The sequence below is a fragment of the Durio zibethinus genome, chromosome 12, assembly GCF_047325235.1.
Source record: "Durio zibethinus cultivar Kanyao isolate XHJ-2024 chromosome 12, ASM4732523v1, whole genome shotgun sequence".
Lineage (NCBI taxonomy): Eukaryota > Viridiplantae > Streptophyta > Magnoliopsida > Malvales > Malvaceae > Durio > Durio zibethinus.
The window spans coordinates 22,319,797-22,391,885 of record NC_143173.1 but is presented as its reverse complement, the minus strand read 5'-3'; the positions used below and the strand labels follow the sequence as shown (position 1 = coordinate 22,391,885).

Genomic DNA, 72,089 nt, shown 5'->3' with positions numbered 1-72,089 from the left:
TCAGATAATTATCATTTATTTTTAAATATTTAGTAAAATTTTGTTTTACTTTAATTTATTTTGATTTATTTTATCTAATCAAATTAATAATTATACCAAATCCTAAAAATTCTTACCCTAAGTAAAAATGATAAAAATAACATAAAATAAACCAATTAAAACACAAGGAAAAAACAAAAACAAAAACAAAAAATGTAGAACATATGATACAAGTTAAATTACGTTGATGTTCAGGAAATTGATAATTATTATCAAAATCTAGAGGTATTGTAGGAATCCCTGTCAAAGCTTGGGAATCTCGTCGAAAGATTGTTAGGAATTCAAAAAAACTTAACATTTGAACTTGAACTACTTAAAACTTTTTTACTTTCAAATTTTTCTCTGTGATTGTTGTGTCCCCTGTTGTGTTGCTTGAAATATTATTTATAAGAAAAATTAAGAGTGTTTCTTATCACTCTAGACTCAAATTTTGAAATTTTAAATTATCACAAAAAAAGAAAAAACTACAATTTATTCTTAAGGGTCTCAACCCAACTTCATCTCTAATACAGCCTGAATTATCATCCAGATTCTTTCTATTCTCATCAGCCTTATCACCAACTTCTTCTTTTAATTTCAAATTTTCTTTATTTTAGATAATTAGATAATTAGAAGTAAGAATAAGATTGAAAAAAATAAATAATAAACAAATAAAGATAAATAATAAAGATATATAACAAGACAATGAAGGATAAATACAAAAGATGGAATAGAAAATTAAAAATAAAAAAATAAAAAGTACAAATAAAATCCTAAATTTAACAATCGGACTTGAAGCAAGTCCAAACCTAACTAGTTTAGGCCTCATACTAAATAGTTTAGATACCATATTTTGTCTCGAGTTCTTTGTCAATCGAGACTAATCTAAGCTTGGGTGTAGGGATTTTTATTAATTTTTATTTTAGATTTTTTTATTTTTGTATTTATCATTTTTATTTTTTTTATGGTCTATCTATTGTTTAATTTCTTTTTCTTTCTCCATTATCTGATTAATTTTTTTTTTTAAAAAAAAAAGAAAAGCTGAAAGAATGAGATTAGGATTGGTGCTAATCTTTTGATTTGGATGCTAATTAGAATTGCATTGAAACTCTATCAGCATGGATCTATATATCAACAATGAATACACAGGATCAGGGGGGAGAAAAAAAAGAAAAACAAGAAAATTTTCTTCCCTACTTCCCACTTCGTCGAGCCTCTCTGCCCCAAGGCGCCGACAACCGCTTCTCCTTTTGCCTAGCGACCACATCTGGCATTGGTGCTACCGCACTTCTCTTTTCCTTTTTCTCTGCGTGTCTCTATTCCTTCTGGTGTCGCTTTCTTTCACTATGAGTTGCAGCCATGTACAAAGAGGATGAAGTATCGGCTATAGTGATAGATCAAGGGTCTCACACTTGCAAAGCTGGTTATGCCAGTGAAAATGCTCTCAGAGTCGTGTTTCCTTCTGTTGTGGGGTCCATTGATCAGATGGATGCCGCCGATGTTGACAACGAAAACAAGGATTTTGATACTAACAACAGTAATGTTGATTCCAACAAACCCAAGGGAAAACGCAGATTGTGTGTAGGCTCTGAAGCCTTGGGTTTTCGACACGATCATATGAAAATACTGTCTCCCCTAAAGGATGGGGTTATTATTGATTGGGATATTTTTGACAGCATATGGGATCATGCTTTCAAGGAGTGTTTACTCATTGATCCTAAGGAACATCCAATACTACTTGCGGAGCCATCTTCCAACACTCAACAGCAGAGGGAGTGGACAGCGTAACTCATGTTCGAAAAGTATGAAGTTCCTGCTTTATTTTTGGCCAAGAATATGGTTCTTACATCTTTTGCATCAGGACGTGCTACCTCTGTCGTTTTTGATAGTGGTGGAAGATCGACTACAGTTACCTCAGTACAGGACGGTTATGTTCTTCAAAAAGCAGTGTCTTCTTGTCCTATTGGAGGAGAATGTTTTATCGATTGCTTGATGAAAAGCTTGGAAAGCAAAGAATCCTACGAGCTCTATTCCCATATAGTTATAGCAAGTGATATCAAGGAATGTGTGTGTCGACTTCCTGATACTCCATATGATAAAAGTGCATGTTCAAATGTCCCAATGACCCCGTACGAGATTCTTGGTGGGTAGACAATTGAAATTAGTGCTGATAGATTCAAAATCCTTGATGTTCCGTTTAAGTTGCCTTTGGCTCAAATAATTCCTAGAATGGATAATTTTGCTGATATTTCTCCAACTGCTCGTGGTTTGCCACAAGTGGTTATAGAAAGCATTAATAGACGCAACATGGACATTCGAAAATAATTGTTTAGCAGTATACCACTTGCTAGTAGCACATCATCAGTGCAACAGTTGAAAGAGAAAGGCTTGCCGGAGATTCCAACAATTTTTTTTTAGTTTTTGTCTCAAGTTGAGCTGCGCCAAGCTTAGCCGAGCCATTCCCGAATTATTTATTTATTTATTATTATTATTTATTTATTTATTTATTTATTTATTATTACTATTATTTGTTAATTAGATTAGAATTGTTTAATATTTTTTATTTTATTATTTTTATTTTATTATTTTATTTTCTTTAAAAAATATTTTTGAAAAAAAGTTAAAAGTATCAATTTTCCTTGAAAATAAGCTTTCTAAAAAAAAATTTTTGAGGAAAAGTTAAAATTATCAATTTTCCTTGAAAATAAGCTTTCCAAAAAAATATTTTTAGGGAAAAGTTAAAAATATCAATTTTTTCTGTACAAAAGTAATCATTTTTTCTTTTTTCTTTTTATTTTCTTGGATTTTCTTTAATGTTAAATAATCTGACGATGGAGCCTTTGTAAGTGAAATAATAGTTTTCTTGCATACTCTTGAGGTGAGGGAATTTTTGAAATTTTTTGCTAAAAGTTTTACATTCAATTGAGAATAATTTTCAATAATTAATTACTTGGTAAATTTTTAAGGCTTATTGGATAACGTAAAACTAAGCTGGTACCATCTTTTGATAGGCGTTGTGAGGGTGCTATAACCTTCCTCACACATAACCAAACTCCCGAACCCTGTTTTGATTAGTAGACCCGAACCTATTCTTTTAGAGACCCTTAAACTTAGGTATTCCCTGAAAAGATAGATTCCTTAGGTGGCCAATCGCTCCTAAATAAAAAAGATTAGTGGTGACTCCTTCAAGTCAATGTCTAGCCATAGATCCCTAGATCTAGACGTTATAACAGCCTGAAGACTCTACTGGGGACTCTAAAAGTCAGGCCAGCAAATAAATTTATGTTATCCAAAAGCCTAATAAAATTGAACATTTTTTTATATATGTGTTATTATTCATTCATGTTTATTTACTTTATTAATTATGTCATTCATATGTATGTGCATAACATGAGCTCTATACCCGAGCTCCGTCCCTCTAGGAGGGAGTAAAGTATCTATTGCTTTCGTGAGGTTTAATACCTCCATAGTGGCTAGCGAAATACTTCCACTCAAATTGAACATTTTTTGCTTGTAACCTGTAATAGGTGAGGATTATGGTACCTTACTAGTCTGTGATGGACAATGATGTAAGGAGCAATTTGGGAACCTTTAGACTTTAATCTCAAATCACATATAGTGAACCTTAGAAATGCCTAACCCTAAGATAGAGCCTTTTTTACCTAATGATAGATATACCCTAAAACTAGGACACAAAAAGAGTGTTTATCTAATCATTTTGATTGTCTGACTTTGTGCATCATTTTCATTATCATATGTAACATTATACATCGACATCACTTTCATTTCATCTATGAAACTAACTATGTTGTTAGTCTGATTTTATGCATCTGCATTATTTTCATGATTATGTTTTAACACAATCATTTGCATCCATTTCATATTAGATTTTATCCATAAAAATGTACATTTCATTCGTGCATCAACATATCATACATAAAGCATAGCATAGCATTTCTAATCATAATTGTGGTGCTAAAGGTTCAACGATAGCTCCACCAAGTAACCCCACTCATTAATACAATACAAAAGCTCAAGCCAAACAAATGGAACAAGAAAATTTCAATCGTCTTAAGAGAATAGAGAAAGCTCAAGAGAAGTTAGAAGGGGAGTTGAATAAGATTTTAGAGGCTTTGAATAAGTTAAACAATAGAAAGGTAATAGAGGAGAATGCTAGCCAATAAGATCATCCCCTACAAGAGGAGGATGAGCCACTGTACCCTCCTGGTTTCGAGCCACATCAAGTCCAACCTACATAAGGTCTACCACCATAGCAGTTCACATATCCTATAGGGTACACATATCCCAGAATACCATGAGATTCAAATCAAGGACAGTACCAAAGTTATATAAATTTTATCTTTACTGAAAAAGTAGTAGAACCAATATCAATTCCTAATTTGGATGATCTAAAAAAATAAAAAAGAAAAATTGAGGCCCAAAGAGAAAGAGCTTGTAGAAGCCTTAAAAGCTGAACAAAAGATAAACTTGTTAGAGAAAAGGCTACGAGTAGTGGAAGGAGTGGGTTTTTATGGTTCTGTCGATGCTGATGGACTCTATTTAGTCCTGGATGTGGTTATCCCTCCAAAGTTCAAAGTGCCAGAGTTTGAGAAATACGATGATACAAGGTGTCCAAAAACTCACATTACTATGTACTGTTGAAAAATGGTTGCCCATACCAATAATGAAAAGTTCTTGATGCATATCTTTCAAGACAACCTCATTGGTTCTGCTATTAAGTGGTATATCCAATTAAACAGAACTCGCATCCATTTCTAAAGTGACATTGCCCATGATTTTATCAGTCAATATCGATATATCATGGATTTGGCCCCTAATCGTTTGTCTTTACAAAACCTGGAGAAAAAGGCCAATGAAACTTTTAAGGAGTATGCCTAGAGGTGGAAAGATATTACTTCTTAAGTATAAGCCTCCTCTGACTGAGAAAAAAACTACAGTGCTGTTTGTCAGCACTTTGAAATCTCTCTATTATGAAAAGATGATAGGAAATGCAATAAAAAATTTCACTGACATGGTGATCTCTGAAGAAATTATTGAGAGTGCCATAAAAATGGTAAGTTGAAAAGAGAAGAAACCAAGAAGGCATAAAAAAAAAAATTGAAGCTCAAGCTGTGAGCTTTGATAGGCAACAATTCAGGGGTTATCAACCCTATCCACCTCAAGATAACTCTCCACACTATCCTGCTGTGAACAATACTTCATCTTATCCATACCAACCAGCCCCACAACCATTTAATTCATCCATATACCAACCCATTTTTATCCCCCAAGCTCCTATATACAGCCTTAATAGTCAAACTCTTAAAAGACCCTAAACTCGTCCAGCTAACCCAATTGGTGGTTCATGAGAGCAACGGATTACTCAAAAAAAACTTGTATTTAATCTAATCCTCATGACCTATACGAAGTTATATTGAGAACTCTATAATAGTCACTTGATTGCCCCCAGTCGTGTGGAGCCGCTCAAGCAACCATATCCTAAGTGATATGATCCTACAGCCCACTACGACTACCACTATGAAATTGCTGGCCATTCTATTAAAAATTGCACTGCTCTAAAGCATAAGATGCAACGGTTAATCAAGGATGAAATGGTAAGTTTTGATCAAGAAAGAGTAACAACACCTAATATTAGTAGTAATCCATTGCCTAATTACAATGTCAATGCTCTGAATGAGAATCAAGAATATGTTAATTCAAGAAGGCCTGAAGAGTTACAATGAATCAAAGGGGCGAGATAAAAATCCTTCACCTGATTGCACAGATGCATGATTTCAAAGAAAGATGTTAAAACTAGTTGAATGCTATTTGTCATTCTAAGAGTTCTTTTAAAGTAATGTTAGGATTTCTTTTTTGCAATATGATTTCACTTGTTATTATTTTAATAAAGGTAAGTTAATGTATTTCATTACATTTTCTCTTTCACTCGACCATTATTCCATGCTTTGTTACCTTTCATAACTTTACATTTCTATTCTCAAATTTCAGATGATGAATATTTAGACAATGATAACAATAATTCTAGGATTTAATTTTGAGAACTCATCCACATTAATATGAAGAGATGATTTGAGCAAAAAAGTAAGCTGTTACCAGATGTGAAATAGATATGTCTTGAAAATGTGCAATCTTTTATATAGGTTCATGAGCTTTGTTCAATAGATGATGTTCAAGAAAAGTATTCACAATTGAGATGAAAAATGACCATCTTTCTTTACCATTCAAAAAACCATTTATTGCTACCCCTTTGAGCCTATTATAATTTTTTTTCTGAAAAACCCCAACTAAGGATCATCTTATACACTGGGGGGTAATTTTTGAAAAAAATATCACAAAAGGTCTCAAAGATGGAAAGAGAAAGAAAAGGAAAAGGAAAAATAAATGCCACACATGATTTGGGATAAAATAATGAGAATCCTTTGTGTGAGGAAAGAAAAAATAGTGAAATGATGTGGAGGCAAAATGCCAAGTTACATCAAATGATCCTTTGGTCTTGAACTTTTTTAATACATGTTTTGAGCCTATTATATCCATTTCTTTTATAACCTCTCACCTTGACCTATATTACAACCTTGAAAAGTCTATTTGAATCAAGTGTGAATGCTCAACTTGAATGATCATATGTTGGGCGAAAATATGCTCATGATGAAACAATGGAATCATGCTACATTATTCTAAAGTTTGATGTGTGGAAAGATATCAACAATGGATGAAAAATGAGAAAAAAGAAAAGAAGATGATGAAAAATGAAAAAATGAAAAAAGAAAGAAAGAAAGAAAGAAAAATGAAAAAAATGAAAAAAAGATTCAAATTGAAAACCTGAAAAGGTGATTTGGGTAGAAAAATATCTAGGTCAAATGGTTCACATGGATGGAAGATCAAAGACATCCGAAGATCCCTCAAAGACTGGGGCAAAGTTCGCCAAGCTCAAAATGACTTCAACATTAAATGGAATGAGTTTTTGAAAAAGAATCCTAGATTAATGTTGAGAATTGTCTGAATATTCATCGTTTGGACATACCATTCATCCCAATGACATGTATCTAATTTATTTCCTTTCCCATTTATTTTATACCAAAATATATCTCCATTGATTATATTTACCATAATTCACCTTATGTTCTCTTATTGTTACATCCTTAGAATAAATCAAGAAAATGTATAAGTGCATTATAATTGTCAAGAATTGAAATGATGATGAATGAATGACAATGTGCATAAAAAAGTCTTGCATTCCTTTAAAGAGAAATCTAAGATGATGGTGGTAACAAAATGAAAAAATGGTAGAAACCTAAAAGAGATGATTTGAAAGGACATATGATGTGACCAAATGGAGAATATGATGATGGATTGGACAATAAAATGAAGATGGGATAAATCTTGAAAAGTGGTATAATCAAGTGATGAATATGGGGATGTATTGGTCGATATAACCTATGGGTTATGGTTAAGTGATGAAAATGATAAGGAACAATAGACGAAACTGGTGCTAAAAAGCTTATGAACGATGATCAAGTGACAGAAGATGAAATTTGCTTTGAAATGGCTAGTATTGAAAAGCTTATGAACGATGACCAAGTGACAAAACATGAAATTTATTTTGAAATGGTTAGTGCTGATAAGCCTGGCATGTAGGGTAATAGGTAAAATTTATTGGCGTTGAGAAACCTCTAGATGGTGATCAAGTAATGGAAACAATGATGATTAGTTGATAAAGCTTGTTCCAAAATGTTGAGAAGCTAAATAAGGGGAGAATGTGAGATGGTAGGGTCTTGAGGACCATATTTCATAATTATTTAGGATTTCATGACATTATTGACATTCACATTACATGCAACATGTTGGCATCGTTGTTTAAATAGTACATTCACATAATTTGATGAATTAAACTTTGTTTGGACATGCATGGCACTATGAGAATCTAGGTTGTTGCATTTGCATCATTAAAAGGCATTTGCATTTTTGGTCATAACATTCATTCATGCAAATTTTTGAGTCACTTGAAAAATAAATTGTGAATATTTTGATGAGAATTTTTTAGAACTCAAATGAGAATCCTTGAGTTTCAAAATGAGAATCTTTGAGGAGTGAAACCTTAAAGTTCGTCGAATGTGAATCTTCGAACAAATGAAAAGTTTTGAACGTTTGGATGTGAATCTCCAAAATACAAAGCTTCAACTTTTTGGATATGAATTTCTAATGTTTTAAATGAGAACCTTTGAACTTAGATGTGAAACTCTAAGTTTTATTGCATGTGAGCCTTTGAACTCAAATGAGAAGCTTTGAATTTTTGGATGTGAATCTCCAAAATTCAAATAAGGATATTTAAATGTTGGAGGCGAGTCTTGCAAGTTACAAATGCAAATCTCGAGATCTTGCAAATTTGAATGAAAATAAAATTTTGAGAATCAAATTTTAGTAAATTCTTACGAAGTTGAAAGATTCTTGCGAATCTGAACCTCTGAATATTGATCTCAAACTGTGAATCCTTGAGTTCCCATTACAAAATTCCTTCAGTTACGATCTATAACTCTTTAGGACATGATGGTTAAGGAGCTTTATTTATTTTCCAAAGTCATTGAGCATCTGATTAGAGAAGCCATTTATTTTCCAAAGTCGTTGAGCCTTTGATTAGAGGAGCCATTTATTTTTCAAAGTCATGGTTGCCTCTATTTAGAGGAGCAATTTACTTTTCAAAGTTGTGGTACCTCTGTTTAGAGGAGCATTTATTTTTGAAGTCATGGTACTTCTGCTTAGAGAATTTATTTATTTTTTCAAAGTCTGAAGCCTCTGTTTAGAGGAGCCTTTGTTTATTTTTTCAAAGTTGTTGAGTCTCTATCGTTAAGCCTCTACTTAGAGGAGCTTTGATCAAAATTCTAACAAAAAAAAATGCAAAAAAAAATAAAATCAAGTTGAGTCTTAAATGGGTGTCTACGTTTTTGCACAATTCTTGTTTCACAGAAAATGTACAAAGAAGGGCAGCTGTAGACACCTTATTTTGTCTGGGGTTCTTTGTCAATCGAGACTAATCTAAGCTCAGGTGTAAGGATTTTTATTCTTTTTTATTTTAGATTTTTCTACTTTTGTATTTATCATTTCTATTTTTTTATGGTCTATCTATTGTTTAATTTCTTTTTCTTTCTCCATTATCTAATTAATTTAAAAAAAAAAAAAAGAAAAGCTGAAAGAATGAGATTAGGATTGGTGCTAATCTTTTGATTTGGATGCTAATTAGAATTGAATTGAAACTCTATCAGCATGGGTCTATATATCAACAATGAATACACAGGAATAGGAGGGAGAAAAAAAAAAAAAACAAGAAAATTTTCTTCCCCACTTCCCACTTCCCACTTCGTCGTGCCTCTCTGCCCCAAGGCGCCGACAACCGCTTCTCCTTTTGCCTAGCGACCACATCTGGCATTGGTGCTGCCGCACTTCTCTTTTCCTTTTTCTCTACGCGTCTCTATTCCTTCTGGTGTCGCTTTCTTTCACTATGAGTTGCAGCCATGTACAGAGAGGATGAAGTATCGGCTATAGTGATAGATCAAGGGTCTCACACTTGCAAAGCTGGTTATGCCAGCGAAGATGCTCCCAAAGCCGTGTTTCCTTCTGTTGTGGGGTCCATTGATCAGATGGATACCGCCGATGTTGACAACGAAAACAACGATTGTGAGACTAACAACAGTAATGTTGATTCCAACAAACCCAAGGGAAGACGTAGATTATGTATAGGCTCTGAAGCCTTGGGTTTTCGACACGATCATATGAAAATACTGTCTCCCCTAAAGGATGGGGTTATTATTGATTGGGATATTTTTGACAGCATATGGGATCATGCTTTCAAGGAGTGTTTACTCATTGATCCTAAGGAACATCCAATGCTACTTGCGGAGCCATCTTCCAACACTCAACAGCAGAAGGAGTGGACAGCGTAACTCATGTTCGAAAAGTAAGAAGTTCCTGCTTTATTTTTGGCCAAGAATATGGTTCTTACATCTTTTGCATCAGGACGTGCTACCTCTGTCATTGTTGATAGTGGTGGAAGATCAACTACAGTTGCCCCAGTACAGGACGGTTAAGTTCTTCAAAAAGCAGTGTCTTCTTGTCCTATTGGAGGAGAATGTTTTATCGATTGCTTGATGAAAAGCTTGGAAAGCAAACAATCCTACAAGCTCTACTCCCAGAGAGTTATAGCAAGTGACATCAAGGAATGTGTGTGTCGACTTCCTGATACTCCATATGATGAAAGTGCATATTCAAATGTCCCAATGACCCCGTACGAGATTCTTGGTGGGCAAACAATTGAAATTAGTGCTGATAGATTCAAAATCCTTGATGTTCCGTTTAAGTCGCCTTTGGCTCAAACAATTCCTAGAATGGACAATTTTGCTGATATTTCTTCAGCTGCTCGTGGTTTGCCACAAGTGGTTATAAAAAGCATTAATAGACGCAACGTGGACATTCGAAAATAATTGTTTAGCAGTCTACCACTTGCTAGTAGCATATCATCAGAGCAACAGTTGAAAGAGAAAGACTTGTTGGCGATTCCAACAATTTTTTTTTAGTTTTTGTCTCAAGTTGAGCCGCGTAGGCTGAGCTACTAAACCGAGTCATTTACAAGTTTTTTTTTATTATTATTATTTTTTTATTAATTTATTTTTTATTATTATTATTATTATTTATTAATTAGATTAGAATTGTTTAATATTTTTTATTTTTATTTTTATTTATTTATTTTTATTTTTATTTTCTTTTCTTTTTTTTAAATAAAATTCAAAAAAAATATTTTTAAAAAAAAATTAAAAGTATCAATTTTTTTTAAAAATAAAATCAAATACTTCATAAAAGACAATCAAATTCCTGATAGAGGGCAATGAAATTTTCTGGGTTTTTTTTTTCAGTTGTGGGCATCATTTTTCAAGAGCGTAATTGACTATCTGGTGGACAGTAAAATGTGCTATGGTTAAAATGGGAGAAAAATGAGTCAAGCGTTCCCTTGGACCCTTCCCCCTCCAGTGACAAAACGGCCCACGACATAGTGAGAATGATTCTGCCACACTGCACCACACCATTGTGATCCAAACGAATCGTTGCGGCATAATTTAGGCAAGAAATTACTTAATCGTCGTGTGCCAGGGTCATTTGAATCCAACGAGTTAATTACATTTTTTGTACTTTACTTTTAAGAAAATATATAAATTGATATTTTAAAAAATAAAATATATAATTTATTCTTTAAATTTTTAAATATTGTATTATTTTAATCTAAATTCTAATATTATTAACTTAATTCACCTATACGTATCTAACCAATATAATTTCATTATATTTATATTATTTGTTAAATAAAAATGTTAAATATTTTTGTACAAACTTTCGAGTAGATATCATATGACAAAAAATATTAGTTGATCTTAGAAATTTTTTATGATTCAAATAAAAATTATGTATATTTTTAATTTATATTGAAAAAAGTTGATAGTATGTGTAATAAATGCATGACTAGATAATATTTGTCAAAATTACATGTATAAATTGATATGATTAACGAAATTATAATTTTGATTAATATGGTACATAATCTAAAAGTTTAGATACATATTGTACATTTTATTTATTAATTTGTATATTTTTTCAGAGTTTAGATACCAAAATTATAATTAACTCAATCCAAAAGAACAATTCATTAGGAAGAAGATGATTTGGTTAACATTCAAACTTCAAACCTGGGAAGTCTAGGTATTAGCTAGCTACTAATTACGCACTCAAATCATGCAATTGACATGATCTAGCGAGGCCCGCGCGAAACAAGTGCATAGTTCAGCTCAAGACTTTATAAATCACACGCAGCGATCTAAAAAATGTACATACACGCCTGCATTTAAGATATTAACGTTTTAGCATAAGAAAACAACACTTGCATGCCCTTAATTAAACAACCAATCTGAAAATAGTCAAACAGATTGAGGAAAATGAAGTTATTTTTAGCACATCATAAAAATTATAAAGTTAATTTTGGAACTTCATCTATTTCAATGTATTGAATCAGAATTAATTACACTTTTGATATTTGCATTATGAGAAAAATAAAAATTTTGATATCTTGGGAAAACACTTTAAAATTATTTTATAAACTTTCAAATAATATATCATTTTAATCAGATTTTAATATCATTCTCTTAACTTGTCTATATAATATCTAATTAGTATAATTGTATCATATGCATGCCATTTGTTTAATAAAAATGTTAAATATTTTTATAAAAAATATCGTGCTAATGCTATGTGAATGTCACATAATAACCAATAATTGATTGTAGGTAAAAAAGGTGTATATATGTATTTTTTATTTTATATTAAAAAGATGTCAATAATTTCATATGGTAAACACATAATTTGATAAAATTGGTTAAATGTTTTTTTTTATTACATCAAGAAGATAAAATCTTAGTACAAATAAAAGGAATGTGAGATGCCTAACTTGAAATCAAGCCCTTGATTTTTCTTTAAACGCCTTTAGCTACTAAGCCAAAAGCTTGGGGACAAATTGATCAAATGTTACATATATTGTAAAAAACCAAAGGCACTTGAAAATTTTTTTGCAGCAAATGCAAGCAAGATGTTGATTGTAAATCTTTTCCCCAATTATAGAAGCTACGAAAAAAGGAGGGGGACATAGATGGTAGACCTCTTCATAAAAAGACCATTACAAAAGCTCCTCAGCTCATTTAAAACTCCACCATGCCTTGCTTTTGGCATGGCTCCACCATCCAATTGACCCAGAACAGAAACAGCATGGTCAAGAAGAAAGTAGGACAATATATTGCAAGTAATGCCCCAAAGAACCATGAAACATCATCCTATGTTTTAACTTAGTTAATTTGAGAATCAAGCTGCTCAAATTTGCAGTGCCTGATTAGATAAATTTCTTTCTGGCGGTTTCATTTATCAGCAACTTTATCACTGAAATAATGGAGACTCAAAGATCTTTTTTGTACGAGTCTTACTTTTAGGTTTTAATACTTATTCCCAACAGCCGAATAACCCGTTGTTAGAATTGTAGTTGAATTTTTAGTTTTTGTGATTAGGATTCAAATCTTGGCGGTCTCACTCTATGCCTATTGGGGTGGAAGATTCAAATTTTGTTGAATTCACTGCTACCAAAGAGGGTCGGGCTTCTTCTTTTTCCTCAACCACTTGGTTCTCTTCAAGTTGCCTTATCGTTGAAAGTGACTCAACAATGCTATTCTCTGGGCTAACAACCCCTCCACTGTTCCATGGAAGCATATCTCCAATCACATTGTGTCTCAAAAGCAGCACTAAAGACATCCTCTTCGAGTACATCTTTCGTGAGGCAAACGATATAGCTGATGGTCTAGCCAAATCTAGGGTATCTTGCTCGAATGCGTTGGTGTTGTGGTTCTAAATCCGTTGTGATTTATTTTCTTCAATGACTTTCTAAACTTTGTATTGCTCCGGATTCCCATCCTTGAATAATATATTCTCTTGCCTTTCAAGAAAAAAAACCCTATAAAAAAAAATGTTTTACTACTTATTGTTCCATAAGGGAATGGAAAAAAGAGTTAGCCAAAGACTACCCTAAATTTCTTTACTTCAATTGTCCAACTTTGTCAGTGTAATTTTTACAATTTTTATGAATAATTTTAAACGTTAGAACTTAGAAGCAGAAAATCACTCCATACAAAGGCTGTCGGTTATAATAGCTCTGCTCTCCGGCCAAAAAGGTAAAAAAATACCGACTGTTAGCAGAACAAATCTGTATCACTAACCAGAAATATTAATAAACACAGAAAATGGATTTTCATTTCGATTTCTCTAAGCCTTTGTTTCTCTTGTAGAGAATCACCATCTCCCTCAAAATTAATTCTCAAGCGTTTTTATTCAGAGTTCATTCAATATTATTGTATTACCAAAGACTACCATGCCACAACTTTTTGTTTTCTGCTTAAACTGATTCTTATACCAGACAGTTCTCTTCTTATCTCCATTTCAATCTGCTACTACTAATTTTCGCTGCTCTACAGACCTTAGTAACCTTTGGCATGTTCAGGCTTCTAAGCATAGGCCTATGAAATTTAACAAGGCTGAAAAGATTAATAATCTGCCGGAGCTGGAGAGCCGAAGGACTTGTGCAGCATAATACAAATCCATGTAATCAACAGTTGGAAGGTTTCGTTCATGCAATGTTGGACTGTTAATTTCAATGATGAAGGTTCAATCTTGATAACCTCAAATTAAAAAAAAAAAAAAAAAAAAAAAAAGAAGTGCAACATAATACAAATCCATGTAATAACTAAAGGCTCCCGGCTACCCCAGCTATAGTACAGATGCAGAAGAGACACTTATCATAAATTTAAGAGATTGGTCTTTGCAAGTTGGGCAAGATGGTGGATTCATTCATCTGAAAAAAGTCTGAAAGCGATGCTTCGACTACAATTACCAACAGTTCATCACCAAGTGATTAACTCCGACTCACCTGGAATGTACTAATTATGTTCTACATGATGGTAAATACAGATACAGTAGTACAGTCACGACGGTGAAACCCCTTTTCTCACCAACGGTTAATTAAATCTGGCATAAGAAGATAAGTCAGTACTTGAATTGAACACAAAGAAGCAAGTAAAAATCAATGTAACTATCATCAATGAATTAGCAGGGAGGATCAGAACTCAAGTACATGACCTGCTGAGTGGAAAAAAAATTTGGCCAGCAAGAACTAACCTGAGCTACTTTGGATTAACATATATAGAAGCGTGCACCGTGCTGTTCGAGTACCTTTAAGAAGGCCATTTCAGAATCTGAGTCACGACGTAAACCCTTTCACATCACCAGGAAGGAATATTGCAAAGTTTGGTATCATCATTCATCATTTTCAAGATTCATCAAAATTGTTTGCAACAAACTAGTAAGGCAAATGTATACCATGGTTTTCTCCAGCAGGCTTGTGGAATAAAGAGATATCTTGATTTCTCGTTACTGTTAATAAGGGTTAGGTTACTTTTGAGTAGCTTTCCCAGCGCAGCCAGCTATCGACCCCAACTCAAATCTGATCCAGAGGTGGATCCAAATGGGACACTGAGATGTTTATGGACAATTTAAAAATTGAAAAACAAAAAATAATTGAAGGAAAATTTTCTCTATACATTTTAAAATTTTTATTAAACATTCTTTTGATTGATAAAATTAATAAATTTTTTAACAAATATATATAAGTGGATATTAAAATCCTAAATTTATCAATGATTTAATTTAAGTCTAGAATACTTAAATGCAATTTCAAGTTTAGCATTTAATAGTAAAAATTAAAATCAAAAGAAAAAAATTAATTTTTAAATCAGTTATTATGATATTAAAGTTGACGTTTAAAATTTATCTATTGAAGAAAAATTTTCCTCAACTTGTAAGTTTTCCTCAACTTTCTGCATGATTTTCATGGACTTTATTCGCTTAAAATTAGTCTTTTTTTCTTTTCATGTCATTGACTTTTGATTGGGCATTACATTTTATTTCTATATGTAATGATTACCTGGCAGGTAATGAGCTATGATTCGCATACAAATAACGTAATGGCTGTAGGATTTCAATGTGATGGAAACTGGATGTATTCTGGCTCTGAGGATGGCACTGTAAAATTTTGGGATTTAAGGTAGGTTAAACTTGCCTAAGACAAGACACCTCTATTCATTCAAGTATCTTTCCCTTTTTTTTTTTTTTTTGTGGATATTACATAGACTTATTTCTCATTTTTAAGTCTAATGCAGAGCTCCAGGTTGCCAAAGGGAATATGAAAGTCGTGGTGCTGTTAATACTGTTGTCTTACACCCAAATCAGGTAATGGTATATCACATAATTCTCAGATTGTTAATTGCTTGAATCCTTTGCTGAATTTGCTATTATATTACACCTAATTGTAGTTTTAAAAGAAAACATGTCTGTGTAATGCAGATTATGTTCTTAAGTAGGGATTATGTTGGCTTTTCTTATATGTCAATCTCCTCCATTTATCTTTTGGTTCTCTGCTGTTTCTATATTAATGTGTTTGCTTTATCGATGGATTCATTATGTACCTGTTGATAATTAACAAGCCTACCTGTTATCATAGTGTTCATGCTATTATCGAAATTGGAAAAACCATTTTTGTAATAACAAACTTATTGGTTGTTTACCGATCAAAGAAGAATAAATTTTATTGGACAAGTATGTGAGATTGTGAAGGATTTAGAGCAGAGGAAGAACAAACAAAGACAGCAGAAACTAATATGTCACTTGAAGTAAATTGGCTCATTTGATCATGAGCTTCATTTCATTAATTTATAGGCTTGAAAAATACAAAAGTTGTTGGCCTAACAGCATGGGTCACCATGCACAGACCCATCATTTTACCTAAACTAATCTGCTGCCAGAAAGTTTCAGCAGAAATGCCATACTAACTTGCTTCAACCACTAACACACTAACATGCTTCAGTACTAGCATGCTTCAACCACTAACACTCCTCCTTGGTATTTCTGCTGGAAACACCAAGACCTTTCCTTAATGTTTCAAACCTTGCCTTTGGTAAGGCTTTGGTCAGAATATCTGCAATCTGATCTTCTGACTTGCAATGCACCAGTTTCATTTCATTCTCAGCTTCAACTTCTCTAATAAAGTGATACTTGATCTTAATATGCTTAGTTCTTCCATGAAACACAGGGTTCTTGACCATTGCAACTGCTGACTGATTATCACAAAAAATTTCTGTTGGATCATCTTGCTTTTGACTCAAATCCAACAAAATTTTCCTTAGCCAAATTGCTTGATTAACAGCAACTGCAGCAGCTATATACTCTGCTTCTGCTGTTGATTGAGCCACTGTTCCTTGTTTCTTTGCTGAACACATTTAATCCAATGAAAAACACATAGCCTGAAGTGTTTTTCATGTCTTCATGAGAGCCAGCCCAGTCACTGTCTGTGAATCCTACCAATCTTGAACTATCATTCTTCTTGAACCAAATTCCAAGTTCATTGGTTCCTTTGACATATCTCAACACTCTTTTTGCAGCCTTAAAATGTAACTCACTAGGATTTTGCATGAACCTAGAGAGTAAATTTGTAGCATACATGATGTCTGGCCTGGTTGCTGTCAAATACAATAAGCAACCAACCAAGCTTCTATAAATAGAGCCATCAACTTTGTTAGCTCCATCTTCCTTAACAAGTTTCTCATTTTGAGCCAAAGAAGTGTTGACTGGTTTGCAATTTTCCATCCCAAACTTATTTAGGATTTCATTTGCATATATTTTTTTTACAAATGAAGATTCCTTGCTGGTCTTGATGAATCTCTATTCCAAGAAAATAAGACATTTCTCCCATGTCTGTCATCTCAAAAATTTCCTGCATTTGGAGCTTAAAATCTTCCACAAGAGCTGATTTGCTACCTGTCACTAGAAGATCATCAACATACAAAGAAACAATCAACAGATCATTACTGTTAAAAACTTTAATGTACAATGTTGCTTCACTGAGGCTTTTCTTGAATCCTAACTTCAGTAAATGATCATCAATTCTGGAATTCCACACTCTGGGAGCTTGTTTTAATCCATACAAAGCCTTCTTGAGTAGATAGACTTTGCCTTCATGTCTCTTGGCAACAAAACCATCAGGTTGTTCAATGTAGATCTCCTCCTCAAGATAACCATTCAAGAAGGCAGATTTGACATCAAGTTGGTATATTTTCCAACTTTGTTGAGTTGCTAAGGCTAATAACAGCCTTATAGTGTCCAACCTTGCAACTGGAGCAAATGTCTCTGAAAAATTAACACCAAGCTATTGGGAGTAGCCTTTAGCTACCAATCTAGCTTTAAGTTTGTTGATGGAACCATCAGCATTCAACTTTGTTCTGAAAATCCATTTGACACCAATGATGTTTTTGTTACTTGGTCTGTCAACCAGCATCCATGTTTGATTTTTCTCAATCATTTGAATCTCCTCCTTCATGGCATTTCTCCACTCTGAAAATTTGACAGCTTCTTCAAAGCTTGCAGGTTCAAGAATGGCAACATTTGATCTTTGATAAATATCTGTGAGTGGTCTGATTCCTCTCACTGGTTCATGATCAATAATTTCATTTTCAAACATATAATCTTCTTAATCTTGGAAGTTTATCATGTCTGCAGCAATTTGCTTGATTGATTCTCCCTTTGATTTTTCTCAATTCCAGGTAGCTTGCTCATTAAATCTCACATTCCTACTTACAATCATCTTGCCTGTAAGTGGATTGTAAGTCCTATAGCCTTTGGTGATGTTGCTATAGCCCAGAAAAATACATATTTCTACTTTTTGATCAAGCTTGTCCCTTTTGATATCAGGAACGAACACATAACAGATGCTGCCAAAAATTCTAAGGTGGTGCACTGATGGTTTGCTTCCATTCCAGGCTTCAAAAGGAGTGTTTCCCTTCAAAGCTTTTGTGGGCAGCCTGTTGAGCAAGTAGACAGAGGTATTGACTGCCTCTGCCCAGAATTTCTTTGGAAGATTCTTCTCAAACAGCATGCATCTTGCCATCTCCATGATTGTTCTATTCTTCCTTTCACTGACTCCATTTTGTTGTGGAGTGTAAGTTGCTGTCAGTTGGTGTTCAATTCCTGCAACTTCACAAAACTCATTAAATCTGTCAGATGTGTATTCAGTACCATTGTCTGACCTTATGATCTTGATTTTGCAGCCACTTTGATTCTCAATCCAAGCCTTGAACTTCCAAAATACATTTACAACTTCAGACTTTTGTTTCATGAAGTAAATCCAACACATTCTAATAAAGTCATCTATAAAAGCAATGAAATATCTACTGTCATTCAAGGACAAGGTTCTCATAGGACCACAAACATCAGTATGAACAAGTTGTAATCTTTCAGTTGCCCTTCATGCTTTGTTAATTACAAATGGCAACTTACTTTGTTTTCCTAGTTGACAGACTTCACACACTCCAACACTGACTTCAACAGTAGGCATGTTTAATACAAGATCATTTTTATGCATGAAATTCAATGCATTGTAGTTGAAATGTCCCATCTTTTTATGCCATAAAGAAGATTCATCATGTGAAGTAGCATATGCAGAGGAGTTTGCTTCATGCCAATTCAAGGAAAAACATTTTCCTTTCATATTAACAGTAAAGAGTTCATGGCCAGTGGGATCATGAATTATGCATGCCTTGTCTTTGAAGACTAAAGAGTAGTTATTTTCTAGCAACTATCCTACACTTAACAAGTTTTGATCTATTTTGGGCACAAATAACACATCTGAAATGAGTTTGGTACCTGTTAGTGTCTCAACTGCCACTACTCTTTTTCCTTTGACTTCTATGAAATCACCATTACCTATTCTGACTTTAGAGGTGCAGGTCTTGTCTAGTTCTTTGAATATGTTGATATCAGATGCCATATGGTGTGTGCAACCACTGTCAATGAGCCATGCACTGGAGGAGGTTCTGGTTCCATAGCAAGTTGCAACAAAAACTTGCTCTTCTAGCTGTTGTTGATTGTCAGCAACTCTGGCTTGTTGATCTGGCTGCTGCTGTTTTTTGCTTTTACATACCTTCTTCATGTGACCAAGCTGCTTACAGTACCTACATTGTATGTTAGGTCTGTACCAGCAATATTTTTCCAAGTGAGTAGTCTTTTTGTAGTGAGAGCATGGTGGAAATTTTCTTTTTTTTTCACTGTTTCTAGAACCTTGGTTTCTTTGGTCTCCTTGTTTTCTACCTTTGCTTTCTGTTTGCATCTTGTCTTTCTCTTTGGCTGTAAAAGCACCTTCTGTTGAATTCTCTTATCTGATAGCCCTTCTTTGCTCTTGAGCTTGTAGAGCATTGAACAATTCTGCTGGAGTTATCTTGGTCAGGTCCTTAGAGTCTTCAAGGGATGAGATTTTTGACTCAAACCTCTCTGGTAAGCTGACAAGAACTTTCTCTACAATTCTTTTGTCTGACGCTCCTCACCAAGTAATCTAATCTTGTTTACTATCTTCATGAGTCTGTCATTGTACTCCTTTAAATTTTCAGACTCCTTCATCTTTAAGACTTCAAACTCTCTTCTAAGATTCAATACTTGCATTTGTCTTGTCTTGTCACTGCCTTGAAACTCTTCCTTGAGCACATCCCAAGCTTGTTTTGCAGTTTCATAAGTCATGATTCTAATGAATATGTCATCAGAAACTGAAGACTCAATACAGCTTTTAGCCTTATACCTCTTTGCCTTTTCTTCACTATAATTTTTCATTTGAGTTACTGTTGGATTTGCAGGAAGTTGTGGTGGTTCCTTCTCATTTTCCACCACTTCCCACAAATCAAAAGCACTCAAATAAGTCTTTATTTTGACAGCCCATATCTGGTAGTTCTCACCAGAAAAAATAGGAGGTGGAGGTAAGGAGCAATTGCTTGAGGCCATTTAAGGTTGACAAAGGCTGGCTGAAAAGTGTTTGATGGCTTTTCACTCAATTTTTGGAACTCACAGATCCTCTAAGAACTTAAAGAATGCTCTGATACCAATTGAAGGATTTAGAGCAGAGGAAGAACAAACAAAGACAGCAGAAACTAATCTGTCACTTGAAGTAAATTGGCTCATTTGATCATGAGCTTCATTTCATTAATTTATAGGCTTGAAAAATACAAAAGTTGTTGGCCTAACAGCATGGGTCACCATGCACAGACCCATCATTTTACCTAAACTAATCTGCTGCCAGAAAGTTTCAGCAGAAATACCATACTAACTTGCTTCAACCACTAACACACTAACATGCTTCAGTACTAGCATGCTCCAACCACTAACAGATTGCACTTAGCACATTTAAACATTTCAAAGTTCATCTTTGCTATTTCTTGAACAGCATTTACCAAGTGAAGCATATCTACCTTGTAGATTTTTTTGCCACTCTTATTCATTTTCTCTCGCTTGCACAACATTGATTGTTAGACATGTTTTTGATTGCATATCCTTGTTTTTGTAGACTGAGTTGATATCTGTTGACCAAAATGGTAACATTCGTGTGTGGGATTGGACAGCTAACTCTTGCAGCTGTGAATTGGTATCTTTTCTTTCTTCTATCTCCATTATATTTTTTATTTCTTCTTGGATTTTCTGTTTTCTGTTAACATATGCATGAGATGTCTCTTGCATCAGCATGAACTTAGTGCCTTTATGGTCGTCTACATTGGTAGTTCTATACCATATTAAAACTTGAGTTTTGCTGATTATAGGATTTTTTTATTTTCTCATTGCAAAATTGTGAAAAAGTTAGGAAATATATCCAAGACCATGAGTTTCTGAAAAGCTGTGTGGATGTGCTCAGATACACTCAAAGGATAGCTGTTCTGGTCATCACATTAAGGAAGATAATTGATTGGATTTTGGAATGCTGTTCCAATAACTCGTAGCGAGGAAACTGTTTATAGTATTTTTGAGCTGTTTATATGATATACATACACTTAAATAGTTCTCATGTACTACAAGTTAGCTGGAAAAGCTACAATAGGCATCCTTGCCTCCTATGGCCTTCAGAAAAGCCTGTGAATATTTATTTAAGTTTTAGGTCTCTGGCAATACCATTTGCATTATCTGCTTATTTCCCCTTCCCCTTATCTGCTTCTCTACCCCACTTCCTTCCTTAACCCCTTCCCTACCAACCTATCCACATAGACTCAATCATGCACCTGAGAACTGTGTACATTAAGTTGTCATTATCATCAATTTTGTAAACCTAGGTGCCTGAGGTTGATACAGCTGTGAGGTCTCTAACAGTCATGTGGGATGGAAGCCTGGTAGTTGCTGCTAATAATCATGGAACATGTTATGTTTGGCGCCTATTAAGAGGAAACCAGGTTCAAATTTTATCTCATAGTTTAGTCGTGTTATCAATTGTGAATTGTCTTTCATCAACTTATCATGTTTTGCCTTATGAGGCATTATTTTTTCTTGCAGACTATGACAAACTATGAGCCACTTCGCAAGCTACAAGCGCATAATGGATACATACTCAAATGTCTCCTTTCTCCTGAGTTTTGTGAGCCCCACAGGTTCTACTGCCTAAGATTAAATCTGTTTTTTTTTTTTACTTTTTTATGGGAACCAATTAATTATGTTTGTCTGCATTGAGATGCTAATGTAATTATTGTTGACATATCTTCAGATATTTGGCCACTGCATCTTCTGACCACACTGTCAAGATGTGGAATGTTGATGGCTTCACATTGGAGAAAACTTTAATAGGTATCAACTGAAGTCTCAGCTTTTAAGGCATGCTATCATTTTGACCACACATATATGTAGCCGACTGTAAATTGATTTTGGATTTTTTTTTTTTTTTGTGTTATTACATATCAGGACATCAGCATTGGGTATGGGACTGCGTTTTCTCAGTGGATGGTGCCTATCTGATAACAGGTATTTGGCTTTCAAATTGCATGTCCAAATCGTGCACACCGGCCATCTTAACCAATTATTTATAGCCTGCCTTGGTTTGATGGGGTTGGCTTTTTTGTTTTTGAATAAGTGCTGTGCTGGTGAATAAGCACCAGTATTTCTATTATATGTTCATTTGGGTGCTCTCACTATGTTTCTGTCATCCACACATTGAGATGCCAGAATCTCAATGATTCTATTATGACTCAGATGCTACAGACCCAAATCATGAAGTTATCTGTCTCCCCATATAATATTTGAATTTTATCTCTCTTGGGGCATACCTGGCAATTTATTATGTGAAGATTCATTTTCTTCCTTCAATTCCTCTAGCTAAAAGATTTGTGAGATATATAACTAGAGGGTTTATTACCATTTGCGCAAGCTTGTTTTGCGGTGGCCTACACCTTGATCTGCTAGGCCTCTAATCAATAACCTAAAACTTTGAATTTTCATTTGGATCTTTCTTACCCCTCTGATTTTCCCTTCTCCTCTCAACGTCTCCCTTATGGAGGGATTGCTTGTACAGCTTAGATGTTCCATATTACTTGAAGAAAACAATCCTAATAATCGGAGGTTTTTTTTTTTTTTCTCTCCAGAAAAGGTGTTATTCCATATTAGATTTCATCACGAGATGTTTATGTTCTTTACTTTGCAGCCTTTTCTGATACAACAGCAAAGCTTTGTACCATGTCAACCGGTGAAGGGATTAAGACTTATCAAGGACATCATAAAGCAACTGTTTGCTGTGCATTACATGATGGAGCTGAACCCTCCCCATGTTAGAGCTACAATCACATGTCTGTCTTGGTTCACTTCAAGACAAATGTGCATTTCCATCATTATCCATTTGTACAAGTTGTACAGTGATCTTAGCGTTTTGAATTCAGAACAAGTTGTTTGATGTTGTATTGTTCCTACCTACACCGCTTCGAGCTTACATTTTTATAAGCTGAAATATCTGATTTTTAAATTAAAAAAAATAAAGTAATAACCAAAAAAAAAAGTTTTGTGAGAGACTGAGGGTGTAAGCTGTTAATGATCAATTACCCAGCATAAACCAGGTCCAGCTGTGTACATCTGATTATGTAGCTTGATAATTTACATGTTTTTGGCTGCTCCAATTGTCAGAATTGTAATCAATGATTAATCTGCAATTTATTTCATTCATGTGTATCAATGATCAAATGAAGTCATATTAAAAAAACAACAAAACTAGATGACGTCGTTTATTCACAAATTTAAACCTTGGTAATGCGTTTCACCTGAAAAAGAATTGTTCATAATACATCCAGAATAGGTAAGATGAGTGATTCCTTGTGCGCCTAATAAACAACAAACTCAACTCGTACCTGAAATTCTCTCTTCTTGCTCAATGCGGGGGGAAACTGAGGCTTCAAGATATTTTTGGTAGTCATAGACATGGATGGACTCCACCCTACAAGCTTGCCAAAGCTACTGAATGGCTAATATATATGTATGTATCTAATCGCTACCTTCTGCATCAAATCAAAAGATCCAGTGCCCATTTTCACTGGCAATCCAAGGCAGATTCTAAAGGATGGTGTTTCCAACTTGTCCACCAGCCCATGTTTTGCTGCCTCAACGATGAATTTAGAGGCTGTCTCAAAAGACATCTTGCCTAAAGGTGATGTCGACTCTGCTATACAACGAAGTCGGCTCATAGGTCGACATGACAGCTATCCCGTAAGATGTGAAAACGTTACTGATCTCACTAATGATTGTTGCGCTGGCAGCTTCCGCTCCGTACGTATTTAAGCATTGCATGAATGTTGTTGGAATATAAATACCTAACATCAAGGTGATCTTCCATCTTCCAAAAAGCAACAAAATCCACTCCAGCTGTGTGCAGTGCTGGTATATTTTCCTTGTGAGATGGACTCTTCCTTTTTTTGGGATCTTCCCCGTAGTAAAACACTTGATTCTCACTATAGTCAGCCACTCGACATTGGTTAATTTTTCCAAAGCTCTGGATGTAAACCTTCTTTGCAGTCTTCTTAGCAATCTGCAGAAGATTATACCAGGAAAGACCAAAAGTGTGCATTAGTTAACTAAAAATTCAACTTCCCATAAGCAAGCAAGTTCCATTGGTTCTTTTTTAAAACTACTTCCTTCAAGTTTAAATGTAAACTTAACATCCATCCAGAAGCAATTTTGTCAAGACAGAGAATAAAAAGCAGGAAATGAGAACATTTAACCAGAAAATCGGTATATTTCAACCTTGCCACATCCCTCTTCCGCAGGTAAAGGCTGGAAAGCAAAAGCTTCAATGCAAGTATTGCATCAGAATAAGAAAATGCTCTTCCTTATTATTAGTTCCATTTTCAATTTGTTTCATAAAAAGGGGTGTACCAGTGATCTAAAAAAGGAAATTAGATACAAATGAAACAATGCTATAATGAATGACCAAAAAAAGAAAGTACCTGAGCCGGTAATATGAGGTTCATTTATCAACTTAATATGGACCCCAAAGCACAATCCTCTCATAGCATTAAATATTGCTCTCAGTCCCGTCCTATCAAACTTTCCTCTAATCTTTTTTCTTTTGGTTTCTGAACTGGTTTTTTTTCTCCCTTGAATTAGGCTTAGATCTGTTTTCTAGGTTTGGTGAACTATGAGAAATATCATCGTTGTCATTATCTGATCCAATCACATTATTTTCAATAGTTCCATTCTCATCCTTGGACAATCAATTTCAATTTCCAACCCAGCCAATGATCAAACTCAAGAAAGTGTAGGCTGCCTGACAAAAAGTTTGAATCAAACTCAAGAAACAACAATGAAACTAATGATATATTTAATTAAAAATGTGATTTACACCATATAAAAAAACCTATAAGAAAGGTGCAAGCTTTCATTACTTTCCATTTTTAGCAAACATTGATAATCTTTTTCATGACTTCCATAAGCGAATTGTACCAGAACATAAAGCGTCAAAAGAGGTAAATAAGATAGTTAACAAGATAGAATACACTCATATGCTATGGGATAACTATATACCATGATTCATTGGCTCAACAAGATTTGCATTACCTTCTAAACCATAAAAAGGTCTTATTCCATGTCTTTACAGAGAATAATACCAACAAATAATAGCATCACTATCCCAACAAATAGTGTATGCAATGGCTTGATGCTAGAAGGTAAAAGGAAAAGAAATTGATAAAAAAATGGTCATGGACACATACTCATTAGCACGCACATACACTGCCGGTAAATTTGGAGAAATAGACAGTAACCACGAACAAGTTTGTCAAGGATTACTGTTCCAACAAGAAATAATGTGGAATAGAATTAAGAATCTTCCAAGCAAAAGAAAATTTTAACAGCTAATATCTAGAACTCTTGCCAGAAAGTCTTTTATACTTTAATCACTTGTACATTAAGAACAAGATGAAAAAAGACAAATGTAGAAGTGCTTTGACAGATTTAGATGGACTCTATGAGTGGCTTGGACAGCAACACAGTCAATTCTCCTGTAGCAAACAAGGATCAAGCTGCATTTGAGTCTATTACACGTTAACTTTCCCCCAACAGGTGATAGTCATTATTTATAAATGGGAATTACTCTTTTCTTTCCCTCCATTTTTTGTCATGTACTTAGAGATCAATAAAAACAAATAACTGAAATATAACCAAAAGACTATTATGCATAGACTTTCCTGTATTGTTTCCCTCACAAAGAACATTTCATATTTTTAAGACAGCTGACCACTCGCATGGATCAGCACTGCAAGTAATTGTTAAGGTGTAAGTACCTGTCAGTTGACTAGCACAACATCTCCATCTTGTAAGTGCCGGTGAACAATTTTTCCTTCAAATGCATAGTCAAAACTCTTTGCAGGTTGGGTAATAGCACCTCTCGATGAAGGTAATTTTCTTGATACAGAAATACGTTTTTTTTTGTTTGGTGGCAGTCTTTGAGTGGACAACTTATCAACATAGTGTGTAGCCCCCTGGATGAATTTCAGAGCCATTTATAATAGCTTCCCTCAGCTTTACAATATTCCAAGGAGTCACTCTCCGTAAAGAGATCAACAGAGAAAAAAAGCATAAGAAAAAGTCAGATGTCAATGGTTTTCAAGTGCACTTCTAAGTGGATTTATTTCCTAAAAGACAGAAAATTAGTAGAGAGATACATTTGCAAATGCACAGCATTACCAAAATAATTTTATGTTTTATATTTAAAACTTAAAATCACTTTAACCTTCAGAGATTCAAGGTGTAAGGTTGGAATCTGCTCTGCCCCCTTAGACTTCCTTGTTTGTTTTCAAAAGGGTTTGTTATAAATGGCCCTTGAACTCTAGTAAAATGTTCAATGTGATACCTGAACTTTAAAAATCTCTAATTTGGTACTTAAAACTATGAATTTATTAACTAATGTTGTAATCACCCCTAACATGGCTAGCTCCAAATGATAACACATGGCACACAAACAACTCTCCAAGTACCACATTTGTTAACAAATTCATAGTTCAAGTATCACATTAGAGATTTTTAAAATTTAGGTGCCACATTAAACATTTCGTTATAATTCAATGGCCATTCATAACATTAACCCTATTTAAAAAAGAATATCAGGCAAATTTTTGTCATGATATATTTTCATATATCGGTAATAATGATTGTTATTGATCATGTGATGTTGTACAACAAGTCTAGGGGGAAAAACATATCGCTTGTCTATTGACATCGCATCAACAAAAGAGGTTTGACTAGTTATCTGCACCTCGAAACTTAACAAGTCTCATGCTGTTTAGAAGTAATTTTTTTTTTCTATTTACAGCAACTTCCGTACATCATAAGACTTAACTACTGTTAATCCTATTTTCGGTCTAAATATATATATATATATATATATGCATAGTTATACTTAAAAGCATGCATAATTAGCAAGCCATGAAAGGTTTCCTCATAAAACTGTAATGCAAACCTATCAACTTGGTGTCTTGTCCTAATTAAGCCCTTCCTAGTTGTTATGGCCTCAAAGATCTACTACCAATAATCCTTTTACAAATGCTAGCTGTAGATTAATGGAGGCAAACAAAAATTCTAGTGTCTAGAACTGATTTTGCAACATGACCCATGCTAGTTGGGAAACCAAATCCCCCCCCCCCCCCCCTTCCTAGTTGTTATGGCCTCAAAGATCTACTACCAATAATCCTTTTACAAATGCTAGCTGTAGATTAATGGAGGCAAACAAAAATTCTAGTGTCTAGAACTGATTTTGCAACATGACCCATGCTAGTTGGGAAACCAAATCCCCCCCCCCCCCCCCCCCCAGCCAAAAGAAACTTACATTGCAAGATGTCTCCAATCAAATAAGGAACTGCAGGCTCGTACTAAACAGAAGGCAAATGGTTACAAGTAAAAGCAACCAGAAGCAATCATTATTAGGAACAACTGCATGACTAAGAGACCAAAAATATAAATCTTTAAAAGGCCAGCAACAATTTCTCAAGCTACAAAGCAATCTCAAGAGTCAAGACCAAGCAAAATAAAATAAATAAGAGAAGGTAATAATCTATACTGCACTCGTTAAACTCCATTGAAATAATTTTGAAAGAAATGCTAGAAGATCATAAAGAGGTTCAAATAACTTCCTAAAAATACAGTAATCAACAAGATGAACTAAAATGGTATGATTCTTTATAGCTACAATAAACATCATTACAAGCTGCTTACCTCAGGATATGTTAACGTCAATGCAAAATAAGGTGGAATTCTGATCTCATTAAAAGCTAAATAAGGATCAGGAGATATAACAGATCGGCTAATAAATTAACTCTTTTCCCCCATCAGTTTTTGGCAGAACATGCCTTTTCTTCTTTTCCAGCAACTGACATATTCCTGCGCTCACATCTCGCCTTTGGCCTGCCATTAAAAAAAAAAAAAAAAGAGTCCACCATTTAACAGGGACATCAAATGCTTAATTTGACAACATTATAATTATATTTGAAAGATCTCAATCCAACAGCATTATAATTAGTCTAAAGTAAAGAGCCATGCATGCAAGCCACATATTTAAACATTGCACGCACAATTGAGATGCAGCCAGATTGTCACTCTTCCCATCCATCCTTACCCACTGATACGCACACATGAAGGAAGAGTAAGAGAAACAAAAGGGGGGGGGGGGGGGGTGTGCTCTCATTGCAGATTACAGCTAGGGAGATATACAAATTCACCATCTAAATTAGCTTTCAACAAATTGAAGTTTTTCCATTTTTGAACTTTACCAGATTAGCACAACAAACTAAGGATTTTCTGCTGAGCAGGAGGTTGACTATATGGATCAAGTAGTGCCCTTTGTTCTAATTAAGACCATATCCTCAATAAGCTCAGTAAAAGTGAGGCCCTATTAGCTAATTTCAGTGTATATTCTCTTTGTTCTTCCTCTCTCTCTTAGCATGACTACATCGGCATTCTACATTAATTCACAGCTTTTCATAGGGGCATTGGCAGGTCTCCTGTTTATGTGCCCAAACAACCTTAATGCTTTCCTCATTTTGTCCAATGGATATAAACCCACCATTTTTCTTTAGCATTCATTCCTATTTGTATTCTCTTTTATGCCCACAAAATTCATTGTAGCATTCCCATCTCAACCACTACACCTTTTGTACATTGATACTGAGTTGCCTAACATTCTGTCCCATAAAACATCATTGTTTTGCTGTCATCTTGTAAAATTTCCCTTTAACCTTCATTGAAATTTTATTAAACAACTAGATAATACTTCTGGTAAAAAGAAATTCACTTGGAGACTTCTTTTTTTTTTTTTCAAATACCATTCCCTAATTTCCAAATTTGTGTAATTAATACTGTTAACTCATTCAAAAGCCTCCCTTTCAGTTCAAAATATTTTGAGCATAGATTTCGGACAAAAAAGGTTCATGCAACAACATTTAGAATGAATCAGAGAAAAAAAATATTGTAAACAAGGAGAATTCTTCCTTTTCATCATTCGCTAACGAATGTGTAACACCCCAATCCCATATCGAGATAATCTAAGGTTTTACTATGATATATATGTTGAGATCTAAATCCAAACTTGTAAGACACCTTTTGCGGGACAAAACCATGAGACTTTCGAGTCAAAGCTGACAATATCTAACAAGTTAGGCGCAGGTCTTCACAAATAGTTTCAGAGCAGTTACCAATCGCACAAGAGCTAAGTGCTACACTATGGGAGCCACCTTTAGAAGTCACCTCTAGAATCCCAACATTTGGTGTGATCTTGTGATCTGTGTGCTTTGTGTTGGGCTTGATAGGGACGTCAAGCTTTAACAGGGGGAGTTGTGGCGACCCAATCTCATATCAGGATAATCTAAAGTTCTACTACGATATATAAGTTGAGACTTAATCCCAAACTTATGAGACGCTTTTGGTGGATAAATCCGTGAGACCTTCACAATACCTCATAGGTTGTGTACAGGTCTTCACAAATGGTATCAAAGTAGTCACCAGTCAAACAGAAGTTAAGTGCTACACCGTGGGAGCCACCTCTAAAATCCTATGGGAGCTAAGTGCTATATGGTGTGAGCCATCTCTAGAATCCCAACGTTTAGTGCGATCCTGTGATCTATGTGTGCATTGTGTTGGGTTTGCCCAATGTTGGTGTGATTTGGTGGATCTGTGCACTTTATATTGGGATTTACGGGTAGGGTTGGCAACGGATATAGTCGAGGCGGGTTTTTGCTTGGCCCGAACTCAACCCGATCCGACCTGAATTTTTTTTATTCTTTTATACCCGACCCCGACCCGACCCAAATTAATAAAATATTATTTTTTAAATATAAAATATTATTTTTTAAATATAAATATTTAAATATATAATTATATATATAAATAATTAATTAAAAAATAATTTTTATACAATATCGGGTTAGGTTTACCTAAAACCCGAACCCAACCCGACCCCGATTTTTTTCTTAACATTACCCGACCCGACCCGAAACCCGATTTTCAAAAAAAAATAAAAAACCCACCCTATGAGGTCGGGTCTGGTCGAAACCCGTCGAAGGTAGGTTAGGTTGCCAACCTTATTGACGAAGATGTCAAGCTTTAACGGGGGGAGTTTGTAACACCCCAATCCCACATCGGGATGATTTGAGGTTTTGTTATGATATATATATATATATATATATGTTAATATCTAAATCTAAACTTGTGAAGCACTTTTTATAGGACAAAATCGTGAACCCTCCAAGTCAAAGCAGACAATACCTTGTAGGTTGGATGTGGGTTTCCACTTTGTAGGATAAAATCGTAAGACCTTCGAGTTAAAACAGACAATACCTCCTCACAAGTTGTGTACAGGTCCCCACAAATGGTATCAGAGCGATCACCAATTGGATGAGAGCTAAGTGATACCCCGTGGGAGCCACCTCTAGAATCCCAACGTCTAGTGTGATCTTATGATCTATGTGTGCTTTATGTTTGGCTTGCCCAATGTTTGGTGTAATTCAGTGGATCTATGTGCTTTGTTTTAGGCTTGACGGGGACGTCAAGCTTTAACAGGGGAAGTTTGTGACACCTCATTCCCATATTGGGAGATTCTAAGATCTTATTATGATATATAAGTAGAGGCTTAAAACCTTAACCTGTGAGGCACCTTTTGTGGGACAAAACTATAAAACCTTCAAGTCAAAGTGGACAATACTTTGTGGGTTGAGTGTGGATCTCCACAAATGATATCAAAGCGATCACCAATCAGACGGGAGCTAAGTCCTACGTTGTAGGAGCCACCTCTAAATCTTGCGAGACCTAAGTACTACACAGTGGGAGCCACCTCTAAAATCCCAAAGTTTGGTGTGATCTTGTGATCTGTGTGCGCTTTGTGTTAACGTTTGGTGTGATCTTGTTATTTATGTGTGCTTTGTGTTAGGTTTGCCCAACGTTTGGTGTAATTCAGTGAATCTGTGTGCTTGGTGTTGGGCTTGACGAGGACGTCAAGCTTTAACGAGGGGAGTTTGTGATACCCCAATCCCATATTGAGAGATTCTAAGGTTTTGCTATGATCTATAAATAGAGGCTTAAAACCTTAACCTGTGAGGTGCATTTTGTGAGATAAAACCGTGAGTCACCTCTAGAATCCCAACGTTTGGTGTGATCTTGTGATCTGTATGTCTTTTGTGTTAGGCTTGCCCAACGTTTGGTGTGATCTAGTGGATCTGTGTGCTTTGTTCTGGGCTTGACGGGGACCTCATGCTTTAACAGAGGGAGTTTGTGACACCCAAATCCCATATTGGGAGATTCTAAGGTTCTACTATTATATAAAACTAAAGGCTTAAAACCTTAACTTGTAAGGCACATTTTGTGGCACAAAACCGTGAGTCTTTCGAGTCAAAATGGACAATACCTCGCAAGTTGAGTGCAGGTCTTCATAGAATCAAATATGGAGAACATTGAATGTTAATTTCAAATACACTCATTCTTTTGGGTAGTGAAAGATTGAAGAAGAATTTGAAAGTTTTGAATCACATACTGTCACCCATTAACAACTAAAGCTAGTACACTCCAATGTGCAAATGGTATGACATATAAAAATGTTCCAAGAAGCGAGATTTTGAATACAAGTCAAGAATAAGAAGAATTAATTGGCAAGCATGTCACATTCTCTCTAGCTCATCTTTGTGCAAAATACAAACCAGCAAATGTTCTCTATCATAACATGCCAAAAGTACCTTTTTATGCCCCTGAGTAGAACTTTCAGCTCTAAAGCAATCTTTCACCAACCTACACCATGTCTAATACACTATACTAATAACAAAGGTCAAACAACAAGTAGTTTACATCGAATTCTCACCAACACAGTGCATCATTAGAAATAGGAAGAAACTGTACTTACTCATGGCAGTTTTGCTATCAAATAACAAATTTACTGATTGTTGGAGATCCATCCATAGTCTAACTACAACCATTGAACTCTGCAAATTGTTTGCATAAGCATTTCCTAGTGATATATTGGCCTGCGAAACCTTACTTAGCAAAACAGTTTGAGGATGAGGATGCTCCATCACCTATAAGAAAAAAAAAAGATTGAAAATGATGTTAGCAGAGATTCTTTCCTAAATGAAAATGCCTAGTCCATATGATGCAGCAGCAATAGTGTAAAAAAAAAGAAGCTAAGCAATCCTAGATTCTGAAATGCAATTGTCAATATCAACATTCAATTCCCAAAAACTCAACAATCATAGTTAATTGAAAGTGACTAAAAGACATTTATGTGAGTCTATCACAATGCTAAATTAAACCCCAAATAAAATTGAAGAAATTCATGAAAATTTTATTTATGAATTCTTAAGAAACTTTCTAAAATACAATAGGATATATAGAGCTAAAACATCAAATCTGGCAAATCCCATAATATCCTAGAGACAATAACAATTCACCTAAATATCCTATAACAAAAATGGAAAATACAAGTAGCAATTCGGTCAATAAACCAAATCCCTTTTATTTAGGAAACAACCAAAATACTAACCGATGACAGCTAATCAAATCTAGTTAGGAATCGGTTTTTCACACTCCCTCTCAAGTTGGGTGGTAGATATCAATTATGCCCAACTTGGACTTCAAATTCTCGAAATTGCCACAATGAAGAGCCTTGGTGAGGATGTCGGCTGTCTAATGTTCTATTGGAGTGTAGATCAGTTTGACTGCACCTTCTTTAATCTTCTCTTTGATGAACTGGCGATCAATCTCTACATGTTTCGTTCAATCATGATGAACAGGGTTCTTGGCAATGTTAATAGCTGCTTTATTATCACAAAACAGCTTTATTGAATTCCTAGCTGACTTCTTCAGTTCCTGTAGCATTCTCTCAAGCAATATTCCCTCATAAATCTCATGAGACATAGTCCTAAATTCAGCTTCAGTACTACTTCGAGCTACCACTACTTGTTTCTTACTCCTCTGGGTGACCAAATTGCCCCACACATATGTACAGTACCTTATAGTTGACCTGCGGTCTGTCACAAAACCAACCCAATCTACGTTTGAGAAAATCTCCACATATCTTTTTAGTGTTTTTCTGAAGTGTAACCTTTTGCCCGGGTGTTTTTTTTAAGTAATGAAGGATCTGGTATACTGCCCCATGTGTGTCTTTGTAGGATTGTTCACAAATCTGCTCACCATACTTACAGAGAAGACAATGTCAGGTCTAGTGTATGCCAAATAAATTAATTTTTTCATGAGTCTCTAGTATCTGTTTTGGTCTGCAAGAGGACTTCTATCTTCGGTTCCTATCTTGACATTTGGTTCCATCAAAGTATCCATTGGTTTACACCCGAGCATCCATGTCTCTTTGAGAAGATCAAGTACATATTTTCATTGTGAAACAAAAATACCATTTCTTGATCGAACTACTTCCATGCCAAGAAAATACTGAAGCTGTCCCAAGTTCTTTATTTCAAACTCTTTAGCTAAAAGAGTCTGTAATCCAACTATTTCCTTTTCATAATGTCCTATGAGGACAATATCAACATAAACAATCATAATAGCAATCTTGCTATTTGGTGAATGTTTAACAAACATAGTGTGGTCGAATGGGCATTGTAAAAACCCATTTTTTAACAACCTTAGGTAAACGATCAAACCAAGCGCGAAGAGATTGTTTGAGGCCATAGAAGGATTTCTGAAGCTTACACACCTTGCCGATGTTGTCCTAGTTGTCAAACCCTAAAGGAATCTTTATGTAGACCTCTTCCACTAAATTACCATTCAGAAATGCATTTTTGATATCGAATTGGTGAAGAGGCCAATCTAGGTTTGCAACAAACGATAGTAACACAATGACAGAATTTAGTTTTTCTACAGGAACAAACATCTCTTCATAATCAATCCCGTAAAATTGAGTAAACCCCTTTGCCATAAGACGAGCTTTGAATTTGTTCACACGTCTATCTGTATTGTGCTTGATGGTAAAAATCCACTTACATCCCACTGGGCTCTTTCCTCCAGAAAAATCAGTAATTTTCCATGTGCCATTCTTTTCTAATGCTTGCATTTCTTCCATTACTGCAGCCTTCCACTTTGGTTGTTCAAGTGTTTCATGGATGGTATTCAATATATGAACATCAATTAGTGATGTAACCAGTGCTCAATAAGTAGGAAACAACCCTTCATAGGAAACAAAATTACTAATAGGGTGCTGAATACATGATCTCACACATTTTCTTATAGCAATGGGCTAATCAAGATCACTAGAAAAATCATTAGAGATAGGTTTAGTAATTGTGTTACCTGTATGAATTTCAAAAGTCCCTAGATTTGGTTTAAAATCTTGATTCTGTGTTGGAAATTTATAGTTCCCTATCTCCTTTTGAGATTTTAGTCTCCTTGAGTATACAATCATTTTCTTAGCTTTTGTCTCTTACACGGTTTCAGAAGATTTTGGAGACTTGGGATGACTAGTTGACTCGAAAAAATAAAGATTATTTGAAATGGGAATTTGAATTGGCAGACAAATAGAGGAAGGATCATATGATGGCTCAATCTCCCAAAGTTGATATTCCCTAGAACTCTCCCCTCGAATATCAGCTTTGGGATAAAAAGGTTTATTCTCAAAGAATGTGACATCCATAGAAGTGTAAAACTTTATGGTATTTGGTGAATAACATATGTAACCTTTTTGGTTAGGTGTTTAGCCAAGAAATATACATCTAAATGATCTAGGGTCTAGTTTACTGCGTTCTTGTTGGTGTATATGAACAAAGGTTGTACATCGAACACTTTGACTAGTACAGAGGAAATGATTTGGACAAGAGGGTAGGTTTTGAGAAGTTTGACAGGCGGTTTGGAATTTTAGTACTCGAAAAGGAATCCTATTAATAAGAAAGGCTGCTGTCAGGATTGCCTCTCCCCATAAATGTTTCAAGACATGAAAGACTAGCATAATAGATCTTGCAACTTACATCAGGTGTCTTTTCTTTTGCTCAGCAACGCCGTTTTGTTGAGGAGTTTCAGTACATGAGCTCTGATGAATAATTCCTTGACCTAACAAGCAAGATCCAAGAATTGAGTGATAGTATTCTCACCCACTATCTGTTCTAAGCACCTGAATTTTTGCTTGAAATTAAATTTGCACCATTTTGTTGAAATTTTAAAATACTGAACTAACCTTTGACTTGTCTTACATGAGTAACAGCCATGTAACTATGGTGTGATCATCAATGAAAGTAACAAACCATCTAGAGCCTATAATATTGTTAACTCTCGATAGTCCCTAAACATCACTATGGATCATAGTAACTTGGACATGAATTGCGAGTGTGCTTGAAAAACTGACAAATTTTGCATTGATAAGACTCGAAACCTTTATTGATGAATAAATCAGAGAACAATTTTTTGAGGTACAAGAAATTTGGATGTCCTAAACAATAGTGCCATAACATGATTGTATTTTCTTTACTCTTACTAGAAAATGAAACTGAACAAGCACTCTTCCATAATTGTCCCTTAGATTCTTTATCTCTAAGGAGATAGGGTTCAACACACATCCCAGCGTTGCCAATCTTTTTTCCCGAATCCAAGCCCTGAAATTCACACATGTGAGAAAGAATTTAGTAACACAATTAAGATCTCTCATAATTTTAATAATAGACAAAATGTTGCAATCTAAATTAGGGACATGAAGAACAAAGTCAAGCGTTATGTCCTTTGAAATAATGATTGAACCTATTCGACTACTCGAAAGAATGACCCATCTGTTATTCAAATTGTGACGTTTTCAGAATATGGACTGTATTCATGGAACACCAATGCATCACCAGTCATTTGGTGTAATACGCCTGAATCAACAATTCAAGATCTTGATTTTCCACTTTGCACAAGTCGAGCATTGAGAAATTTACCTTTTTGTGTAACAAATGCTGTGTTTACAACTGACCTAGTGTTCTAAAGAGATTACTGAACAATTTTCTAAAGGAGTTCCAACTGCTATTTACTAAACGGGCTTGATTCAGGGGGTTTTAGAGTTGTCTCGATGGTGGTGAAATTTTTATGACTCTTTCGATTTCAAGTAGAACGTGATTTATAGTCGGCAGGTTTCCCATAGATTTGCCAACAATTTTCCCGTATGTGTCATGCCTTTTGACAATGGTCACAGTAAGATTTGTTACCTTTCTTCTGTCGATTTTCACCACCTTCATAGGATTTTAGTCTTCCTGCAGCAAGGGTTAAATTTTTTATCTCTTGTGGATTACATGATGTCCCTAGCATCACTTTCCTTCTACTCTCATCTCAACGAACCTCAGAGAAAACTTCTCAGATGCTAGTTAATGGCTTGATGCTAAGAATTCTCCCACGACCATCAATAAGGCTCTTGTTTAGACCAAGTAGAAACTTATAAACTCGGTCCTTCTCCGCTATGTTCCTATATTGCTGGCTATCGTCAAGGCATTTCCATGCTATTTCTTCAAAGATATCTAATTGCTACCAATAACGAGTTTAAGAAATTAAAATATTTAGTAATAGAGGAGTCTCCTTACCGTAGGTCATGTAGAGTGCTTTTAATCTCAAATATTTCAGACATATTGTCTACGTTGGAGTAGGTTTCTTTCGTAGCATCTCAAATCTCCTTGGTAGTTTTGTAGTACATGAAATTTTCACCAATCCCATTGGTCATAGAATTGATCAACCACGACATTACCATGCTATTTTCCAACTTCCAAGTTCGATACTTTGGGTCATCATCGCTAGGTGAAACAGCCACTCCCGTGAGATAATTTCCTTGCCTTTTCCACAGACAAACAGCATCACTAATTGAGACCATTGGATGAAGTTTTGTCCATTGAGTATGTAACCGGTGATAGGCAAAATAGAGAGCTCAGATACATTTGTGCTGATGGCAATGGCATAGATAGAGAGAAAAAAAGAAAAATATATATTGATTTTGATGGTTCAGGATGAACGTTCTGATACAATGAAGAAATTCATGAGAATTTTATTTATAAATTATTTAGAAACTTTCTAGAGTACAAAAGGATATATATTGCTAAAACATTAAATCTGGCAAATCTCATAATATCCTAGAGATAATAATAAATCACCTAAAAATCCTCTAACAAAAATAGAAACTACCAAGTAGGAATTTGGTCAATGAACCAAATCCTTTTTATTTAAGAAACAACCAAAATACTAAATAAATGACAGCTAATCAAATCTGGTTAGGAATCGGTTTTCCAAAAAAATCATAACATCCACTAAAATAAATCACAAATAGAAAAGGCTCTATTTTTTTATATTTTCACCTAAAGCAAGTACAATGCCAATATAGCATTGATGCATAAACAAAAAGGTTCACCTACATTATTTAAGAGATTGCCCTCAATCAAGATAAAATTTAAAAGAAAAATAGCATATGCATCTTCATCCCATAACTTATATGGAATAGAATAGCAAGCCAAACTGTGGGCCGAGAAAATTAACTACCTATGTTGTTTTCAAATAATCAAATCATATTGTTGTCATTGCCACAAGGCCAGAGCATCACCGGGTTTTCAATAAGTATACAGACAAGTTTTAAAAACTTAAAGTAAAAAGGATGGAGAAAATGAAACAAAATAATGGAAAACGAAGAAAATCTAAAAGGCATGTCCATAGTTGGTCAAGTACGTAATCTCCCCCCCTTCCCCATTTAGATTCTTATCTATCATCATACATAATATGTCAAGCATAAGAGACTCCTCCCCAAACCACATACCATGACAAAATAAATTTCCAACCCCATCTCCCATCTTCTGTATGTCCAACAAACCATCTCAATTCTTCATTTCATGTCCTTGTATGTGCACTAGTAGCATTTATAACACATGAAACCACCTTTCATTCATACTCTCAACATGTAATAAGTGGTAAATGAGCTGATCAAGCTTATTAGAGCCTCCATCCTTCCCTCTTGAAAAGAAATAAAGAAGTAATATTGAATGTCAGTACTTACAGAATCACCTCCCTTGGTTGGAGCACAGAACTTAATAGGAGGTACAAGAATTATCTTTAAGAAGAACATAGAGTAACCCACTTTCTTCCAAATCCCTGCTGCTGGAGATCACCGATCAATGAGCAAAGTTCAACCCCATTTTCCCACAAAAGTTTTGTAAATTTTTTAACCTGTGACAAAACAAGAATTCTAAAATGAATAGTCTACTCAAAATGACAGAAAACAAAGGCAACCATGGAAACAATGCCAGAAACATTGGCATAACTAAGAATCATACCTCTGATGGCAAAAGAGGTTCCAAAAACAAATTCTTCTGCTTCATGAACTCAAGAGGCACTTGTGCCTTCTTTTTATGAGCTTTTTCACCATATCTTCAGCTCCTAGGAAGCCAGTTTCAAGAGTATTAATTTCAACTATATCAATTGTATTTTCAGATTTAGATGCATCATTGACGTCTTCTATCCCAGATCTGGCTTCACCAGAAAAACTGTCAGACATTTTGCACCCTCTAATAACATTTTCCCTCATTTAGGCACCCAACATGCCACTCTGCAGTTAGAAACCAAGACATTTAAGAATTGAACCATTAAAGCCCAGAAGTTCTCCAAGTTGGAAAAGAAGATTACCATAACTAACTTAATTACAGAAATTAATGAAAACATCATTGAATCACTATACACATTCATCCAAATGGACAAAAAAATCACTGAAAACTCCAAGGACCAAATGGAATATTTATAGGCATGAGATTCCAAGAATACTTAAACAAATCAAGGAAATTAGAACATAAAGAAAAAATAAATAAGTACATACATCATATACACATGCATGTCATGGGGTATGGTCCCCACATGTTAGGAAATGACTTAGTTTCTTATTGTTTTTGTTATATATCCTTCTGGTAAGCTATGCAAACAGCAATGCATGAGGAATTTTTAGGTCTCTTCTGAAGGCCATCTACATAATTTAGTTATTAACTTAATTCATTGATCATATATAATGTAAAAAGAAAATGGAAAATATAAACATTTCAACAACTAAATGGACAATTATCTTTTTCAGATTATCAATTGTCTAACGCATTAAACATTTTTTATGTCTGGATATCAGTTTGAAACTGTAGAGGAATGATAATGAAACAGTCTCTGCATCAGCAATTGTTGAAAGGCTGGTTCTTACCCTCCACCACTTCCCCAAATGTTATCCTTTTTCCAATAGGTCATTTCAAATAAAGTGTTTAGAATCTAAAATTACAGCCACCTATGACACGACAGATAAAAGCTATTAAAACAACTATTAAATGGATCGCATGGTATAACTAAATAGGATAGGAATTTGAAAAGAAGAAAAAAAGAAGGGAAAGAAGAGATATACCATGTGAAACCAACCAAAAGTGGGCTTGAAGATAGTAGGATTTTTGGCATTACAGTTCTTGCACTTTTTGTATTTCAGTTTCAGAAAGTTATTTAAAACTGATTTTGCTTCAGCAAGCTGAAGAGACGTCCATTCCTTTGGGTTAACAGCCTTAGAATCATGTACCATATAATCTAATTCTTGGCTCCATTCACTATACTTTGGATAGGATGATGCATCTCTGGAATCTGAATCTAACCTTTTGGCACCAACAATATCACCTTTTCTAAAGAGTTTCAATTGAGAAATACATCTCTCAACCTTAAATTAATTTAAACCCAAAAAAAAAAAAAGGATATTAGAGAAGTAAACAAAAAAAAAATTCCAAGATAAAAACATTGAAAAATAATTTACCTCAGTTCTGTCTGCCCTCAAATGATAACAAAAGAAACAGGTCCTTTGAACAAGGTTATGAAGAAAATTGAACAGCAAGGGATTACAAATCGGAGACACAAAGTCAATGTGACCACAATGACCAGGGCAATGCAATTTTAAGAGGGCGCGCAGCTTTTACAACTGCAATAAAAGTTAAAATAATGTAATTATATATCAAAAACACATGTTTTTATCTATTCTATTGTTCACTAATTATATGTTTGGTATACAAGATTATGATAGGAGAGGATAAGATAATATTATGAATAGAATTAGATTAAATAATATCATTTTATCTTATGTTTGATGTGTGTAAGGATCAAGATAGGGTAATTTATTTATTTGTCAAAATTATCCTTCCTCAAGATTTATATAATTTAAATTATTGATGTAATTTTTAAGGGTATAATAAGACATGCAAATTTAATCCTATGGATTAAAAATAATCCCCTACTTTTCCAAATGATAGAGTTATCCTATTTGCATAAGATATTTAATCCTTTTAATAATCAAATCCTTTTATTTAAGTGCATAACAAACATGTGATAAGATGATTAGTATCCTATCTTTCAACCAATCCTATGTGCCAAACGTAGCCTAAATTCTTTTAAGCAGCATTAAGTTTTACAGCAGCGTATGTAAAATGCAAAAAATATTTTTTAGGAATTAAAAATGAAAATAAAATGCATAATTTGGCATTTGTAAAGAATAATTATGCTAGAATTGGTGTTAAGATTATACAAATTTTACAATTTCTTCATCTTTTTTCTTTTTTAATCAATTAAGATTTTGTTGCCAATGATATGGTTTCTCTTTATAGCAACTTTTTACGAGGCAAAGAAATACGTAGCAGAAAGCCAGAAAGGAAAAGTTTAATAAGAGCATACGGAGTCCGATCCTCAAGAGCCCTAAAACGGGATCGTATAATCCACCAGGCATCCATGAAGTCAAGCAAATTGGCGTTGGTGACTTTCAAAATGTTGTTTCTTTTTTTTAACCTCTTCAGCTGTCATGAGATTAAACCACAACGCCTCCACCAAATCCATCGCCCCCTACAAAATTCAAAAAAAAAAAAAGTTCCAACTCGAAAAGACTTCAAAATTTTAGGTTAAAAAATAATACTTAAATAAAAAAAGTAAAGGAAATTTTATTTACTAACAAAATTTTGAAGAATAAAAAATCAGTGGAGGAGAGAGAGACCTCCGTGACTTGGGCCATGGTGGCAGTTGGCATGAAAATGAAATAGAGAACTTAGGTTGGAGATAATGAAGTGACTGGCGGTGATGAATAATTGACAGTAGTCCACCGCAAAGAGAGTTAAGAATAGGGGTTTTGTTGGGGTTTAAGAGGGGCTGGGCTGGCTGTGTCTTCTGCTCTTCCTTTTAAGGATGACTTATTATTATTTATCAATATATTATTTTTATATGCAAAACTCTTAAAAGTGTGACATTTGACATGTTGAGTCGATTTTTTTTACAACGTTACCTATTTCTGTTTTTTTCTATTAAATCTGACACTATTTTTTGATATTCTTCAGCTTAAAATAATGAATCGCATTTATAGATCTTTTTTTATTAAATTTGACATTATTCTTCGGTATTCCTCAACTCAAAACAATAAATCCCATTTATTAAACATAAAATTCTAGCCTTCAATGCAAGACATCATTTGGATTACAAGAAAAATTTCCTCATTTTCTATCACTCGAAAAATCTCTCCTGCTGTTGGAATTGGTAATTTTAGAGAAAAAAACAAAATTAATCTAAAAAGAAATGAATTTGACGTTTTTTTCATCAAAGAAAAGCTTTATAAGAGTACCAAAAAAATATTAAAAAAATATTTTCGATCTCATTTACGACTAAGTTTCACCATATATTAAGTAAGATGTTTGTGAATTTTTTCGCTTATTTTAACAACAATGAATACACTTATTACTTAATTAAATATTTAATTTTTGGCGATAAAAGGCAATACATGAATGTACTTAGATAATTCATAAAAACAATTGTTTGATTAATATGAGTTGAGTTGTTTTTAGCAATTTATTTTAATTATTTTTGTTATATGTACCTTATTAATATTGTTTTTTTTATTACAATTGCAAAAATTATAAGATTAAATTGTTGAAACCATAATTTTTTTTTATCATAGCAAATTTGGGTAATTTAATAATAGATATATCTTTTTTGTTTTTAATAATAAATTACTTTAGTTTATTATTAAATACAAACATATTATAATATTAAATTATATCAATTTTTACTCGCTATATTTCTTATTTGAAAATAATATATATTATATAAATTTATAAATTATAAATAACTTTTTAAAATATATTTATTTTATTTAAATTTATTAATAAATATTATAAAATATGACATTAGTTGTTATTATTAACATATAGTGTTGCCATCAAACTCCAACGAAAATAAGCCTAGTAGAGGAGCACTCTACCTACCTGTTGTGCAGGATGGGTCCGGTTGCCTTTAAGCCCAGAGATCTGCTTCTGAGGCCGGGTGTAGGATGGGCTCAGATGGTCTACGACCAGCTCCCTTAATCCAACAACCCATAAGTTTCAAAATTAAAGCTTAAGCTTTCACTTATCAAATTAATTTTTTTTTAAAGAAAATTTATGTAAACTACAGTAAAATTTATAAATCTATCACTCGTTCTTTAGATAATAATAGAAAATATTTTTTTAATAAAAAGGATTAACTGTTGGATGAAGAAAGTGGAAGCACTGCAAGTTCAAAACACCCAGATTTGTGTCTGACTTATGACCTTTTCTGCAAATAGATAGAAATATAAAGTGTAAATTTGAAATTCAAAAAATTGTTTCAGCCAGCAGCAAGTATGGATTTCAGGAACAATGAACGAAAGCTCAGTGAAATAACGCATGAGAATATAGTTTTAAAAACATTTTCAACAACCCAAAAGCTCCTGTATCAGCGAAAGAGATGGATGCCTAATAATGTAAAACATTGCTGCTACAGCCATTTTAACTGTCTATACAAAACTACCCTAATTTACCAGAAAAATCAAAGAATTGACAATAAATGCAAAATTGTGTCATCTGGTGACCAAAAGACCTGATTTGAAACAAGTCTAAAATGGAAACAGACTCTGATGTATTCATGTAAGTGAAAGTGATACAGACACTAAGTTTATGAAAATATGACTGCAGATGAGGTTCCAGCGGAATGGATATCTTGGGAGGAAGCTTTAATCTACAGCTGTTTGTCCCGTTTTGCCTCTGAAGTCTCCCTGTCATTCTTGGGCTTCACTGGTGCAACCTTGGCAGGTGTTGAGCGCTCTGACTGAGTGAAGAGAATCAAGATGTGCATGAGGATGGTAACGATGGCCAAGACAAATGCTGACAGTGCAATCCCTTTCCATGAGGATAAAAGGGAAGACCATTGCAGAAACTTGAGAGCTCCATAAGCCACAAGGCATGCCCAAGAAGTAACAACCTGATCCAAGAATAAGAATATTGTTAACAATATTAGTTCCAGAAGAAACTCTTACAACACCAAAAAAAAAGATAACACCACACCAATTCAAGATAATCAAAATGAAGATTGGTTAATTTTACAGAAAGAATCTCACCAGAAGAGACTTAATCGGCCGACCGATATCCTGTGATGGTTGGTCACTGAAAGTGTCCCCAGCAATATGTTTGTCCAACAAATTGTCCTATATGAGAAATCAAACAGAAACAAAACCATGAGTAGGAAACTATGCCTGAACTACTGATGCACAAGAATAAACATCATTAAACATAAAAAGACAAAGATGCACAGCTTTGTCAAGGTTACAACAATCATTCTTTTCCTTAGCACAAGATTATTTCAGACATGCATGCAAGACCACCTAGAACAGCACCTTGCTACAACACTAGATGAATAATACTCACCTTCTCCACAAACAGATCTTTACACCATTGTGCAACAGCCTCATCCGTTTCAGGAAGTTCCTTCATGAGATGCCGCTTGATGTGTAGTTGCACCTGCAAGCAAGCAACATTATATCTTTATCAATAGAATGAACCCAACAGAACTGCACATCATTCAATTATCAACTAAGATATTTAAGATAAATGACATTTGTAGGTTTAATCATCACAACTTCAAAATGACATAAGTTTTAACCATAGGAAGAAGAGGAAGGGCAAATACTTTTGCAGCATGAACAACAACAACACACTAAGCCTTATATCCCATACTCTGGGGTCGGCTATATGGAAAACCAAATAAGATAATCAAGTTAGGTTGTAGTTTGAATCTTCTGAATCTTCTTGCGCTACTCATTTCTATCAACCACCACCTTTTCATCTAATTCCTTAACCATCATATCGTTTTTTATTACTTGCACCCATATCTTTCACGGTCTACCTATAGAGATGTTTTGATTTCTCCTAGATCCAAAGACTCAATTCTCCTAAGTGGTGCATAGCTAGGCCTACGTTTCACATGTCCAAACCATCGCAAATGGCCCTCTCTCATCTTCTCTTCAATTCGGACTACCCCTAATTTTTCTCAAATCCCTTCATTTTTTATTTTGTCTCTTCTAGTCTTATCACACATCCATCTAAGCATCCTCATCTCCGCTACATTCATTTTCTTCTCATGTTGTTTCTTAACAGCCCAACACTAAGCTCCATATAGTAATGCAGGCCTTACAGTTGTTTTATACAACTTCGCTTTTAATTTTAAAGGCATTTGTGATCACACAACACACCTGACGCACTTCACCACCTTGCCCATCCTGCTTGAATCCTATGTTTGACATCTGCTTCTATTTCAATATTACTCTAAATAATTGATCCCAAATATTGAAACTACCTACTCTTTGGTACTCCCTCACATTCAACTTAATCACACTAGTACACACTTCCTTGTGACTACTAAACTCACATTCCATATATTCAATTTTAGATATAATCAATTTAAAACCTCAAGACTCCATTGTACTCCTCCATAACTCCAATTTCGTATTTAGGACATCACAAGTTTCAGCAACTAAGACTATATCGTCGGCAAATTACATACACTATGGCACCTTATCTTGAATACATCCAGTAAGCTTGTCTATAACTAATGCAAAAAGGAAAGGACTTAGTGCTGAGCATGAACCTAAGACTATATTTCACTGAGGTGCTTCACTTCAATGTAGCAACTCAATCAATTCAAATTAACATAAAGTAACCGAAAGTAGTTAATGATTCCTGACATGCCAATGACCAACAAACTTGTTGGCTTTCACTCCAAGGATTCTAAAAGATCAGAAAAAAAAAAAGTGAACAAATTATGAAGCATGCCCTTTATTTTGAGTTGTCATTCACTCATTATACATATTTGACAGCATGTTATGCCTTTAAATTCAGAATGAATTTCATGATAATGGAGTATTTAGAAATGAAATCCTCTAGGAGACATGGAGAAAATTCTCCAAGGACATCAATATGAAATAAAGTGAAAGCAATGTTAACATTCAAATCGACACATAATTATGCAAAGATATTTAACTTGCTTTACACAGTTTGCTTGAAATCTGCCTTACCACAGAAGATTGCCCCTTGAAAAGTCTAAGCATTGTAGGTGAAGGTGAGCTTTTTGGAATAGCCACTGTCATATCATAAATGGCTGGGACAAAAGAACGCATATGACTTACAGCTGAAACAAAACCCTGAAGCAACAGAAATTATGTTGATATTTCAGGCATATATTTTTCATATAGAGCTACAATTAACAAGGTCTATAAGATGAGTGGCCATGAACAAAATAAAGACCTTCAGTTTCACAAAGGGGAGAAGTAACACTACATGCAACATGATCAACTCTCAACTATAGGACTGGGTACATATTTTAAGGTGCACAGATGTATCACGGCATTGAATAACTTTGCAAAAGCAGCAAGAAACTTGCATTGACTAGTAGAAAGTTTTGGCAGCAAAATCTACCTAGATATAAACAGAATGATATAAGGTAAGAGAAATATTATCTCTTACACTGAAATAATGCTATCAACTTGTGTACCAAAATAAAAGTCAGGTACCTAAATAAAAGGTGACAAGGAATTCAAGAAAATGAGAGCAGCAAGAATCTGACCTTTGTTCGAGGAATTAAAACATTTCTAGGTATAGGCAATCCTTGTGAGGTTGCATATTTTTGAGCTGCTAGAAGCTTTGCTTCTGTAAAGCGAGTTCCTTCTACAAAAAGCGCCAGCCAAAAGGGCTGAGGGAAGTCCTTTAAACGTTGAAGACCTGCCTGCAAATATAATTCCACAAGATCTGAACAAAATCAATGAGTGTAGTTCAAAAACAAGCATGCACAAGCACACTAGTAAATAAAGCAACATATAAGGACATGTATATGTGTGTAACATATAAAGAGAATATGTAATTCTTGATACACATGCATCTACAAAATTAAAAGCAAATTTTTACCTTTAACGTGTTTTCATCCTTGGCCCAGCTCCATTCCAAAAATAGATACTCAGAAAACCACATTGACCAACCTATGACCTGCAAATATCAGACATTAATTTCATTCTACTAAAGTAAAGCAAAGTAAAACCATGTTTACTTCTCTAATAAACAATTTAAAAAAATGACAATCACAAGTATGCAGTAAAAACAAAACATAGTGAGCTGCCCAGATGGCAAGTAAGGCACAGAACTAAAATTCAATCACTTCATTGCAACAACTACCATGAGAAAGACTGACACTTAACTTTCATTATGAAATACAAAATTAACTGTACCAGAAACATAATAGCATTTGTTTCATGATGTTCTAGTTCAGGTAAAAAAGATAAACTACTACTTCAACAGGAGACCTCCTTCTAAATGGTCCAGATTAACTTCATGAGTAAACATGACATCTTCATGAAAAATATTAAGACCGTCTCTCCTTACTTAGACAGGCTTACTTCACACACCATATGCAAGCCAAACTTTGAACTCAGACTAAGAACACAAGAGATCTTCAAATGAATAATCCAAACCCAGTTTTACAAGTAGAAGCTAATGTAATATAATAAACTTGTGGAATTTGACCAGATTGTCCCAATCGCCATCTTAATTTTCTTTTTCTTTTTTTCAAAAAAAAAAACAGCATTTATGCTTACTACCTGCTCATTAACTTATCTCATTAATTAAATACTTAGCTAATCACATCTCACACATTTACATACATGAACATGTGTACTGGAACATATGCAAATGCATATGAAAAAACCATGTACATGGCATGGTAATAAATACTAAATATAAATATCGGCTGAAACTAAAAGAAGTGGTTATGAAACACACCTCACTATTGAAAGTTGAAACTTCAAACATACAACACCAAAACATACCGGAAGGAATTTTGATGATTTCTTCATTATACCTAATGAATTGCCAAGACAACCTGATCGCTGTCAAAAGCAAATTCAATTGTATCTTAGTCACAGCATTTTAAGAGAGAAAAAAATATGAAGTTAGATTGCCAAATAGCAAATTTCCAAACAGTGAAAAAATATTTTTGTGAATGCACATCTCAACTAAACAATATGTAAAAAGTTCTGAGTTGGAATAAATTAATTACGGACCTGAGCCAAAACCCATCCAACTAACCAATCAATATCACTTCTGTGATTGGCTATGACAAGGGCATGTTCCTTACCTGAAAATTTTTACAATATCAGATGATCAGTATACCATTCATAAAATCTTATGAAGAACGATACCAATTATCCATGTAACACAAAGACTGGAAACAAAGTTTCTTAGTAGAGGAGATTGATGTTACCCATTAAATTGAAGCTTTCATGATCTGCAAACACCTTAATCTGCAGATAAAATGTCTCAAAGATCAAAAGCTAATTTTTAGGAGACTAATTAAGGTATGACATCCATGGCACCAATTCTTTTTCTACACTAATAGAACTAACAGCCAATAATTAACACCTCAATCAATATCTAGGAACATCTATCAGCCCTCAGAGAAGATAGAAAACTTCAAAAAATAGTTCAAGTCATATTTGCATAATTATCTAGATGAATTAAAAATACCCAATCTTTAAGCCTATGGACACCAAAGCTCCCACTAGGACAAAATGCTTTCATCTAACTAAAGCCTACAGGCAAATGGAATTAGCCGGTCACTGGAGGCATGTAAAATTTGACACTGCACAACAATTTCATTTTCTAATACCTTTGTCCAAGAAACATCCTATCTCAAGTTGAGATTGCAAAATTTCCGTTCATATTCATTGACTAAGAATACTGCCATATTAAGAATCACAAAGAAGTCAGTGAAAACCTTTGAGTGGGATCTATATCTCAGTGATTAGTAGGTAAAGAATATTTTTTGAGACTCACTGTTTACAAGTATAGTTGGAAATAGAAGTATAAAGCATTTAGACATTCAATCATCATAAACTGCCGTCTCAGAAAGGGTTTCAGCATGAGAGTCAGAGTATACCTTAGTCAGGATTTCAACATTATAGGATACTATCCAAAAAGCCCAAAAAAGTAATAATCAGTGATTAAAAACGTAAGATTTTAAACAACGAAATAAAGGAGCTCATTAACACCTTAACTCCCGCCCACCAATCAACAAGCCATATTAGTTCCAGCCACAACAACTCTGCCACCACCTTATTGATTTTTCTATAATTGCTCTTGGAGAGTGGCCGGATGAGAACAAAATATACTGCCTGAAAAAAAGCAGCACATCGAATAACATGAAAATTGGCTATTGACAAAGGGATCGAAGAAAATAAGATTTACACATCAGCCAACTTAATCAAACTGAAACAATTTGTCTAACATGGTAAATTCTGATTACTGTAGAAACAAAGGCAACAAAAATACTCTTAAGTCCCATTTTTAGCATTAAAATGGTATCGCGAAAAAAAAAAATGTAAGCAAACATGGCAACAAAAGCAGAAGGTTGCATCAAGCTGAAACCAAGGATCTCAATTTAATTTTCTTTTTCCTAAATTTTATCAGCTAACAAGTAAAGTAGATCAAAACCCAGATGAAAATAAAAGCTCGTTAATAATCTCAGCTCAAAAAAATTAAAAAAAAAAAAAAGAGACACAGAGAAACCCATTTACCACCGTTTTCTTTCAATGCAACCACAACAAATTTGAAAAGAAAAATAGAAACCCGGAAAGCAAAAATTACCAAAGAAAAGAAAATACACACTGAATCAATCAAATCAATAGAGAAAGCAAATCCCTTAAGAAGTTAAAACAAAACCAAAAGTATAAAAGAAAAACCCAAAAAGGAACCTGTATGAGATTGACAACGAGGCCAGAGATGAAGAAGAGAAGGCCCAGTGGGACGATGACAGCGGCTGCTGCAATCGCCATGGACACCACCACCACTGAAGCGCTCGAGATTCGCAGAAAAAGATGGGTTTGTAGTGAGATCTTAGATTTATTTATAAAAAAGAGAAGATTCCTTTCCTTTTTCTTTTTAGTTTTGTGCGTGTTGGAATTTGTGTTAATTTGGGATATTCAGACGTTCAAGATTGTTTATATCAACGAGAAAAAAAAAAAAGGATTAATAGTGTCGGGAACGTGTGTGAAGCGATAAAAGCATAGAAAATGTCAAGACGGATAAAACGACGAAGATAGAAAACAAGCTTTAAAAGCAGTTTTCCCGTTTCAAGAAAAAAACAAATGATTCAAAATTGGGGACCCCTGCAATAGCCTTCTTCACATTTCTCGTTTATTAGGATTCTTTTTTTAAATAAATTAGCGATTGATATTATTTTTTAAATTATTATAATAATTTAATTAATAAAATAATTTTATCATTGGTGATATGAAATTATTTTATTTTATTAAATTATTAATTTTTTTATAATTAAAGATAATAATATTTTGTATTATTAAAAATTAAATATTATTTTATTTAAAAATATCAAAATAATCATTCATATTATAATAATTATATAAATTAATGAATTTAATATTATTTAAAAATAATAATTTATATATAATGTATTAATAATATTTTATTTACTTCATAATAAAATTTATAAATCATTGAACTAGAAATATATTTATTGATAATAAATTAGTTTTTATAATATAAGTTATGTAAAAAAAATATTTAAATTAAAAAATAAAATTGATATATTAAAATCAAAAGATTATATTATAAATAACTTTTGAAAATTAAAAAATCACACAAAAATTTTTGAATTTATTATAATAAATGTTAGTTTGAAAATATAAAAATTATAATATAAAATAATAATAATAATTAATTTTAAGAAAAAGTAAATTTTTTATTCATATATTAAATGGATAATATTGACTATTATTAATTTTACATATCATTTCACTTTAATGATAAAAATTTTTCATCATTTTAAATATGAATTAGATTATTTTCGAATACAATGATCTAATCACTTTTGTTTATTAAATATCACTACCGTATAATATCACTAAGTAGTTACCAAACATGATGTTCTAATCATCTTGATTTTTTGAATAATCAATTCATGCCAAATATTATCTAATAGTAATTCATTTACTATAACTTGGTACTAGGGTTTGGATTTTTTTTTTTATGTTGATATTTTATAATTTTGCCTCTTCTTAATCTTTCCTCCTTTGCTTTGTAATTAAATTTGTTGATCCATATATTTGTGTCATATAAAATATTATTAATTTATATATTTATATTATATTATACATAAAAATTACGTAACATAATTTATGTTAAATTAAAAAATTTAAAATATTTATTTTTTCTTAAATTTATATATGATATTTTAAAAATTTTAACTCGTATCACTTTTAAGTTTTTTTTTCATTTCGTTTTGTACTATTACATCATATCATGTTTTAAATTAGCAAATTCACTTGCATTGCAAAATATACATATATTGGTCTAAAATTTTTATAAAGCCCTTTTAATAATTTTTTATATATAAAAAACTTTAAGAACAAAGGAATAATATTATAAATATTGTGATTTGAATTTTAGATCTTTTAGATATTATTTTTTAAAATTAATTATATGAATCAATTGAATTAAATTTTATATTCAATAATTTCTTTAATTAGCAAAAATTTTTTATGTTTCCAAGTTATTAAGAAAGATTATTAAGAAAGTTTTTATCAATACACATGATCATAGCTATCAGAACTAAAACAGACATTAAACCGTTTAAGGTTTCAGGTTACTAGATTAATGGTTCAATCATCGAGTCAATTGAACCAATTATCGGTTCAATAAAAAATATTTTAAAAATTTAAATATTTTAAAAATTCAAAATTCAAACTTTTAACTCGAGTTATAATTTAATAATTTAACCATAAAATTATAAATTTTAATATATATCATAAACTACAAAATGTTAAAATATAAAATTCATAAAACAATTAATTACTAGTTGGAAATAAAATTACTTAATATTTTATTAAAATCATATTTTATATTTTAATAGTTAGAAATAATTTTTATATTTTAATAAATATAATAAATAATAACTAATAAATAATTATAAATAATTATTATTTATATTTATTAAAATATAAATATTATTTATTAATATATAATAATTAATCTTTATGTAATAAAAAAGAAATATCTATATATAAAATTAATAAAAAGGAAATATTTATGTTTATATGAAAATTAATAAAAAGGAAATTAAAATCATTTTTATATTTTTTATATGAATATAGATTATTTTGTTAATTTCACATATATACATTTTTTTATTAATTATTTTCTACCATAGTCAAATAATTAATCATTTTTATTAACATTTCATTTTTTTAATAATTTTATATATTATTAATTTTATAATTATTTTTAATTATAGTATCAATTAATAAAAAATTTTTGTTAGATCATTTTTTTTAATTATTTATTTTTACATGTGTAAGTTTTTTTGAAATATTATTATCTATATATCTCAAAATGTGTTAATAAATCATTAATATAATGATATAAGGATTTTAATAATAAAAAATAAGAGTTGAGAGGCTTATTTAGATGAAATAATAGTATAATGACTTAATTAAATTATTTTGAATACTTGAAGAGTTTTTTTCATATTAACTTAAACTTATTAGTTAGTATTGAATTAGTTCGATTTTTTTTTTTTTTAAAAAAAAAGAATCGCTATAGTTTACTGGTTTATTATGTAAACATCGATTCATAATGATTTACAGCAATTTAATTATAAAATTGATCTAATTATAGAATTGAACCAGTTTCAACACTGATTCATTGATTTAACCAGTCAAACTAATGATTTAATATGATTCTAATAACTATGCACATAATTCAAAAAAATATATATTGTAGTTATGTGTGACACAATGTAGTTTCATATATAGATTTTGCACTTTATATTTTTTGTACCTAAATGGTCACATCATTACGACTTACACACAGTTATTAAGTTAGTCACATATTTATCTTTGAATTATAAAAGTAGGGGTTAAACCAAATAGATACTAGATTCACCATTCAACTATATTTGTCTTTTTTAATTATTCCTTACTCTCCTTTACCTCTTTCACTTTTGTATATTTCTTATGATTTGAGTCTCCAAATATGCCTTAAAGTATTATCTCTGTATTTAATATTTAATAATTTATGTATTTATATTACATAAAATATTAATAATTCATATATTTGTATTATATTTTATACAAAAATTACATATCATAATTCATATCAATATCAAAGTACAAAAATTATTTTTTATTAAACTCATATATGATTTTTGTTAAAATTTTAAACCTTATCATTTTCATGTCATGTTAATGTATCAAGTTTTAAATTATCAAATCTAATTATCTTTAACATTCTTAACTTTTTTTTTACAAATCACGCTTGATGTCACTCTTAGTTAATGTTGACAACCTAACCTACCATCGACAAGTTTCGATCCGACCCAACCTTATAGAGTTTTAAATCGAATTTCAGATTAGGTCAGATATTGCTAAAAAAAAAATAAAGGTCAGGTCGAGTTTGAGTTGTAGGCAAACTTAACCCGACCCGATATTATATAAAAATTATTTTTAAAATTTTTTATTTATATATATTTATATAATTATATATTTAAATATTTTATATTTTAAAAATAATATTTTATTAATTTCGAGTTGAATAAAGTCAGGTACGATTTATACATTATCAGATTGATGGGGTTCGGGTATGAAAAAAAAAATTTTTTGGGTCAAGTACATGTTCGGGTTTGATGAATATAGAGTCGGGTCGAAGCGAGTAAAAACCTATCCTACCCTGACCCGACCCGTTGTCAACTTCACAATCATTAAATTAAAAAGTTATACCAACAATATTAATTATGCAATTAATACAATAAAAATTAATTTTTTAAAGATAAATTTCATTCAAGTCTTTCAATTTTGAGTATAATTCAACATAAGTTTATTAGTTTGATAAATTTCATTCAAGTCTTTCATTTTTTTAGCATAATTCAACATAAATTAATTAGTTTGAAAAATGAACAACTCATGCCAAACTTTTTAATTTCACAAGACAAGTAAGTTATTCCATTAGTTATTTCGTTATTTATTCATTAAATACATTATTTAAAAATCATTTTACTTCTAAAAATCAATATTATCAAATACTTACATAAAGTCATATTTTATAATAATAAAATTTTTTTTCTAAGAATATATAAAATTTATTAATAATTAAAAAAAGATTTTTTAGATGCAACATTTATAAAAATAAAATTTATAATTATAAGTATGTTAATATGTAAATATATATAAAACAAAATGGAGATATTAAGGATGCGTTTAGTATATAAAATTATGATATGACAGGATAAAATGAATTATGAATAGGATTGTATTAAATATCGATATTTTATCATGTATTTGATGTGTGTAAAGATTAAGAAATGATAATTTATTTATTTGTCAAAATTATTCTTACTCAAAGTTTATATAATTTAAATTATTGATATAATTTTAAAAGTATAATATAACATATTAGTTCAATATCATAGATTAAAAATAATTCTTGTTACTCTGAAAAAATTGAATTATCTTATATCAAGAGGATGATTAATACTCTTTATAATCGTATCCATTTCTTTAAATACAAACGAAACATAATATAAAATTATTATCATCATATTCTATCAATTACCTTATGCACCAAACATGACCTAAGTATGTAATATTATTTTGTATGTAACAATTAAAAAAAAGAAAATGAAAGATATAATATGAAAAAAGATATGGTTAAAAAAAAAAAAGAAAAAAAGATCATAATTGAATATTTATCAATTTGGATTTAATTGTTATCTACTCGTATATATGTTAAAATTAAATCTACATGTTTATGAAAATATACCGATGACAGACTTATTCATTTTAAATTGAAAATCATTTATAATAATTAAATTCAAGTTAAAGAATTTTATTATTTAAATACAAATAATTTTCGTTATTATATATACAATAAATATATAGAATAAATAATAATACATAAATAAAATAAATTTAGGTTTGAAGGGTTGTTTTGTAATTGTTTAAATTATGTTACCAGAGTTAAGAAGATTGAGTGGATTGTTTATTTTTCAAACTAATAAATTTGTGTTAAATTATACTCAAAATTAAAATATTTAGATAAAATTTACTCATTTTTTAATATATCCTAAATAAAACAATCATCATTGTTTTAAATTTACTTGTGAAATTAAAAAAAAAAAAGATATTCATCACTTGATGTAACTTGGATAATATTTCTTTATACAAAAATTATTATCAAAGTTTAAAAAGAGATCAGCATCATCATACTTAATCCTTCTAACAAATTTCATCAACACAAACTATCTTAACATCACTGACAATTTGGCTTCAAGCCTTTAAATGATACGCTATGGCATGTGAAATTTGAATAATTTGTTAGCATAAATTTAAGGTGATAAGTTAAGCCATAGCGTGATGGCCCTACATAAATCCTTAAATTAAAATGGCCCTACCATAGTATTTGATACTGTAACTAAATTTTGAATTCTAATTTTAAAATGAGAAAAGTAGAATTTGTAGAAAAGATATCACTGTTCAATATATTTGATATATAAGTGAAGCCTTACATACAATTTATAGAAAAGCTATTCTAAGAAAGCTATAACAATTACACAAATATTAAATATCTAATTTAAATTTTACTATAATTTCTCATTCAATATTTTGTTTACAGCCCATGCTAACATCTTCCCTCAAGTTGGGTGCATAAATGTTTCTGATGCCCAACTTGACCAGTGAGTTATGAAATACCTTGCTTGAGACAGCCTTTGTCTGATCTTTTGATTTTACAAACGAAAATTGAACTATTTTAGCCTTAAGCCTTTCCTGAATAAAATGCTGATCCACTTCAACATGTTTTGTTCTATCATGTTGGACTAGGATTTGTGCAATTTCTATGGCTGATTTATTATCACAAAACAGATTCATTACGGAACCGGATGGATAGCCGATTTCTTCCAATAACTTCTTGAGCCAGGGAAGTTCAGAAAGCCCCTTAGCCATGCTTCTGAACTTAGCTTCTGCACTAGATAATGTGACCACCTTTTGTTTCTTCCTTTTTCAAGCGACTAGATTTCCACCCATAAAGGTGAGATAGCTTGATATAAACTCTCTATCAGTAATACTTCTGGCCTAGTCTGCATTCGTTTAGCCATTAATATTTAAATAGTTATATTTCCTGAACATAAGTTCTGTTCTTAGGGAAGACTTCAGGTACCTTAAAATTCAAAACACAGCATTTATATGATCTTCACTACGATTATACATGAACTAACTCACCAAACTCACAGCACAAGCAATATCTGGTCGTGTATGAGACAAGTAAATTAATTTTTCCACAAGTCGTTGGTACCTTTGTTTATTCGTGGGTATTTCGTTCAGGTGTTCTCCCAATCCATGGTTTTGAACCATCGGTGTGTCTGCAGGCTTACAATTAAGCATTCTTGTTTCGACCAACAAATCAAGTATGTATTTCCTTTGTGATAGAATATACCTTGATTTGATCGAGTTATTTCAATTCCCAAAAAATATTTTAATCCCTCAAGGTTATTCATTTCAAACTTAGTTGCTAGATGTTCTTGCAAGCAAGTAATATCTTATTCATTATTTCCTGTAATTATCATGTCATCAACATAAATTATTATAGCTGTTACTGTAACGTCCCCGATCACACATCAGGAGGATGTGTAGATAAAGAATGATATATATATATGTAGAGACTTAATCCTAAACTTGTGAGGCGCCTTTTGTAGGACAAAACCGTGAGGTTAGGGGGGTCAGAGCGGACAATACCTCACAAGGGTGTGAATTGTGGCGGTCAGGCTGATCTGGGATGCCGGAAGGGTAAATGCCCGAGTCCCGGAGCCACGCGGGTTCGAAGCTTAAGTCTCGACCCGTGACAAGTGGTATCAGAGCGATCACCAGTCCGCAGTCGTGGGAGTCACTAAGTGCTACACGGTGGAGCCGTGGGATTCACTAAGTGCTACACGATGGTCTGATGTGATCTTGGTCCTGTGGATGGACTCTGCTTGACAGAGACGTCAAGCATTAAAGGTGGGGAGATTGTAACGTCCCCGATCCCACATCAGGAGGATGTGTGGATAAAGAATGATATATATATGTAGAGACTTAATCCTAAACTTGTGAGGCGCTTTTTGTAGGACAAAACCGTGAGGTCAGGGGGGTCAGAGCGGACAATACCTCACAAAGGTGTGAACTATGGCGGTCAGGCTGATCTGGGATGCCGGAAGGGTGAATGCCCGAGTCCCGGAGTCGCGCGGGTTCGGAGCTTAAGTCTCGACCCGTGACAAGAAGTTTTGATGGGATCCAATGCTTTAGTGTTTGTATGATCACACTTATTGTAACGTCTCCGATCCCACATCAGGAGGATGTGTGGATAAAGAATGATATATATATGTAGAGACTTAATCCAAAACTTGTGAGGGACTTTTTGTAGGACAAAACCATGAGACTTTTGGGTCAAAGCGGACAATACCTCGCAGGTTGGGTGCGGGTCTCTACAAATTTTTCTCCCTCAAAATTTAGTGGCCTATTCAAGATAATTCCAACATAACAATAATTAATCAACCCATTTGAGGCCACTTATACCAAAACAATTAAGTCAAACAAGTAATAACTCGAGTAATTAATTCTGGCAGTCTGCGCTACTTTTACTAAAATGATCATAACTCAAGATATTCAATTCAGAATTAAAATCTTTTTAATGCGTTAGAAACTAGACTTGACAAGCTTTCTAACCATATATGGCTCATCTCGTGATTCTTTGTGGATTAATTATAACAATTTTTGTAATCCACGTCATATGCTGCTGCCAGACAGCCTGTATACCTTTTCATAAAAATTACGTATTTATTCATAGGTAACTCCAAATTCAATTTCGCTTATTTCATTGGAAAGTAGACTCGATAAGCTTTTCAAAAATATATGGCTTAAACTGTAAATCCTTGTATAAAAATTTATGGAAATTTCGTAATTCCCCCTTACTGTTGTTACTAGGCAGCCTGCACCTCCTTAGGTAAAAATTAGATAACTCTTCATAGAGAACTCGAATTCGACTCCTGTTTATTTCATTAGAAAGTAGATTCAACATGCTTTCCAACCGTATATAGTAATCATAGTAGTATTTAACCCTTTAATACAGAATATAACCTTAATTCATCACTACAAACACATGATTCATATCAGGATTTATACGAAACAAATATTTTCCTTTCTATTCCCATCAAATTTCTATTTTAGCAATAAATTCACATTACCAACTTTCTCAACACTTAACTTGACTCTAATTAAAGTCTAAATCATCTGCCCAAAAAAGGATAATGGAAACCCTAAAATTTTAGGATTTCTCGATTATAATTTACACCTTAAGACTTAACCATCAATACTCCAAAAATTGAAAAAGATTATTTACTCACCTTTAATAAATAATTTCTCCTCGTAGATTTGTTCTTCCCTTCACTTGGAATCCTTCAATTGATCTTTTTTATATAAGAAACATATGAGAAATAAGTTTCTGTTTTTATTACGACTAATCATCGACTGAAAATTGAAAAGTTAACTCTATTAATAAAAAAAATTGAGTTATTTAACAATAAGTCCTCTTCACTTCTCATTCTTTATTAAAGAGTCCCCACTTATAAAAATACTTAAAATAGTCTCTCTTTTTTTCGGGTATTACAATCTCCCCAACTTATAAAAAATTTCATCATCGAAACTTGATTTACCTTCATTTTCGAATAACTGAGGATGTCGTTTCTTCATATCATCTTCCATTTCCCAAGTTGCTTCTCTTGGTGTATGATTGCTCCATTCGACTTTTATAAAGGGAATAGTTCTATGCCTTAAGACTTGCTCTTTTCGATCAATTATTCGAATAGGATATTCCAAGTATGTTAAATCTTCTTGAACTTCTAAAGGTTCATACTCTATCACGTGGCTTGGGTTAGAGACATACTTTCTCAACATGGACACATGAAAAACATTGTGCACGTCAGATAGCTGAGGTGGCAAGGCTATCCTATATGCAACTTCTCCCACCTTATCAAGAATTTCAAATGGACCTATATAACGTGGGCTTAGCTTTCCTCGCTTCCCAAATCGCATAACACCTTTTGTGGGTGACACCTTTAAAAAAATAAAATTCCCTTGTTGAAATTCTAACTTCCTTATCTTTTTATCTGCCCAACTCTTTTGACGATCTTGAGCTGCTTTAAGTCTCTCCTTAATCACCTTGATCTTTTCTACAATCAGTTGCACCATTTCTGGCCCTAGGAGTTTTCTTTCCCCAACATTATCTCAACATAAAGGGGATCTACACTTTCTACCATACAAGGCCTCAAAAGGAGCCATCCAATACTAGATTGGTAACTATTATTATAAGCAAACTCTGCTAAAGGTAAGTAATCATCCCAACTACCTTTTAGATCAATCACACATGCTCGAAGTATATCTTCTAAAATTTGATTTATTTTCTCTGTTTGCCCATTTGTTTGAGGGTGAAAGGCTGTACTCAATTTCAAATTTGTCCTCATAGCTCGTTGTAAGCTTACCCAAAACTTAGAAACAAATCTAGAATCTCTATCTGACACAATACTCACTGAAACTTCATGCAATCGGATAATTTCACCCGTGTACAATTGTGCTAGTTTATCAAGTCGAGTAGTCGACTTGATAGGTAGAAAATGAGCTGATTTAGTGAGTCTATCAACAATTACCCACACTGCATTATTCCCTTTAGATGACCTAGGCAACCCTATCACGAAATCCATAGAGATGTGCTCCCACTTCCATTTCGATATCTCCAAAGGTTGTAACAACCCTGATGGTCTTTGGTGTTCAGCCTTAACTTGCTGACACACTAGACATTGGGACACAAACTGAGCTATGTCACGTTTCATATTATTCCACCAAAAACTTCATTTCAAATCTTTATACATCTTAGTGCTTCCAGGATGTATAGTGAATCGAAACCCATGTGCTTCCTCCAAGATCTCTCGTTTTAGATCAAGATCATTTGGTACACATAATCTATTTCTAAAACCTAATGTGCCATCCTCGTGAAGATTAAACTCTGACCGTAAACCATTCTGCACTTCTGTTTTAATTCTGTCTAACTCACTATCTTCTTTTTGTGTAAATTTTATCTTTTCGATCAAAGTTGGTTGAACCACCAAACTAGCCATAACAACACCTTTTCCCTGTATAATTACCTCGATTTGCTGCGTATCAAGTTCCTCCAACAATTTTGGTTGCAAAGTAAGCAAAACAGCCATACTTCCAATGGATTTTCTACTAAGAGCATCAGTAACTACATTATTTTGCCCGGATGATAATTGATGGTCAAATCATAATCTTTGATTAATTCCAACCATCTTCTCTGTCTCATGTTCAACTCTTTTTGTGTAAACAGATACTTTAAACTCTTATGATCCGTAGAAATTACACAAGGCTCCCCATACAAATAATGTCTCCATATTTTCAAAGCAAACACAATGGCAGCTAACTCTAAGTCATGAGTCGAATAATTCTACTAGTAGGTTTTTAATTACCTAGAAGCATAAGTAATTACCCTATCATTCTGCATTAACACACAACCCAACCCCTTCTTGGAAGCATCACTATAAATGGTAAAACTACCAATATCAGAAGGTAAAGTAAGGATAGGTGCTGACACCAATCGTTGCTTTAGCTCTTGAAAACTCTATTCACATTCTTTAATCCATTCAAATTTTGCTCGCTTTTGAGTTAAACGAGTCAATGGCACAGCAATTTGAGAAAACCCCTCAACAAATCTTCTATAATAACCTGCCAAGCCTATAAAACTTCTTACTTTTGTCACATTTATTGGGTGAGGCCAATTCACCACTGCCTCAATCTTTTTCGGATCAACTGAAATCCCATCTTCAGAAATAACATGACCAAGAAAACTAATACTTGTCAACCAAAATTCACATTTGCTAAACTTTGCGAAGAGTTGTTTATCCCGTAAGATCTGTAATACAATCTTCAAATGTTTCTCATGTTCCTCATCACTCTTAGAATAAACCAAAATGTCATCAATAAAAATAATAACAAACTGAGCCAGATATTGTTTAAAAATTCTATTCATCAAGTCCATGAATGAAGCAGGTGCATTTGTTAATCCAAAAGGCATAACCAAAAATTCATAATGGCCATACCTAGTTCGAAAAACAGTCTTGGATACATCACCTGCCTTAATCTTCAACTGTTGATATCCAGACCGTAAATCATTCTTTGAAAAGACCTTTGCTCCTTGTAACTGATCAAACAAGTCATCAATTCGAGGAAGAGGATATTTATTCTTCACAGTCACTTTATTTAACTCCCTATAATCAATGCATAAGCGCAGAATCCCATTTTTCTTTTTAACAAACAATACAGGAGCTTCCCAAGGTGACACACTAAGACGAATAAACTTTTTCTCTAACAGTTCTTAGAGTTGCACTTTTAATTCACGTAACTCAGATGGAGCCATACGATAAGGAGGCTTAGATATTGGTCCAGTTCCAGTGATAAGATCGATTTCAAATTCAATTTCTCGATTAGGAGGTAAGCCAGGCAAGTCCTCAGGAAAAACATCAAAAAAATCTCTAACAATCGAAATATCTTCTAATCGTGAGCCTACATTCATTTGAGTGTCTTTCACATAGGCAAGGTAGCCTAGACACTCTTTCTTTAGAGATTGCATGACACTTGAAATCGATACAATCTGACACAGAAGGCTTAAATGATAACCTTCATATACAAGTTCTAATTATCCTGGACACTGAAACACTACTCTCTTCCTGTAACAATCAATAACTGCATGATGTATGGATAACCAATTCATCCCTAAGATCACATCAAATTCTAGCATCTTTAATTGTACCAAATCTGCTAGTAGTTCACAACCCCTTATGGGTACATACAATTCTTATAAAATCCCCTTGTTGAAATTCTAACTTCCTTCCCTTTTTATCTGCCCAACTTTTTTGACGATCTGGAGCTGCTTTAAGTCTCTCCTTAATCACCTTGATCTTTTCTACAGTCAGTTGGACCATTTCTGGCCCTAAGAGTTTTCTTTCCCCAACATCATCCCAACATAAAGGGGATCTACACTTTCTACCATACAAGGCCTCAAAAGGAGCCATCCCAATACTAGATTGGTAACTATTATTATAAGCAAACTCCGCTAAAGGTAAGTAATCATCCCAACTACCTTTTAGATCAATCACACATGCTCGAAGCATATCTTTTAAAATTTGATTTGTTCTCTCTGTTTGCCCATCTGTCTGAGGGTGAAAGGTTGTACTCAATTTCAAATTTGTTCCTATAGCTCGCTGTAAGCTTACCCAAAACTTAGAAACAAATCTATCTATCTGACACAATACTCACTGAAACTCCATGCAATCAGATAATTTCACCCGTGTATAATTGTGCTAGTTTATCAAGTGGAGTAGTCGACTTGATAGGTAAAAAATGAGCTGATTTAGTGAGTCTATCAATAATTACCCACACTGCATTATTCCCTTTAGATGACCTAGGCAACCCCATCACGAAATCCATAGAGATGTGCTCCCACTTCCATTTCGGTATCTCCAAAGGTTGTAACAACCCTGATGGTCTTTGGTGTTCAGCCTTAACTTGCTGACACACTAGACATTGGGACACAAACTGAGCTATGTCACGTTTCATATTATTCCACCAAAAACTTCCTTTCAAATTTTTATACATCTTAGTGCCTCCAGGATGTATAGTGAATCGAGACCCATGTGCTTCCTCCAAGATCTCTCATTTTAGATCAAGATCATTTGGTACACACAATCTATTTCTAAAATGTAATGTGCCATTCTCGTGAAGATTAAACTCTGACCGTAAACCATTCTGCACTTCTGTTTTAATTCTGTCTAACTCACTATCTTCTTTTTGTGCAAATTTTATCTTTTCGATCAAAGTTGGTTGAACCACCAAACTAGCCATAACAACACCTTTTCCCTGTATAATCACCTCGATTTGCTGCGTATCAAGTTCCTCCAACAATTTTGGTTGCAAAGTAAGCAAAGCAGCCATACTTCCAATGAACTTTCTACTAAGAGCATCAGCAACTACATTAGCTTTGCCCGGATGATAATTGATGGTCAAATCATAATCTTTGATTAATTCCAACCATCTTCTCTGTCTCATGTTCAACTCTTTTTGCGTAAATAGATACTTTAAACTCTTATGGTCCGTATAAATTGCACAAGGCTCCCCATACAAATAATGTCTTCATATTTTCAAAGCAAACACAATGACAGCTAACTCTAAGTCATGAGTCGGATAATTCTGCTCATAGGTTTTTAATTGCCTAGAAGCATAAGCAATTATCCTATCATTCTGCATTAACGCACAACCCAACCCCTTCTTGGAAGCATCACCATAAATGGTAAAACTACCAATATCAGAAGGTAAGGTAAGGATAGGTGCTGACACCAATCGTTGCTTTAGCTCTTGAAAACTCTATTCACATTCCTTAGTCCATTCAAATTTTGCTCGCTTTTGAGTTAAACGAGTCAATGGCACAGCAATTTGAGAAAACCCCTCAACAAATCTTCTATAATAACTTGCCAAGCCTATAAAACTTCTTACTTCTGTCACATTTATCGGGCGAGGCCAATTCACCACTGCCTCAATCTTTTTCGGATCAACTGAAATCCCATCTTCAGAAATAACATGACCAAGAAAACTAATACTTGTCAACCAAAATTCACATTTGCTAAACTTTACGAAGAGTTGTTTATCCCGCAAGATCTGTATCTCAAACATTGGTGGTTTCAGATTCATCCCTTCTCCTGTCAGTTCTTTTCCTTCGACCCACAAGGTTTGCCAATGTCTCATTTCTACCACTCATTCTTACCTAATTTAATACCAATAAAGAAAAAAAAATTCGTAAGCGATCAAAATAAAATAATCGAATCTTATCAGTGTAAATGCTAAGAATACTTAAGTTCTACACTATCTATAACTCAATTCTTTCCTTTCCTGGATCTTAAACCTTCACTCTGATACCAATTTTGTCAGAGACCCGCACCCAACCTACGAGGTATTGTCCGCTTTGACCCGAAGGTCTCACGGTTTTATCCTACAAAAGGTGCCTCACAAGTTTGGGATTAAATCTCTACATATATATCATTCCTTATCCACACATCCTTTTGATGTGGGATTGGGGGCGTTATAGTTACCATCCCTCGTCGATGCTTCAAAAAGAGAGTATAATTTGAATTGCTCTACTTAAAGTCATGGTTCTTCATTGCCAAAGTAAATAGTCCAAACCATGCTCTAGGTGACTATTTTAGTCCATAACGAGCCTTCTGTAACTTGCATACAACTCTAATTTGTGATGAAGTAATAAAGCCTGAAAGAATGTTTATGAAAACTTCTTCTGCTAGATTCCCATGAAGAAAAGCATTTTTTATGTGGAACCGATGCAATGGCCAATCCAAATTTACAGCAAGAGACAACAAGACTGTGACGGTGTTTAACTTTGCTACTGGTGAGAATGTTTTCTGATAATCTATACCATATGTCTGAGTATATCCTTTCGCAACAAGTCTCACCTTGTATCTCTCTATTAACCCATCTGCTTTGTGTTTAATAGAGAAAACCCATCTATACCCCACTGCTTTCTTCTCTTCAAGTAGTGGCATAAGTTTCGATATGTTATTCTTTTCCAATGCTGCCATCTCTTCGTTTATTACTTGGATCCATTTAGGAGCATTCAAGGCTTCTTGTACAGTATTCGAAACATGTTCAGAAGATAGGTTGTGCACAAAAGCTTTGAGGGGTGGTGACAATCTCCTGGTGCAAACATAATTTACGAGTGGATACTTTATCTTTTTTTCTCCAATGTCTGGTGAGTACCGATAGAATCATCAACAGTATTATTGGGAGAAGAGTTTGGAGATTGTACCTCAAGAATATTCTCAAGAGAGTGGTTGTGCACTAAAATGTGAGAAGTAGGCTGTTCTTGCTCAGTTAGAAACTGCTATTGTTCACATCTAGTGTCAAAGTCATCATTTTCTTTTTCCTGGCCTATTGGTGTCATTATCTATTCCATAGGAGCTTCTTGATCACCTTGAATATCATCATGCCTTGGTTGAGTTCTAACCGAAATAAGTAGTGGTTGAGTTATCTCCAGGGATTCAAAAAACGGGTTGATAGCGGAATAACGACTGCAAAATTACGGTAGCGCTGCCTTCTGCCACCGTTAATGTATAGAAAACGGTTGAAAAATGCATTCCCATAAAAAACAGAGAATAACGGTCGTAAAATAATGACGTAACGGGCAATAGCGGCAATAACAGACCGTTATTGTCGCTATTTCATTTTTCTACTCACGGATTTAATAGTTTTAACAAAAAAACAAAATTTTACGCCTGTAAAATAAAACAACAAACCTGCAAAAGTAAAAGTAAAAGCCAAATCAAAAAATAAAGCTCACAATCTCAGATCTTTATCATCAAAAAAAATTGTAAAACGAGCTAGAAAACAGAGTTTCAAGTTTCAACCATTCAAACGGCATTTTCGGTATTCAAATTCAAATCAACCTCAAGTTTTCGATCAACATTCAAGAATCAAGATCAAACAAGGTAAGAAAAGAAAGTTAAATTACCTTTTTTTTTTTTGTAAAATTTCTGTAAAATGATCAATCTGTTGTGTCTTGTGAGAGTTTGAAAGATGAACGAGATCTGTAGATACTAGATAAGTCAGCAAGTGATAGTGATAAAGGGATGTGAGAGAAAATGAGAGACGAAAAAAAAAAAATTTTTTTTCGGAAAGCCAGAGAAAGTAAAGACGAAGAAGATGATGAACAGTAAAATGAAATGTTTCTAGAATGGTCTCGGCTCGGGTTGTTAGAAAGAGTCAAACAGATTGATATATTTAGGCACGTGGAGAGATTGGAGGGGGGTGGGAGGATTGGGTGTGGTGGGGCGTTGGGGGGGAAGGTGGGGAGGGATTGGGTGTGGATTGGGTGTGGTAGGGTGTTGGGAGGAAGGTGGAGAGGGATTGATGGGGTGGGGAGGGATTGAGTGTGGTAGGGTGTATGGAAGGTGGGATTGAATTTTTTTATTTAATTTTGTAATTAATTTTTGAAAATTTTTTAGATAAAATTTAATTAGTGGTTTTGAAAATTTATAATTAATATAATATATAGATATTTTGAATGAAAATTTTGATAAATTTTTTTGTATAAGTTAGATGAAAAATAATTAAAATTAAATATTATATTTTGATTGTGTTATATATTAATTTATAATTTTGCATATGAATTTAAATTTTTTTTGTTGTTTTGATATTTATATTATTGTCAATTCTTTTGATATTATATTAATTCTTGTTATTTTTGTATATTGAAGATTGTGTTTATTATATAATTATTAAAAGTTGTTTGTGATAAAAAATTTTTTATATCAATTATTGTATCAAAAAAATTAAGTTACTTAACAAATTTAGCATTTTATGATCTATTATTCTTATTAAGATTAAAAACTAAAAAATAAAAAATATAGGTTTGAAAATTTTATTAAAATATAAGTTTGAAAACTTTTAATTTTTGAAATTTTTTTTAAATAAAATCTAATTAGAGGGATTGAAGATTTATAATTAAAAAAAATAAAAGATTAATAATTTAATATGATATACATAGAGATTGTAGATGAAAATTATTGATAAATTTTTTATATAAGTTAGACAAAAATTAATTAAAATTAAATATTATATTTTGATTGTGTTAGATATTAATTTATAATTTTGTATATGAAATTTAATAATTTTTTTGTTGTTTTGATATTTATATCGTTGTCAATTCTTTTAATATTAGATTAATTCTTATTATTTTTGTGTAATTATTGAAGATTGTATTTATTATATAATTATTTGAAGTTATTTGTGATAAAAAAATTAATATCAATTAGTGCATCTAAAAGATTAAGTTATTTAATAATATTCTTAAGATTAAAAACTAAAAATTAAAAAATTTAGCCTAAAATCAATTTTTAATGATGTAATAAGTAATATTAATATTTCTAAATATAAGTTTATTTTGTTTTTATACAAAATAGTAAGTATGCCACCACGTGAAGAGTTCCCGAGTAAAGGAGTAGAGGGCGCGCCAAGTGATGATATAGGTTGGCATTTTGGAACACCTGTGCCAAATACAAGAGGAAATGTTTCATGTAAACTTTGTGGTAAAGTTGTAAAAGGAGGAATAACACGTTTCAAAGAACACATTGCTCATAAAACTGGCAATGTTGCACCATGCCCCAACGTTATTGGTATGTTATGTTTTTTTAATTTCTTTGAAAATATTATTGTTAATTTCTTAATAAAAATTATAAAATTACATAAGCATGTGCAACTAATTTTTTCTTTTTTTTAAAACTATATTATTAATAGGTATAGTAAGAGAAAGCATGATGAAACTCCTTCAAGAAAGCAAATCAAAAAAGGCTGACAACAAAAGAAGAAAAAATGAATTTTTATCACAGTTAAGAGGGGAAGATGATTATGAAGGATTTATTGATGAAGACATTGCTACTAGACAAGCCGTGCGAGATAGTATCCAATCACAACATGAGTGGCACAGAAGACAAGAATTCAGACAAAGAACTAGTGGTTGGAGTAACATATATGAAGAAGGACGAAGCTCTCATGGTTCAGTTGCTGAATATTTTGAAGAAAGAACAAGAACTCCAAATGAGTCTGAATTTTCATTAAGGGGAGCTGTTCCTGAATTGGTTAGAAGTAAAAGTTCAAGACAACCAAAAGTAAGTGATTCATTTCTAAAGACATTAAGAAGAAAAATGGGTGAATCAGTATCAAAATTTTTGATATATGATCGACTTCCTTTTCAATTAGCAAATTCCCCATGGTTGCATAATTTGATTTCTGTGGCAGCAGAAGTTGACCAACATGTAAGACTTCCAACACCTTATGAGGTCTTAGATGTGTATTTAGAGTCTGAGTATCAACAAGTTCATGAATGGGTTAATGGATTAAAAGCTTATTGGAATGAATTGGGTCACTTTGATGTGTGATGGTTGGACCAATAGTTTGAATCAAATGCATATCATTAATTTTCTTGTTTACTGTAGTAAAGGGACTATTTTTTGGAAATCTATAGATGTCTCAAGTGTTCGTAGTAGAGATACAAACTTTTACTACAGATTATTAGATGAAGTTGTGGAAGAAATTGGAGAAAAATACATTGTTCAAATAGTCACTGATAATGAGGCAGCACTTAAGGCTGCAGGAAAAAGACTAATGGAGAAGAGAAAACATTTGTATTGGACAGCATGTTCAGCTCATTGTTTGGACTTGTGCCTTGAAGATATTGGGAGGAAAAAAAATGTGGCAAAGGTTTTGGATGATGCAAAGAAAGTGACTTGTTTTTTATACAATCACATTTGGACTGTTAATTTGATGAAGAAATATACACAAGGGAAGCAAATACTTCGTCCTGCTCTTACCCGATTTGCCACTCATTTCATACAATTAGAAGAAATAATAAGGCAAAAGCAAAGTTTGAGAGAGATGTTCAATTCAAATGTTAGTACTTAGTAATTAGTACAATTATTTAAATCTAGCATCTTTTTATAATATTATTGTTTTAAAATATTAATTTAAAATATATTACTCTAAAAATTTATTGATGAATATATAGGAATTTAAAGATTCAAAATGGGGACAACAAAAATCAGGACCTGCTTATGAAGTCAAAAAAATCATTTTGGGAAAAGATTTTTGGAAAAAAGCAGGTGATATAATAAAAGTTTATGAGCCTTTGGTAAAAGTGTTGCGCCTTGTGGATGGTGATGAAAAACCAACAATGGGCTTTATTTACGAGGCTGTGGATAGAGTTAAACAAGCAATTCAACAAACTTGTCGTTATTCTGCTGAATATGAAAAGATTATTGACAATAGATGGAGTTTCATGCACTCTGACTTGCATTCAGCTGGTAAGTAAACCAAGAATATATGTGGTATTTAAAAAATATGTTTATTTTTTATACTTAAATTGCTTATATATTTATTTTTTATTCCTTTAATATAATATTGTTATAAATTATGTTTAGGTTACTATCTAAATCCACAATTTCAATTTGGAGTGAAACATTCTGCAAATGTATTTAAGGAAACATTAGAAGGTATAAAAGCAGTTATTGAAAGATTAGAACCTTCGATAGATACTCAAATCAGAATGATTAATCAGGTTAGTATTTAATACTATTTTATAACTTTAACATTTGTTTTATGTATTAAAAATTAAATTATTTTTTATTTATTCATTTATTATTGTATTTTCAATGATGTAGTTGTTATTATTTCGAGACAAGCATGAAACATTTGGTAGTCCACAAGCACAAAGAGCTTGGAAGCAAATGAATCCAGGTAAATAGTAAGTTAAATAATTATAATTTATTTATATTATTTAATTGTATAGCCCATTGAAATTTAATTTAAATAATTTTATACAGCTGAGTGGTGGATGATATATGGCACTTGTGTTCCTGAATTACAAAAACTAGCAATCAAAGTGCTTAGTCAAACAACATCTGCATCAAATTGTGAACGTAATTGGAGCACATTTAGCTATATTCACACCAAAGCAAGAAACAGATTGAAGTTTGCAAGACTCCAGAAACTTGTATATACCTATTATAACATGAGGTTGAGGATGAGACATCAAAAAAGAATGAGCATTGATGAAATAAATAATAGTTTTAATCCTATTAGCCTTGACCATATTTTTGAAGATGATGATCCACTAACAGAATGGCTGCAAGAGAAAGAAAATCCTCTATTAGATGGTCAAAACTTTGATTGGTTACCTGCAGATAATTTTGATAATGAAATGAATGTTGAACGATCACGTCAATCTCAAGAAAGGAATGTATCTCATTCAAGTTCAAGTCCAACACCAAGTCAGAGTGATGATGATGGTGGTTTAAGTCCAGATGATGATGGTGATGGAGATGGTGATGGTGCGAATTTTGGTGATAATATGGATGCAAATTGACCTTACAGCCCACTTGGAGGAGAATTTGGGCTTGCTGCTACTGGTGGACTTTTTATTAATATGGCAGAATACGGAGGAAATCCATTTGCTGAATCTAGTGATGGTCAAAGTGCACGTACAACTCGATCAAAAGGAAAAGCAAAGAAGCACCACTATGAAATTTCTAGAGGTTCTTCATCTTCAGGTGAGAGACCAAATTCTAGTAACTTTGAGTATAGTGAATCATCTGCTAGTACTCAAAGACATTACTATCCACCAGAACAACATAATTTTCAACCTCCTCATGGTTATCCACCTCCATATGGTTATTATCCACCTCAAATGTATCCTCCACCTCCTCAAATATATCCTCCACCTCAAATGTATCAGTTACCACAAATGTACCATCCACCACAAATGTATCATCCTCAAATATATCCTCCACCTCAAATGTATCAAGAACAAAGGTCTCAGGGATGGAGATGGAGTCAACTTGGCTCTCAAAGTGAAGATAGAGAATCTGATCATCCTCGTCATTCTACCATGTGGTAAATTTGAAATATGTATCAATAATTGTAGTTGATGGAATTTGAAATTATTATATTTTTAAGTTTGTAATTTTATTAAATTAAATGCTTGGTATTTAACATATTATGTTTTGTTAATATTTGATTTGTCTAGAATTAATATTGAATATGAACTTGGCCAAAAAAAATTTTATGGATAAATCAAATATGAATGCTTTTTATAATCTAAATAAAATTGTGAATAATTTTTTTAGAAAATAAAAAACATAGAGTGTCATAAACTATTTTTAAAATCATTGAATAAGAGTTTTTATAATTATAATTATAATTATTACATTTTATAATAAATTGTGCCAAAAAAAAAAAAATTTCACGACCGTGATGACCGCAGTGACCGCAATTATCTCCGTTATATCCGAAAACGCGATAAATACTACGCAACCGAAAACGTGACCGCGACCGCTATTTAAATCCCTGGTTATCTCTTAGTTGGTATCCTCGAAACCTAGCCAGTTTTCCCAATTGCCCACATTCTGCTCTTCACATAATACCTCACCCGGAAGAGAAGAATGGGAATTTGATTTTGGAAAAAAGTTTTCAGATTCCAGCATAAAGACGCCTGGTAGTGGGATCATAGCACCGATAACCTTTTTATATGACGCATATCCTAAAAAAATATAATGAACAACATATGGATCCAATTTTGTTTGTTGGTTTTTTATGAAGGTGAACGTAAGCAACACAGCCAAAAATTCTAGGTGGAGCATTCAAGATGGAAGGTAATGGCACATGATGAGCAAGAGCTTGTAGTGGAGTTTTAAAATTCAAAACTCGAGATGGCATCGATTTAACAAGTAAACAGCAGTGACAACTGCATCTACCCAATATCGTTTGGGTGCATTTACTGATGTTAAAAAAGCTTGGGCTATTTCAAGGATGTATCTACTTTTCCTCTCCGCAACACTATTTTGTTTTGGTGTTTGAGTATAAGTGGTTTCATTAAACAGACCATGTTTTCAGAATTATTCTTATAACTCCTTATTGTCATATTTTCCACCATTATCAGATTTAAGAATTTGAAGTTTAGCAGAAAATTATGTCTTGATCATATTATGAAAAGAACGAAAAGTTCCAAAGACCTCATTCTTATTTTTTAACACATAAAGCCATGGTATGCGTGTGCAATCAATCATCTATAAAGGATACAAACCATCTAACTCATGAAGAAATTAGAATAGGTGTCGGACCCCAAACATTTGAATGAATTAATGTAAATGGTGTCTTACATTTTTTTCAAACTTATTAGATAAGATACACGATGACTCTTGGGTAAAATACAAGTCTCACATTTAAAAGTATATTCATGTAGATTAAAGAACAAACTTGGAAACAAATGCTTCAAGTATGAAAAAGACAGATGTTCCAGTCGATGATGCCATAACCAGTTCTGTCATTTTTGGTCACTGGTTTGACCCACAGTATATGCCCAGCCAGGATTGAATCGTCCATGTAGTCCAACCATTCTCTTTTAGTACTACGACCAATGATCTCCTTGGTTAGGATAACCTAAAATAGAAAAAAACTTGGATACATTAGGACACAATAATTTAAATCCTTAGTAACTTGGCCTGTAGATAATAAATTATTCGAAAGGGATGGGACCAATAGTGTATTTGGTAGAGTAAAAGAAAGTGAAAATGCCACTTTTCCAACCCCT

General features: G+C 33.1%; 2 protein-coding genes and 5 pseudogenes across 10 annotated transcripts; 4 read left to right on the top strand and 3 right to left on the bottom strand.

The window, feature by feature from the left end:
- Positions 1-1,377: 1,377 nt before the first annotated feature.
- On the top strand, positions 1,378-2,436 carry LOC111297773 (actin-related protein 4 pseudogene; annotated as a pseudogene).
- A 6,689-nt stretch (positions 2,437-9,125) lies between these two features.
- On the top strand, positions 9,126-10,604 carry LOC111297772 (actin-related protein 4 pseudogene; annotated as a pseudogene).
- A 4,995-nt stretch (positions 10,605-15,599) lies between these two features.
- On the top strand, positions 15,600-23,514 carry LOC111297771 (target of rapamycin complex subunit LST8-1-like). Its single transcript, XM_089741228.1, has 4 exons — positions 15,600-15,709; positions 15,825-15,894; positions 21,044-21,121; positions 21,798-23,514. The coding sequence occupies exons 1-4, from the start codon at positions 15,600-15,602 to the stop codon at positions 22,029-22,031; spliced, it is 492 nt and encodes a 163-aa protein (XP_089597354.1). The 3' UTR covers positions 22,032-23,514.
- Positions 23,515-23,637: 123 nt separating this feature from the next.
- On the bottom strand, positions 23,638-27,619 carry LOC149515891 (DNA-directed RNA polymerase I subunit 1-like; annotated as a pseudogene). The gene is made up of 3 exons (XR_016326112.1): positions 26,274-27,619; positions 24,939-25,254; positions 23,638-24,520 (listed from the first exon to the last, which is right to left on the bottom strand). The product of XR_016326112.1 is annotated as a DNA-directed RNA polymerase I subunit 1-like (transcript).
- Positions 27,620-28,106: 487 nt separating this feature from the next.
- Positions 28,107-41,954, bottom strand: LOC111297770 (DNA-directed RNA polymerase I subunit 1-like; annotated as a pseudogene). Its single transcript, XR_016326341.1, has 9 exons — positions 41,450-41,954; positions 41,137-41,301; positions 40,229-40,390; positions 39,836-40,135; positions 38,739-39,010; positions 38,462-38,631; positions 32,369-32,540; positions 28,201-28,389; positions 28,107-28,118 (listed from the first exon to the last, which is right to left on the bottom strand). The product of XR_016326341.1 is annotated as a DNA-directed RNA polymerase I subunit 1-like (transcript).
- Positions 41,955-43,194: 1,240 nt separating this feature from the next.
- On the bottom strand, positions 43,195-49,858 carry LOC111296161 (1-acyl-sn-glycerol-3-phosphate acyltransferase 2-like). 6 transcript variants are annotated; one of them, XM_022890271.2, is made up of 11 exons: positions 49,532-49,858; positions 48,830-48,952; positions 48,043-48,082; positions 47,843-47,916; positions 47,609-47,668; positions 46,695-46,772; positions 46,357-46,515; positions 45,809-45,934; positions 44,163-44,255; positions 43,856-43,942; positions 43,195-43,719 (listed from the first exon to the last, which is right to left on the bottom strand). In XM_022890271.2, the coding sequence occupies exons 1-11, from the start codon at positions 49,610-49,612 to the stop codon at positions 43,477-43,479; spliced, it is 1,164 nt and encodes a 387-aa protein (XP_022746006.2). In that variant the 5' UTR covers positions 49,613-49,858; the 3' UTR covers positions 43,195-43,476. The 6 variants fall into 6 exon arrangements, with proteins under 6 accessions (XP_022746006.2, XP_022746009.2, XP_022746007.2 ...); XM_022890274.2 differs by lacking the exon at positions 45,809-45,934; XM_022890272.2 differs by lacking the exon at positions 47,609-47,668.
- Positions 49,859-66,674: 16,816 nt separating this feature from the next.
- Positions 66,675-69,866, top strand: LOC149515890 (uncharacterized; annotated as a pseudogene). The gene is made up of 6 exons (XR_016326339.1): positions 66,675-67,122; positions 67,244-68,392; positions 68,511-68,805; positions 68,923-69,059; positions 69,163-69,238; positions 69,325-69,866. The product of XR_016326339.1 is annotated as an uncharacterized LOC149515890 (transcript).
- Positions 69,867-72,089: the final 2,223 nt, after the last annotated feature.

Bases quoted from the DNA above. Each gene is read 5' to 3' on its own strand.
- LOC111297771 (XM_089741228.1), top strand. From the start codon at position 15,600: ATGAGCTATGATTCGCATACAAATAACGTAATGGCTGTAGGATTTCAA. The intron at 15,895-21,043 runs GTAATGGTATAT...TTGTTTTTGTAG, and splicing joins TTGTCTTACACCCAAATCAG to ACTGAGTTGATATCTGTTGA. The intron at 21,122-21,797 runs GTATCTTTTCTT...TTGTAAACCTAG, and splicing joins ACTCTTGCAGCTGTGAATTG to GTGCCTGAGGTTGATACAGC.
- LOC111296161 (XM_022890271.2), bottom strand. From the start codon at position 49,612: ATGGCGATTGCAGCAGCCGCTGTCATCGTCCCACTGGGCCTTCTCTTC. The intron at 45,935-46,356 runs GTCAGATTCTTG...CTGTTGCTTCAG, and splicing joins TTTTAATTCCTCGAACAAAG to GGTTTTGTTTCAGCTGTAAG. The intron at 43,943-44,162 runs GTGAGTATTATT...TTTCTCATATAG, and splicing joins AAGATCTGTTTGTGGAGAAG to GACAATTTGTTGGACAAACA.